Source organism: Magnolia sinica, chromosome 3 (assembly GCF_029962835.1).
Source record: "Magnolia sinica isolate HGM2019 chromosome 3, MsV1, whole genome shotgun sequence".
Taxonomy (NCBI): domain Eukaryota; kingdom Viridiplantae; phylum Streptophyta; class Magnoliopsida; order Magnoliales; family Magnoliaceae; genus Magnolia; species Magnolia sinica.
The window spans coordinates 123,595,112-123,667,200 of NC_080575.1; the positions used below are offsets into that span (position 1 = coordinate 123,595,112).

The 72,089-nt window shown below is 40.4% G+C and overlaps 3 protein-coding genes across 3 annotated transcripts; 2 read left to right on the top strand and 1 right to left on the bottom strand.

Annotated features, from left to right (window-relative positions):
* The first annotated feature begins 16,802 nt into the window (after positions 1–16,802).
* LOC131241114 (stress response protein nst1) lies at positions 16,803–19,471 on the top strand. Its single transcript, XM_058239786.1, has one exon. It carries the CDS (start codon positions 17,056–17,058, stop codon positions 19,318–19,320), a length of 2,265 nt encoding a protein of 754 aa, XP_058095769.1. The 5' UTR covers positions 16,803–17,055; the 3' UTR covers positions 19,321–19,471.
* A 28,475-nt stretch (positions 19,472–47,946) lies between these two features.
* LOC131241116 (uncharacterized) lies at positions 47,947–49,902 on the top strand. The gene is made up of 2 exons (XM_058239788.1): positions 47,947–48,233; positions 48,960–49,902. The coding sequence occupies exons 1-2, from the start codon at positions 48,066–48,068 to the stop codon at positions 49,545–49,547; spliced, it is 756 nt and encodes a 251-aa protein (XP_058095771.1). The 5' UTR covers positions 47,947–48,065; the 3' UTR covers positions 49,548–49,902.
* Positions 49,903–50,149: 247 nt separating this feature from the next.
* On the bottom strand, positions 50,150–53,349 carry LOC131241115 (uncharacterized). The gene is made up of 4 exons (XM_058239787.1): positions 52,931–53,349; positions 52,636–52,857; positions 50,708–50,733; positions 50,150–50,617 (listed from the first exon to the last, which is right to left on the bottom strand). The coding sequence occupies exons 1-4, from the start codon at positions 53,288–53,290 to the stop codon at positions 50,377–50,379; spliced, it is 849 nt and encodes a 282-aa protein (XP_058095770.1). The 5' UTR covers positions 53,291–53,349; the 3' UTR covers positions 50,150–50,376.
* Positions 53,350–72,089: the final 18,740 nt, after the last annotated feature.

Sequence of the window (72,089 nt, forward strand, 5' to 3'; positions counted from 1 at the left end):
GAATCCAAACCGATTTGTGCCACAAATATATGGTCCATGGGATCTTCCTACCTATTGTCCAAAACGCGGTAATAAGGCAATCCTAACCATTGGATTTGAAAGTGAATCCCTACCATTTTATGCTCAAATTCTTTTTACCATCCATATGCAGGCCACTTATCCAATCACAATGCATACATATCATGGTAACTAAATCTAAAGTCCCCATTAGCCGATCTGTGTAGTGGGCCTTGGACTTGACCCAGTTGGGCATCGGGTCATAGTTTTGGATCTAAGATCCAACCCATTAAAATTTGGGTGCGCTCCCCACTCATTTATTGGGTGCTAGCTTCAATGGTACCATGCAGAAGACAGGCTCATGTGATGAATTCATGTCTGACCCATCTATTCGATGTGTAACTCATGTTAGCATCAGAACCCAAGAATCACATCAAAGGGAAACTCAGTTGGGGCCAAACGAGGTAAAGATCAACATTGATTTTTGTGGGGGTCCATTATTATTATTATTATTTTTATGAAATTCAGAATGTTTAGACTTTTCATATACAATGAATAAAGTGTTAGGGAAAAATTATGAAATGACATAAATTATCTACCATGGCACGTGAAAGCTAACAGAGTTTAGAATTATTGTTAAGTTCTAGAGGGAGTGAATAGAACCACTTAAATATTATGCATTAATTAAAATCAATTAATATTTAGTCTTTCAAGCTAAGTGGTCCAATTGCATAGACTACAAATGATATAACAAATTGAACTAATAGTGTCATGCCCTGAAATTCGGAACCCGAGTTGGCCAGGCTCGAACCCGAATTTCAGGATTGTGAGTCGACTTTAAATAAAATATACGACACAACTCACATTATTTCCATGCATTTTCAAGGCAATCAGAGCAACTAAAAGGATACTAATTATTGTCATTAAATATTGTCCACTATTTAATTCTTGAATCTTTAGTTACATTGACATTCAAAAAATAAATAATAATAACATACATTGAATTTTAAGAAATTTTCAAATAAACAAAAAGAAAAGTCTTCAATCTTGTCCAATTGGCTCTTCATACACAGACTCTACAAAACAATCTATAAGGGTATGAGCGCGATGACTAGCAGGGTCACATCATTCCCAAAATTAAAAATTCTACTTTAACACCAATACAACTCAAGAAAATAAATAGGATTAATTACGAGTATTGAATTGACATTTTACATGATAATAATAACAAGTCATGTAAAATCCTTTTTAGTTCAATCAAGGCAGAGCACCCGTGTGTGTTGATCCTTTTAGTGAATGACCCTCGGCAGAGCATCGGTGTTAATCCTTTTAGGGAATGACTCTCGGCAGAGCACCTGATGAATAAACTTTTAGGGTAAATACCTAGGGCAGAGCACCCGTCTGTGTTGATCGTTTTAAGAAATTGCCCAGGGTAGAGCATCTATGCCAATCCTTTCGGGAATGACCCTAGGCAGAGTACCCGTACCGTGCTGATCCTTTTGGGAATAACCCTGGGTAAAGCACCCATATTAAAATAACATAATGATCCTTTCAGGGCAGAGCACCCATAATATAATTAAAAACATTTAATAATAATTAAATGAATTTATTCCACATATTAGAATCAAATAAATGCATTCTACATCATGTAAAATCAAAATTAAATATCTTAAATCAGCACTACGAAATAAATAATTAATAAAATGAAAGTATATAATAATGTAGACTTTTTAATCGAAAAATCACCTACATGATTTAGTGTGACATATCCCATGTATGGCTGGATTAGGTGAGAAGATCTAAGATCGATACAAATGCGGTCCATTAGGCCTAGATGACTTCTGATTTGAATCTGAAATAGTGCTTCATGTATATCATGTGGTGGCTACTTGACAAAGGAGATGTCGCGGTCTTCAATGGCGGATTCTTATATAAGATAGATCTCAACGTGCCCTTTGTTCTAGATGGCTCAGATGGGTCCCACAGGGCTGAAGGAAGGTAGATTTTGAAGCTTTAATGAACTTGGTTAGTGGGTATTGTGGTTGAAAACTTGCAGATGTCGCACATCTCTAGTCAAGTGTAAAGAAGAGTCAACATTATTTTCAGTTGAAGTATGATGCTGGAGCTAATGGTGGGTTGATGGCCAAAGATGGGTTTGAGTTTGCAGTTGTATTATGGAGAAGAAGGAGAGGAGAGAGAAAATTGAGAAGTGGGATTGGTTTTAGGTGACGTGTATAAGCACCTCACTTTTGTTTTTTTTATTACATTAAAAAAAAACACGGTGGGCCCAACTCATGATGTTTATGAAAAATCCACTCCGTCCATTTATTTTTCCAGATCAAGTTAGGGCATTAGCCCAAAAATGAGGCTAATCCAAGGTTCAAGTGGGCTACACCAAAGGATATGGTGGAACCCACCATTAAAAAAATGGGGTGTTACAAATAGTCTATGTGCGAGATAGATATCTTATGTGTGCGTGTTCAATTAATTAAATGCTTAACATACAATCCATTCAAGCATTCATATAATTCAACCAATTAAACTCATAAACACGAATAGAAATGCACACAAATCATAATTATAAACACAAAAATATATAATGGTTCGACTACTTGCCTAATCCACTTTCGACGAACACACTCTCCTCGAGTGTACTGAATTTCCCTTTCTCAGATGTTTTCAATAGATTTATCTCTAACATTTGTAATGGTTTTTAGTAGCTTCACCACAAACCTTCAATCGTACACAAGAATCTATACGTACACACCCGTGTTGGTGGCTTTTGCGAAGCCTTAGTTGATTTTCTATCAACTAACCAGCAACCACTATGGTCCTAATCTAAGGACCTACGTATACTCTCGCCGAAGGCTTCCACGAAGACTAACATGTACATACCCATACCTAGTGGCGGTCCTACACAAGGAGCTACGTACACTCCAACCAGTGACGGTCCTACAAAAGGGCCTAGTAGAGTTTGGATCACAAAATTTATACTCGATCATACATAAGGAAAGTGTATATATGTTTTAAAATGACAACATTACTTATCGGGTTGAGCCTTATTATAGCGTTTTGTTTCATAGCTTCTGCAATCTTGAATTAGCTTCTCAATTGCTCTCTCAAACTTCGATGTCAATCTCCTTTAGCTTCAAACGATAGACTATCTTGCACTTGATGCTCCAATGGGGCTACCAAGGTAATGAGAGAGGTTGAATCTCCTATAACAATGTGATAGTCGGTTCCAAACTAGGATTCACCTACATAGGACTTAGATTGTTATCGGGAGATAGGTCTTTTTTGTCAGATTCTAATCTCTCAAGTGATATCTTATGTGGAGATGTATAGTTGATAGGGGATTTATCTATATGTTTCCTACCCTTGTTGTTATTCTCTCAACTATGCATTTTCCTATTTTTTTCATTTGGGGTGACAACCTGTTTTAACAACTCCTTTATATGATTGATCATTTTTAAAGGGGTTGGAAACTTCTTCTTCATTACTGGCGACCCTCCAAGACGACTTCTCTATTGGTGTGCCGATTTCTCAGTTATGATATATTTACCTATTTAGTTTGAGATAGAAGTGAATTATGACATTTTTTAAATCAAGCATTCAAATGGAGCTTGAAATACTCATTAGAGTGATTAGTCACAATGAAGAAGGCATAGATAACTTTAAGTGATAGCCTAGAGGTGTTGAGAAGTATGGGGACACACTAGGATTTTTAATTTACTTAAAATCATCATTTTCACAAAGACCCGATTGCAAATTTTATAGAGAAAAAGCTCCAACATATTTATAACTGTTAGCATTGATTGATCAAGCGACTACTTTGATTGATCAAACTTAATTCGATTATAATGCAGAAAGCTTGTTGGACACTTTTGTGCACTTTCAATCGACTTAATTGATAGAGGTTTTTACGAAAATATGGTAGAAAGCTTGCCCTTCGCTTGATCAAAACTGATCAAAAGCCCTTTGCTCGATTGATCAAAGATCAATCAAACTTGTACATATTAGTTTTTCTTTCTTTTGCACGTGATTTAGCCAGTATAAACATGATAACTGAGGGATTTTTTTTTAATATATAACAAGTCTTATAGGGTGAGTTGTTTTGGAACTAAAGGATTTTAGGGCTAGGATTACCCATGCACCTCATGTTTTACTTGTTATTTTGCTTCAAGTTTTCAAGTATTCAATGTTTTCCTATGAAGGTTCAATTGACTCAAGACATCCTATTTCACATCATTAATAATACTAAGGCACTAAAATATTCATGTTGTTATCCAACTCAGGTGGGATCAAGTCTGTCTCATGTGAGCAACCTTAGAGGACGCATCAATTGGACAAGACATACACCACAGTGGGCCCTTTATATATGGTACCATTGTAAGCTTGTAGTAGTACTGGTGCAATTAGAGCTCACCTCTTTATTTAATGGGTCAAGGTACCATATAGAAGACCTGGACCTTACACATTTATCACATAGGTTAGGCATGAATTGAGTCTAGAAATTACAATTAAGTTTTCACATAATTAATATTCCAAACCATTTAATTGGTGGTGGTTATCAATTTTAACGGTCAAGAATAAAATAATCTGTAATGGGTATAATAAGATGATCATGCATTCCAATCCATATATAATCTTTGGTATGATTGTCCACTGCTAATAGCCAATAATTTGCATATACTAATAAATAATGAATAGACCATTAGTTCTAATAAAGAGATGAAGTAGAAAATTAGAAAATCACAAACAAGAAAATGATTATAATTACTATTTGAAAGATAAATTAGCTTTCACAAGAAAGACTCTCAATGTACTAGGTCTTAACAACTCTATCATAAAATTCTTAAGATAAAGATAGTTTTCATTTTTTGTACTTGAATGAGATAAGAGAACTATAGGACTCAAGGCACATATGGGTGCCACATTAATAGCATGCTGGTGTATATTTACTCATCAATTATTAGTTGGTGCATAGTGGCTCTCTACCTATTGCATGCATTACTTGTGCACGCATTTGCGAACCTACTCATATGACACATCGTAGTTCTCAATACAAATAATAAGCCAAAGAGTTAATATAAAAGGTTTTTTTTTTTTTTTCATTTTCTTTCTAACGCATAATTAAACCAAATGCTAAAATTAACAGGGGATAAAACAAGACATAAATTATTTTTTCATATTTTTTAATTCCACTATTTTTCTAACATTAATAACCATTGTTGTAACTTAAATCTAGTCAATTCTATTCCACCTCCTGTGAGTTGTTAGGTACTTGCAAATTAATGGAGAACAATGAGACACCGGGGCACCAGTTATGGCCGGGGACCTTCTGATCAATAAGTCAGATGTATAGATGCATGGTAGGCGTAGTAGAATTGAGATAGTTGGGTGTACCTTTTCCTTAAAGAGGATGGTGTATTTATAGGCTTTCTAGGCGGTCTCTATATTTAAGTAAACTTTATAAGATACACTGGAGTGACCCGTATTTGGAGTCGGAATCTAATTTCGAAAGTATCTCCGATTTTGCCTTGATCGGCATGATTCTCGGTTATATCCTCTTCGGATCGACCCTATCTTTATATGTGACAAGATTCTCTCTGAATATTCGTATTCTAGGGTCGAGGTTCGTATCCAAGGTCAAGATCAGTATCTGAGGTCGAAGTTGGTATCTGGCCTTGAGGACACCATATAAGCTCAAGGTCGGTAGGTCTGCTGGCGAGATCAGTGCCTGTAGCCGAGATCTGTAGTTCGTTGACAAGTGTTTCAGCTTGATCACTGAATCTATCTGCTCAGCTCGTCTTCCCTAACTCTTAGAGCGTGTTTGTTTTTGAGATTCCACGGTAAATGCAATGTAAACAGGCAATTATTACTTTTCTATCTGATTGGAAAAGAGGAAATGGGATTATAATTTCACTTCAGAACTATGGTGTAAAACAATGTCATCTTACCAAAAATATTGTGGTAAAATTTGTGGGGCCCATCGTTATACATGTGTCTGATCCACACCGACCATATGTTCTATGTACTCATTTTAGGGCATGAGCCAAAAAATAAGTTGAATACAAAGCTCAAGTGGTCTACACCACATAAAACTTGAGGAATTGAACGTATGCCGTTGAAATTTTAAATGAGCCTAGATCCCAAAGGGATGTATACCCTCTATCCAACCTGTTCATAACGTCACAAAGACATGGATGAAGAGAAAACGAAAACAATAAGCTTGATCTAAAACTTCTATGGCCCAAAGAAAAATTGAGCAGTAAACATTCAATCCCCCCTGTTTCTTGTGGTGTGGATCACTTGAGCTTTGGATATATCTCATTTTTGGGCTCATGACCTAAAATGAGAGGGAAAAATGAATAGATGGCGTGAATTAAGATCATACGTAACAGTGGACCCCGCAAATTTTAGTGGAAAAAATCTTCGCCCTCTTTGCTGGAGTGCAAGAGCTTTTCAGATAAGCTTCCCGTCAACCTCAAATCATTGTCAACAGGCGGCTATTGGGTGTAAATACATAAGTAAATAATAATTACCCATTTACATTGCATTTACTTGGAATTTGAAAAACCAACAAACCCTTGGGTATTTCCCGGACGCTCTTGCTGCCGCGTGCCTCGTACATTAAGTTATCTCAATTTTACCATTAACAAGCATGTTTAGAAAAAGGGTATAGATCAATAGAGAAAAACCCACTTACAAACACTTTCTTTGGGTTCGAGTTGAATATGATTTTGGGTCGAGTCTACTTAGCTGGAGCCAAGTTGGACCCATCTAAAAATTGAGTAGGGTCTAGTTGGGTTGATTGTGAGAGGATTCAAGCCCATTAGTAAATTCGAGATGAGCTTTTGGACCAGAAGCGGGTGGACCCTATCCGTTTGCCCCTCGTCACAGCGGATGCAGAAAGGCTGGAGAAGCTTCAGCTGTTTCCGCCCATGTAAAACGCTTGTTTTTGTCCGCATGCGGCCAAAAAGGCTGGTCAAACTCCAGAAATCAGACGCACTTATTAATGCCTTTGCTATTCTTGCACGCACAACTACACGCACCGTAGATACTGACCTTCCTCTGTTTAGAAAAATCTCCACTCTCCATAAAGTTGAGCCCACCTTATTTATGGCCTGTAAATCACTACCGAATCCGAGTTCCCCATTTATGGACTAGGATTCGGTGCTGACCCTCAGTCTCGGTACTAGTTGGTGCTGTGGGTCCCACTATGATTTATGTGTTTTATCCACACTGTTCATCCATTTTTCCAACTCATTTTAGATTGGGAGCACAACATCGAGGCAGATACAAATCTCAGGTGGGCCACATCACAGGAAACAGTAGTGATTGAACGTTCACCATTGAAAACTTTCTAGGGCCCACTGTAATTTGTGTTTCCTGTGCTGTGGCCCACCTGAGAGATCTACCTCATTTTTGGGCTAAAACCCTAGAATATGCTGTGAAAATGGTTGAACGGCGTGGATGAAACACACATAATGGTGGGGCCATGGTCGTTACCTAAATCAACATCACGCAGCCTGCACATTTAAGTTGAATGTGACCATTGGTGTGTTTATCACCGTCCGTTGTTTTCCCAAAGTAGTGGGCCAGCTGACGAGCACAGCGTCCTACTCATTTAAGACATCATCCTAATATACGGATCAGATGTTCCACACATGTACAGTGTTGGCACGTAGGTTAGGTGTTAGTTAGCATCCTATGAAGAGCACGTACGTATGCTGCCAATTCTGAGAAGTGGGGCCTCAGGTTAGGTAATCCAGACAATTGATAAATTGTCTCCCGCCGTGATAGACGGTTAAGATGCGGAATACAGCAACGGTCCACATTCAACTAAAAATGTACTTATATCAGCATCCAAAATCTTCATACCTTTACAATTTTTATGATGCATCCCATCGACAATGTGGATCAATAGACCAATGGCCTGGATTACTAAACCATAGGCCCCACTAGTTAGGATTCGAAACTCGAGTGTACTTTGTAAGGATGGGAGGTAGATATCTAGTCACGAAGTAAGGACAGGCAGATCCCTGGCATCGAGGCCGCTCTCTCTTTCTCTTGCCATTCATGCCCCTCTTGGATGCACGTTCCAGAGACATCGGGTTTTGGATTCTTCTGTCTCCCTATCATACCCCATGTGACCCCAGAACCGGCTATGTCTACTCGCTAGAGTAAGATCGTCAATCCTACTCGCCCACGCTTCACAACGTCACACGTGTGGGTTAGTTTCTTAGCTGATGAGGGGGTCCCGCTGAGTGCGTGCAGCGAAGGAGGTTTGGCTAGTGAGGCTGCCACCAGCCAGGTGGCTAGTGCTCGGTACTATGTGGACCTCACCATGATGTATGTTTTCCATACCGTGAGTACATTTTGAAAAATAAATTTAGGGTTTGATCCTAAAAATGAGGTAGATTTAAATCTCAGGTGGACCATGCCATGGGAAAAAAGTTGTGATTGAATGTCCACCGTTGATGTCAAAATCTGAACCACCCTCCAATAGGCACTGAGAACTCAACATGGACCTTCATCCTACATAGAAAGGTGAGTCTCCAATGCTTAAGTTAAACTAGGGAATCTAAGTCTAAGTAGTGTAGAGTAGAAAGAGGGTAGTAGAGATTGCCTATCCATTTCCTTGGTGACTATTTATACCCTTTAATTGGGATGGGTGCGTTCACGATACTCGGCGTGTCCTTAGCCACTAACCACGTCCCGGCGGGACACGGTTTGTGTCATACCCTTGCCCGGATGGTAATCTGTCCGGGCAAGGCTCTGTAGGGTCCACCATGATGTAAGTGTTTTATCCAAGCCGTTAATCATTTTTCTCATATCATTTTATAATATTAGACAAACACTAAGACAAGTATAGGGCTTAAGTGGACCACAAAGTGAGGATTTAATTTTCACCATTAAAAACTTCTTGGGAGCTGAGTTTTGGATCAAGATAATATTTGTTTTTTCACTTCATCCACGTCTACATGACCTTATTAATAGGTTGGATGATAAAAAAACATGATAGTGGCCCTTAGAAAGGTTTCAACGGTGGGTGTCATTATCACTGCTGCTACCTCTGCTGTGGTCCATTGAAGGTGTGGACCTGCTTCAATTTTAATAATATGTCTTAACATGATATGAGAAAAGAAATTAACGGTGTGGATAAAACACTTACATCACGGTGGGCCCAACAGAGCCCCGCCCGGACGGAGGGTAGGACGCAATCCGCGTCCCGTCCTGCGGGCTGTAGGCGTGTTGATGTGTGCGGTTGTATAGTGGACATGTGGACGTGGGTGGTTGCGCAATTGCCGTTAGTCGTGCAATAATGGGATGTCGTATCGGTACCTTACTCGTCCGATCCGGTCTGAGGCGACGACGACCTCAGCCTCATGCCTCATAACAAATGTTAAACTGAGCAAGAACTGGCCATCCCACTTCAGGCAATTAGATCTTACCTCGATTCTCCGAAGACCTCCAAAGACACCCTCGGATCTTACCATCTAGAGCACCTTAACGCTCGGTGGAGTCCTCCGGACTCGGAGTCGGGACATCTCGGATTTGAATTTTCCCATAACATCCACCGTAAAAAACATACTACGATGGTCCAGTAATGGTTATTTGACATCTAACCTGCAGACTAGTATGAAAGGAAAAAATATATATCAACTCGATCCAAAACTATTGTGGCCCCAAAAAGTTTTTAATTGTGGCCGTTTAATCAACATTGTGTGGTCCAATTGAGATTTGGATCAACCTCATTTTTGGGATCATACCATACAATGATCTGGAGGAGTGGGTGGACGACATGGATGAAACACACATCATGGTGTGGCCCACATACCATCGACCACTAGCCAGGATGAGTAGCCGATCCGTTTCCGCGTGCACTGGCTTGGAAATCGGACCGGTCATCAATTTCCGTAACCACGGAAGATTACGGAAGAAGACGCGCGTGCGGGTTTACACGCGTGGGAGAGTAGGATTCGACATCCTACCACCGCGAGCAGTCATCGAATTTCCCGTGACCACAAACGAGACTCCTCGGCTTGTGGTATCATATAATACATCCTGGTGTATTGAAATATTATTCTTCGGGGCTTTACCAGTTGGATTTTTTTTTTTTTTTTTGTAATGATCCAAACCGTTTACACTTTCGGCCTCACTGAAAATGGACGATAAACAAAAACAGTTATAGATTAGAATATATGAACCCTTCGATTATACAAATGTTAAAGTGACCATCCATAGATAAACGAAAATAATAGTCAATGAGCTGAAACACTTCCATCCATGGGTTCTGACTTTTTATACGTCACCCATCCAAAGAAAGTCCCGACATATAAACGGTTTGGATCATCGAAATATGACCATGAACAGAAAGGCCAAAGTCCAGAAGTATTCTTTTATAATACATCAAGATGTATTTTAGCAAACTTCCCTTGGCCGCATCGATATGCCGTTGGATTCCACATGATCATAGAACTAGGATAAATGAAAGAACCGTATTCTTGAAAAATATTACAAGACTGCCCCAAGCTACAACGGGTATGGAACGGACCACGAATTGCAGCCGGAACCCCACCCACATACACTAGCTTCGATCAAATCAACCACAGAAGCGAAGCGCATGGAGTCAGTTGAATCATGGCCTGGCCCAGCCCATTGCCAGCCCTTACTAGGAAACGGTCTGCAAAGTAGCTGAATGTGAAAGATTTGAGTAGGCGAGCATATGTAGCGTGGGAGGGTCCCTCACGTGTCCTGCATGTTAGTTTTTAGTGCGAAGTGATGTGCCTCTGGTTCACCTTAGCTGACGGTCCGCACCGTACGTACTGAAATGGGACACGCTTATTACATCCAAGCGGACAAAAAGATCTTTTGCTAGCACGTGTAAGATCTGATGGTGAAGTTGGATATGTGCGACAAGGCCAAGCTGCCACTGAACCTTCCCATCACGTAGATGCAAGTGCATGAATGCTCAAACGGACGGTGGTGTGTGCTGGCGACCATTCTCAGGTGGGCACCACACATGTGCCCTTATACTGTGTGTTCCTTGTTTGACTCGGACGCGAATATCCTGCGAAAGCCTTTTGCATGAGATCTTGTGTTTTGAGATGCTAGGTGGGGTTGACCTAGGAGCCCGTTTGGCCGGGTGGATTGGAAGGGATTGGATGGTATTGGAAGGGAGTCGCTGAGACCGCGGATTTGGGTGGATTCGAGGGGATATCAAATCCCCTTATTGTTTGGCATGAGAAAGTAAATAAGTGGGGGATTTCAAATCTTGAAAGAGAGGGTTTGAAATTAGCCGTGAGCTTGGATTACATCTAAAATCCTTTCTAGAGTTGCATATGTATTAATAGACTATTAAAGCCCATTTGGGAGTGTGGATTTGGAACCCCTTAGATTTGGAGCCCCCAGGATTTGAAACCCCTTGGATTTGAAATCCTCCTAATGTGTTTGACACTCTTAGGGCTTGTTTGGCTGGCCGGATTAAGGGCGTGTTCGGGCGTTGGGATTAGAAGGGATTAGGTGGGAAGAGATTCATATGCTGTGCCAATTCCACTCCATGTTTGGGAAGAATGGAGAAGCTTGGAATTAGATTAGATGAAATTGCATTGGGTCCCGTGCCAATTTCACTTAATGTTAGCAACTTTTGTAGGTCCCACCATGATGTGTGGGCTATATCCACACCGTCCACCCATTTTTCGAGATTATTTTAGAGCATGGGCCAAAAAATTAGGTAAATTTAAAGCTCAAGTGGACCCTACCATAGAAAGCAACGAGAATTGAATACTTACCGTTGAAAACTTCTTTGGGGCCACATAAGTTTTGAATCTACCTCATTTTTTGGCCCATGCCATAACATGAGGTTACAAAACAAATGAACGGTTCAAATATAACACGTGTGTTACTCTCAATAATTTCAAATGATGGTGAGCATATCCATTTAATGTACCACCGTATTACCAACAAAGCATAACATTAATCTAATCCCATGGTAACAGGGGACAATCCCTGCCATGGTTAATAATTATGTTTTTAAATCACATCCCACCTAATCCCTTCTAATCCCACTGCCCAAATAGGCCCTAAGAGGATTAGGAGGGATGGGATGGTAAAATCCTAGGATATGTAAAACGAGCCAAGCAGACCTGATGAACTTGTCCCGGGATATAGCAAACCCATGGATCTTAAACCAATTGTAACAACCCTAAATTTTGGCACATTATAAAAAAAAATTAAATTAAATATTTAAAGATTTTATTTTTAAATAAAAAATAAAAACAGGTCAATAGTTGAGTTGGTAGCGAAATTCTTAGTTGAGAGAGAGGTTTAGGGATCGATTCTTGAAGTGGTAATAAATTTTATATTAAATATCCACAACCTTAAATTGCTAAAAGGATATGCTCATCCTATCCTATGAGAATTTTCTTTAAAAGGGAAACGGGTATGTGTATACATTTAAAAATAAAAAGGACTAAAAGGAAGAGGAAATTTTAAGAAAGCTTGATCAGATTTTTTAATTTTTTTTATTATGTTGTTAACTTCTTCTTGATCTATACAATGGATGGTGTGGATCATCCACATGATCATCGTGTAGGTGTGTAGAGTCAATTTTAATAAAGTGATGTTTTTATGATTTCAGATCTAGTTAGTAATATTTTAGAAATAAATTGAATGAATAGAATTTGATTGTGTTAAGATAGATCTATACGAATTATTTGATCCTTAAGGCCAAAATATACAAGGGCCCTAATTTTTAGATAAATCTAACCATCAGATGGGCCACTAGTCAAATGTATATATGTTTAATACAGAATCTTAAATTTTTGCGCAAGTGTTGGTATCACTTGGTGTAGAAGGTTAAAATGGGCCCTTGGTATATGTTTGGTTAGATCCACACCATTCATCTAATGTGTAGAGGCAAAACATAACTAAACCTCAAAAATCTAAATGATCTGATCATCCAATAGGCCACCCCGATCAAATAATTTCCAATCAATTTTATAATCTTAAAAAGGAAATAAAAGATAAAAATATAAAATAAAATTTTTAATTATTTGATTATTTTAGATCTAACCACCTAGGATATTAATCAAAGGTGGGCCCCATCATGTAAAATAACTAGATGAATAATAATATTGTTGATATAACTGATAAGATCTCTGAATTCAAACCAACTCATTTACCTTATGGATTCTACACTACCAGACTCGGGTGAGTAACCCAACTTGTCTCATAATTCATTAAAATTAAAATAAATCGTTTGTGATTGTTTGATTGATTTACTGGTTTGAATATTTTGATATGATAATTGTATGATAAATTTATATGTGAATATTTTAATCGAGACAACTATGCCAAATATAAAAAATATGCATTTACATATCATCCCTCATTCATTGCATTGCATAATGCATGGTCGATCTTAGGGGCCCTCCCTAGAAGAAATGTCGATCCTGGTAGAGCGTTACCAGATGCGGGCTATGCCCAAGCCTACTGAAAGGTGGAAGCCTACCCAACGGGTGGATGCGGGTTGACGACTTCCAACCCAAGTAGATGGACGATCACACCATCTGATGCATTCATACCCCATTTTACATCGTTATACATGCATTTTTGTATTATTTTAATTGATATGATTATGAACCATGCTGGGTTATATCACTAAGCCTGGCCAGCTTATATTTTTTATTGATGAAAAAACCGTACAGATGTGAATGAGGGTGGGCCGGTGGCTCAAAAATAAGAATATGTGGTCAAGCCAGAAAGGACTTAAGAGACACGTGACCCTACTTGACAAAAGAAGAAATTGCAGCCTTAGACTAGTCATGATATTTTTACTTTAATTATATTTAATTTTCTTAGATTGTAAATTAATTCTTTCAAGTTGTTGGACATGTTTATTTTATTTCATAAGATCTCAATTGAGAGGGTCCTTAGTTATGTTTATGATTAATTATTGGAATAAATGATCGTTTCTTATTTTTGAGATGTTGTTGAGTATGAATGAAATGTAAATCTACGGTAGAGCTAGTAAGTAAATGAATAATTGTATAATTGAATGAAATTAGTACATTCAGTGTACATGTCATGGGCCGAAACTCGGGTCTGAGGGTGCACACTCTGCACTCGAATTTCGGGGTGTGACACAATCCACTTACATCACCATCATTATCTTAAAATTGATTCCATCCCTCCTAATCCCGTTCAATTGTGCCTGGGGCATGTTTGGTTGGACGGATTGGAAGGTAAAATCTCGAGATATGTCGGGCATGCCAAACAGACTCAGTGAACTTGTCTCAGGATATAGCAATCCCGTGGATCTTAAACCAATCCACTGACACAACCATCATTACCTTAAAGTCCATCCCATCCCTCCTAATCCCAAGGGATCCATCCGGCCAAACAGGCCCTTAGAGTGTGAATCAACTTTAATCCAAAAGGACTTATCCATGGTATATTTAAAGGGGTTTGAATTTGATTACTAAATTAACTTTAAAATCTCTAATTAGTGAGATATGTAATTTCTGACACAATGGTTGTGATAAGCCCGCTGAAATATATGCTTTGTGCTTTGGCCGAAAACAACGAAATTCCAAGTCTCGGATGGGTCACAAGCACAAGATCATGTCTGAGTGACTAGCCAATGATTTTTAATCGTTGATTTACATGGACAATGTTTGGACAATGCTGGACAATGTTTGGACAGTACTGATTTACATAGATAATGTTTGGACGGTGCTAATCATCATTAGTGGATCATGTGCCCAATAGAATAATAGTGTATAGTGACACATATGTTACACCTGCAACTATTGAAATGATTTTAAGTGTAATCCAAGCTCTCATTGTGGATTACAAACCCCCCTCAAAGAGGGGATTGGAAATCCTCTGGATTTGAAACCCTCAGTTACTTTATGTCCCCAAACAACTAGGGGATTTGAAACCCCCCTCAAATGCCCTCCAATCCGTGGTGCCAAACGACCCCTTATTTTATTGGGCACATGGCCCACCAATGATATCTCAAAACAATTAGATTATCAATTGCATTACTATAATTACTTTAATAGGTGATTAACACCGTCCAAATATTATCTATGTAAATCAATAGCTGAAAATTATTAGTTAGTTACTCGGACATGATCTTATGCTTGTGGCTCATTTGAGACTTAGAATTTCATCATTTTCGAGCAAAGCATATATTCCAGCGAGCTTATTATAATAATTGTGTCAAACATTACATACGTTTGCTAATTAAATATATTAAAGTTAATTTAGTAATTAAATTCAAACCCATGTAAATATATCATGCATAACAACTTTTGGATTAAAGTTATTCCCAATCCAAGGTCCCAAACACAATACTAGGATTTCAAATACTGGGGTTCCAAAGCCATGCTTTTTTAAAAATCCACTCTCACATCCAAATTGTGGAAGTAGTTTCTGTTTTGTAACTGTTGAAACTATCCCGGCTCCACCTTGATGTTTATGCGCCATCCAAACCGTTTATAAAGTCATTCTCACTAGGATGAAGTGAAATGATGAGAAACTTTTGCAGATATACGGTTTTTTCAATGGTAGTCACCGAATCCTCACTGTTTCCTCTCGCGTAGCTCACTTGAGATGTTTTATCACCTTATTTTTGGTAGAATATTCTAAAATGAGATCTGAAAATGGATGAACGAAATTGATTTCTAACAAACATTACAGTGAGCCCCATCTAGCATCAAAATGAAGGAACTTCGTGGGAAAGGCTTTCCCAAGAAATCCGCGTCCGGCCGGCTCGTCCCCGAAATATCAGGCAAGCTCTGGTAATGGTTGATAAGCAGGCGCTAAAAAAATTGTGGACGGATCACACAAGTAAAACAAATTAAACTGAGACAATGATGGGACCCAATTTAGCTGGAGATGAACCAAAATGCAAACTTGTATTCCCTGATTAGAGGATTGGTCGGCATACAGACGGTTGAAATCAAAAGCATCCAATAGCTTGAATCCAAAAAATTAACAGACAGGCACCGTAAGTAAAGATTTTCAAACCAAAAAATAATGTTCCCGTCAATTTCTAGGGTGTAATTTGAATTAATTTATGCCACGTGTACAGATTCCAGTGCCTGTGCATCAACAGCTGCACAAAGTACATGACATGTTGCAGTGCGGAGTGGGGACACACATGTGATCAGACAGACATCCCTTTGTGCCATTCAAATTTCGATGAATCATTAGTAGACTTTATTTGATTTGCCATCTCTCTGTTTGGAGGACATTTATTGGACGGATGAAAAGATAAACAGCCTACGGACATCAGAAAACAAGTTCCCACTAATCAGAGGCCACAGCTTTCCCACAATCAGATTGTGTGATGACCTATCCGTAGGCCACCCCCGTGTGTAGCTTGCGTTATATTTTATGCCGCATGTGCAGTTTCCGGGTGCATGCGTATCAACCATCACGCTCAACCAGAGCATCAAGCAACTACTCAACCGAAGAGGACTCTAGTGTAATTAAATAGAGTTTGAAGGTCAAACGTACATAGTCCAACGACCATAACAAACATAGGTAACGTACGAGTGAGGTGACACTTCTGGTCACTTGAGGCCAAAAATGGCAAAACGGTGATATTTCCCAGAACTACTGCACAAATGGCAAACCTCGGTTGGCACTTCTATTCCAGAGCATCTCTTCCTGTGATATTCTTAAAAAATGAGGGCCATTTTCGTCAATTCACCAACATGTAACATCAACTAGCTTGGTATATCTTAGCAAGATACATTTCTACCCGTTGTATTATTAACCCGAACGGCTACAAGCATCCTCGTCATATTCCCCGTTGAAATATTAAGCAAACGGCTGCAAGCATTCTCGTTATATTCCTCAAAATCAAAGGGTATTTACGTCCATCTGCAAAACAATAATAGCCTTGCTTCCCTCACTCGCTTCTCTGCATCTGCAGATCTGCACCGCCATCTTCAGGAAAGGAGTGAGAGAGCTTTCTTGATTACATAGGGCGAGAGAGAGTTTTCTTAATTACACTTCTACCCATTCGGCTCATGGATGAAGAAGATGGAAGGAGAGAGACCTCACAGAAGCGGCAGTAGCAGCAGCGAGCTCTTCATTTGCTTCACATCCAGACCATCTTCTTCTTCCAACACATCTTCCATGAAAATATCCTCGAAATCGATCCTGAGCCCTGGTCGTACGGACAAGCTTCGAGAAGGGGTGACGACGTTGCCTTCTTCTCTCAGCAGAAGGCTCCGCAGCAATGGCAGCATGAAAGGAGGGCAATCGTCGCCCATGTTCCCGACGGGGAGCAAGAAGAAGGGCTGCGCTTTCGAGACGCCGGAACCGTCGTCGCCCAAAGTCACGTGCATTGGGCAGGTGAGGGTGAAGACGAAGAAGCAAGGGAAGAAGATGAGGACGAGGTCGAAGAGGCGAGGCGGGGATGGGAGTTTCAGGAAAACAGAGCAGATTCAAGAAGGGCAGATGCAGCAGCAGCAGCAGCAGGAGTGCTTGCCGAACAGAAACCAGAGATGGGTTCACCTCCCTTTGAGCATTTGCGAGGCTTTGCGGGCTTTCGGGGCGGAATTCAACTGCTTCGTGCCGTGCGGTGGGCGGTCTTCATGTTCTTCTTCGAATGCGGGGATGGAGAGCGAGAAGGGAGAGAAGCGTGCTGCGGTGCCAGCCGGAGGGACGCCGCCGACGAGCTCGTGTGGGGCGGTTTTCGCAAAGTGGTTGATGGCGTTGCAGGAGAGCGAAGAGGGGAAGAGGAGGGAGATTGGGGGGGAGATGGTTGGGATTGTGGGTGCTGAGGATGAGGAGGAGAAAGAGAGAGTCGAGGAGAAGAAAGGGGAAGAGAAGGCCGAGGTGGAGATCGAGGAGGAGGAAGAGGAGGTGAACGTCTGCATCCCGCCGAGAAATGCTCTGTTGTTGATGAGGTGTAGATCTGAGCCGCTGCGAATGTCGTCGCTGGCAAATCGATTCTGGGATTCGCCCGCTCAGAAGGAAGAAGAAAACGAGGACAGAAACGAAGAGGAGGAAGATGAAGATGATGATGAAGAGGAACATGATTATGAGGAAGCTGTAGAAGAAGAGCAGCAGATGGAGGGAGAAGCAAAGCAAAAGGAGGACGAAACGTTGGAGAAAGCGGTTTCAGCTGAAGAACATGAAAACACGGAAGAAGAAGAAGAAGAAGAGTATGGAGAGGCACAAGAGCAAAAAGAAGCAGATGAAGAAGAAGAAAGGGTGGAAAATGGATCTTCAGGTGTATCTCTAGAAGAGCAAGAAAAACCACAAGAAGACGATAAGGGAAAGGAAGAAGCCCAGTTACAGAAACCAGAAGAAGAGGGAGAAGGAGAGAAAGAAGAAGAAGAAACCCAGTTGCATAAAACAGAAGAAGAAGAGAAAGAAACCCAGCTGCAGAAAATAGAAGAAGAGAAAGAAAATCAGTTGCAGAAAACAGAAGAAGTAGAGAAAGAAATCCAGTTGCAGAAAACAGAAGAAGAAGAAGAAACCCACTTGCAGAAAACAAAAGAAGAAGAACAGAAAGAATCCCAATTGCACAAAACAGAAGAGGGGGAAGAAGAAGAAGAGGAGGAGAGAGAAGAAAAGATGGTAGAAGAGAGGAGGAGCAGCTGTTCGACTGCGTCCGTACAGCTAGGAAAAGAAGAAGAAGGGGCAGAAGCTGTTCTGGAAGAAGAGAGGTCAACGGAAGAGGAAAATGAGAAGACCGAAGTCATCACTGTTGAAACTACAGAAGCAGCAGCAGCAGCATTAACAGCGGCAGAGAGCGAAGAAGAAAAGTCAACAGTAGAGGAGAAGAGAAAGGTAGAAGGAAGGGAAGAGAGAGAAAGGGCGCTGCAGCTGCCGGATTGCCTCTTGCTTATGATGTGCGAGCCCAAGCTGTCGATGGAGGTCTCCAGGGAGACGTGGGTATGCAGTACGGACTTCCTCAGGTGTAGACCCGATAAAGGACCCGCTCCTCCTCCCCCTCCCCCTCCCCTTCCCCTTCCTCCTCCAGAAGCCACAGGAAAGAGAAAGGAAGGAGCCGCCGACGATTCCAAGAGGGTGAGCACCGATTCAAATCCTGCGCACCCCCCTCCTGCTAATCCTGCGCCCCAGCAGCCTCTCTCCATGGCGACCGTGATCGAGCAGAAGCTGGTGAACGCGGTGGCGTACGAGCCGTTCGTGCTGACGCGCTGCAAGTCGGAGCCGGTGCGGTCTTCGGCGCGGCTGGCGCCGGAGGCGTGCTTTTGGAAGAGCCGCAAGCTTCCTCCTCATCAGCCGCCTCTTGGGGTTGGTGCGGCTGGGGTCGGGTTTTGAGCCGAGCCGGTGGGGCTCGATTCCTTTTTCTTAAAAAAAAAAAATTTATTTTAGTTTCTGGGTTTGGGGAAATGTAAGTGCCAGGTGGCAGTCCTCTTGTGTACTGTGTACATCCGCTTTTAATGAATTTAATTTTAATCGAATTTTTAGATTTTCGTTTTTTAATTTTTCTTTTTCTTATCCGAGTAAACGAGAGGCGGTTGTTGGAGATTACTTATACGCCGTTGATGACGAAATATTACAGTAGTAATATTATTTCGGATTATATATACATATACACAATAAGCTAAGTGATATCAGTGGAAGTGCTCGAGCGTCACTCACGAAATGGATTATGTGCGGTCCCAGCCTCACATTATATCCATGATGTCCATCTGTTCATTTTAGGGAATTAGCCTAAAAATGAAGTAGAACCACTTCTCGAGTTAACCGTATCATAGTAAACAGTGGTGATTTACTATTAATGAGCCACGTGCGTTTCGGATCAAGTTGATATTTGTTTTTTCTTTTTTTATTTAAGTTTATGTGAACTTATTGTTAGGTTAGATGGCAAATAAACATCACGTACACAGTACAGTCGGTCTTTAGGATTGTTTGACTGACAGGGACTTCAATCACTACTATTTCTTACAATGGTCCACCTGAGATTTGAATATTCTTAAATGATACGACAAAACATGTGGAATTTGTGGATATAGAAGGCCCCATGGTAATGCCGGCACATCCTGGGTGAGGCCGGGCCGCACCTAATCCCCTCTCCTGTTACTCATTAGTGCTCGTTATGTTTTTATTCTTGCCATAATATAACTTGCATAAATAAAGAAGCATTTCAGCTCTTTTGCACCTCCTTTGGAAAATAGTATACTTGGACAGGTTGAAACGGGGGAACGCCGATTCCAGCAAAAGCGCTGGGAGGCTACCTTGGCCCACCATGATGTTTCTGAAAAATCGACCTCATCCATCTGTTTTTTTCAGTTTCAGATTGTGTTAGGTCCCGAGACTGAAAATCAGGTGGATCAAAAACTAAAAGCAGCTATAGGAGAAGTAAAATTGGAGATAATTTTCCACCGTTGAAACCTTCATGGGCTCCATTCTGATGTTTCTATGCCATCCAAATTATTTATAAGTTGTTCGTTTCCATTGGGATGAAATGAAAACACAATACTATTAACCTTATACTAAACTTTTGAACATATAAATATTTAAACCATGGTCAATGAATCTCCACTGTTTCCTCTGGTTAGGCTCACTTGAGTTTTGTATCTATCTGAGTTCTGCTGTCATGTCCTAAAAAATTAGATGGACTCAGTAGATTTTTCAAAAACATCAAGGTGGACCCCATGTAGCACCCCGAGCAGGCTTTGGAAACGGGAGGCCACCCGTGGCGTGTGCATGGCATCCAACCTGTCCAGCAGTGTTAAGTCACTGTGAAAGTTAGCTATTGAAAAATCAGACCAATTTGATCATCACATGAGCCCGCACATGGATTTAGATTTTGCAGGTAGTAATAATGTATTGTTTTCTAGATGGGCCACCGGATAATTAGATATCACCGTTGGGTTATTGTAATGAACGTGTTGGATGACATAAACTCAATATAGTTGACCCCGCACAAGTAGGGTTTGATGGCATAACTTATGGTGGGCCATCCACAATCAATAATGCGTGATCAGGTGTATGAGTGGGTGATACGGGTGAAAAATGAATAGATTTTTCCTTTGTGGAGGTATCTTCCTCCTTGTGCATGCAGTGGATAGGAGTTTGTGATAACTAGAGCTGTACACGAGCAAGGTTAGCTTGGTAACTCGTTCGACTCGACTTGATTCGGCTCGCAATAAGTTCGAGCCGAGCACGAGCTGATTTTTAGTGCTTGAAATGAGTTTGAGCCGAGCACGAGCTTGACTATTCTCGACTCGGCTCAACTCGAATAGTACTCGAAATCGAATTGACTTGGCTCGACTTAGACTCGACTCGGTACAGGAATCAGGGTATATATACCCTTCTAATTTCCAAAACAAAAAACCCTAAGCCCTAACCCCATTACCCATCCCTCCCAGCGCTCGTTCAAAAAAAAAAACCCTTCACCCTCCCTCAACCATCTGGCCCATCCCAGCACTCGCTCTGCGTTCCACTATCTCCAGCCATCCCAGCGCTCATTCCCTTCTCTCCCATCGGCCGTCCCAGCCGCTTGATCGCCCTGTCCAACTGTTCCTCTTCTTCCCTATCCTGTCCGGTGACTTTTTTGATGGCCACAACGATCGTCCGGTACTCTCTCTCTCTCTCTCTCTCTCTCTCTTGCGCGCGCGCGCTCACATTGCCGTCTCGTGCCACTCGTCCCTGCCCCGCCTAGTAAGTACCTTTGATTATTGAATTCAAATTCAAATGAATCTTAATTTATAACTCGAACTCGGTTCAAAGCTCGAACTCGTAACTTGATACTTGGTTCGAAAACTCAAACTTGAAACAGGCTCGAATACTTTAACTCAAACTTGACTTGAAAACTCTGCTTGAACTCGGCTCGAACTTGGACGAGCCGAGCACAAGCTGCAGTTCCAAGCTCGAAGGCCGAGCCGAGCCGAGCACGAGCTGCAGTTCCGAGCTAGAAGGCCGAGCCGAGCCGAGCACGAGTACAACAATACTCGACTCGGCTCGACTCGTGTACAACTCTAGTGATAACTACTCCATAGTAGTTGAAGGTATGTCCCATGTTTAAGGTAATATAGGTCCCATGTTTAAGGTAATGTACTGAACGAGGCTGGGGTGTGGCTCGTTGGGCCCATCATGATGTATATGCCTTACATTTATTCCATCCACTTTTTCAACTCATTTTAGGATATGATATAAGAAAATAAATCCTTACATTTATTCCATCTACTTTTTCAGCTCATTTTATGATATGATATAAAAAATGAAGCAGATTCAAAGCTCATGTGGTCCATACCAAAAGAAACAGTGGTAATTAATCATTTAAAACTTTTTGTGGGTCAAGAAAGTTTTGAATCAAGAAAATATTTGTGTGGTCCCTTCAGGTCCTTGTGACCTTATCAACAGGTTGGATGGCAAAAGAACATTCCTGTGGCCTACAAGAAGTTTTTAATGGTGGGTATTTAATCACCATTGTTTCTTGATGTGTAACCTACTTAAGATTTTGACCTGCTTCATTTCAAGAATCATGTCCTAAGGGCCTGTTTGGACAGCCACATTAGGTTGTATTAAATGAGATTGCATTACTAATCTCACTTTGAAATTGGGAATGACATGTTTGGAAGGAGCGTAAGATGGGATTAAAATTAACTTTGTAGGCTTTGGATAATGAGCCTTGTGTTTAAAAGTGTGAGATGGAATTACTAATTTCATAGATGATGGATTTTTGCTTCATCTAGATTCAATCCAAGTGCAATTTAAAAGTAAATCTTGAGATTTATTTTTTTAATGCACACATTCCAAACATAGTATTAGAAAACATGGCATACACCCAGGCAAGGGACAATACCTTACATATGCATTTATTATAACTTTTACAATTCCATATACATTAATCTCACCTAAAGCAGCTGGCCAAATTGAGGGGCATTTTGGGCATGGTATCATATGAGATTAGGTGGGATGAAATTGTATTTGGTCCGTGCCAATTACACTCAATGTTCGGGGAGAATAGAAAAGCTTGGAATTAGATTAGATGGAATTGCATTTGGTCTGTGCCTATTCCACACAATGTTAGCCAGTTGTGTAGGTCCCACCATGATGTGTGGGCTATATCCACATTGTCCACCCATTTTTCGAGATCATTTTAGAGCATAGACTAAAAAATCAAGTAGATCTAAATCTCATGTGGACCCCACCACAGAAAGTAGCGGGGATTGAACACCTACCGTTGAAAACTTCTTTGGGGCCACGTAAGTTTTGAATCTACCTCATATTTAGGCCCATACCATAAAATAAGGTTACAAAACAGATGAACGGTTTGAATATAACACATATATATGTTATTCTTGATAGTTTTAAATGATAGTACGTATATCTATTCAATGCAAAGCAAACCAAACGATGAATCACCCTCATTACAAACGAAATTAGGCTTTGGGCGTGTTTGGACGCACGGATTAGGTGGGTGTAGAGTGGAGTACGTGGGATAGGGTTTTGTAATCCCACCCCGTCCTCCTGCAATTCTGTTTGGGCGGCACAGTATTGACGATGGATGGGAGTGGGATTTTGGCTTCGGGAGAGGATTTGGTGGATTGCGAATCCCGTCGATTGGAGGAGGTTGGTTTGGAGCCGGACGAATCGACTCTGTTTACGCACGTTGTGCAGCGAAGGGAGTATCCACACCATCCATTCTGATTTCATGGGAAGGGTCGTGACCCCCTTTTGGAGATTATGGACAGTTTGGATTGCTGATTCGATCACCACCAAGATCGCATAATGGCCCACTGAAGTCGGTTTTCACGGACGCAGGGACTTTCACAATTTCTTGCGTTGTGCTGATGGTGGGGCCATGATTGATGTCTTCTGGAAAATCCACTCCGTCTACTGAATGCACGTCGAAAAACTAGTCGAAAATGTTTGGTTTCGAATTGAATTCAGTGTAGCTCACAGAATCTTTTACTCCACTGTCCGTCTTGCGTTTGACGGTGGAAATCATGTCTTCTTGTGCATGGGAGGATAAGGTGTCCATGGGTACGGTCGGCCCCACCTCCTGGACGCATTGGACGGTTCCGATTATCAAACCGTGCATGATGGTGGCCCATTACACGTCCCAGCAGGACCCAGTGCAAACGCTGGCGCTTTTGAAATCCCATCCCGTCCGCCCGTCCAAACATAGCAGCAAATGGGCCGATGGATATAGCAATCCAGTGGGATTGCATGTAATCCACTGACAAACCCATTTATGATATGGGAAGCCTTGCAATCCATCCTAATACAACTCACTCCCACATAATTCGCGGTCCAAACAGGCCCTTATCCCTTGGCAAGAGGGGGCAATATCTGCCATACGTAATAATTATAAACACCCCCTAAAACTAGCTGTCAAAACGGATGGACGGCGTGGATACTAAGTCACATACAATCAGGAAGGGCCCCACAGTCTGACATCCAGCGAAGCCGTGCCCCAAGGGCCAAGGCTGACGATTACTGTGTATAGTACGAGAAAGCATGGTTTATGGGGAACCCACGTGCATCTCTACACGTGGCCCCATGGGCCAGCAAGCATATCGAGCTGACCTTTACAAAATGGAGTGACTTAAAAATCAGCGCAGTCCCCATAAACATATGCGTCTTCAGTAATGATCCGAACCGTTCATGATTGGGACTATAGAGTTGAACCGGTGGTTGTGTATGAAGATGATTATTTAATGGCTCAGATTAAATCCGAGATTTAAAGCCAGGATCATCACTGAAGGATGAATACAAGACCATAGCTCTGTATGGTAGTAACGAGGACGCCAATGGCTCCGAGATTTGTGTACGTTGGCAATGTTCCCTATTAAAAGCCGTCATCAAAGGGCGAGCGGATTAGGTGTTACCCGGTAACACCGAAGTGGGTGTTTCCCTGTCCATGGGCCCACATTGATGTATGTGTCGTATATCCACGCCGTACATCAGGATTTTCAGATCATTTTGGGACGTGGACCCAAAAATTAAGTATATACAAATCTCAGGTAGACCACACCATAGGAAACAGTGGATATTGATCATTAGAAATTTCTTAGGCCACAAAAGTTCTAAAGCAAGCTGATATTTATATTTTCCATTCGTCAAGGTCAGTGTGACCTTATTAACAGGTTGGATGGCAAATAAGCATTACAAAGTTCGGCAAGATGGGGTGTTCAGTTAGTACTGTTTTCATGTGATGTGGTCCACCGGAGATTTGGATCTGGTTATTTTTGGGCCTATACATTAACATGGGCTAGAAAACACAAATATCAAATATCAGCTTGATCCAAAACTTATGTGCGCTCAAAAAGTTTTCAGCAGTAAGTGTTTAATCCCCATTTTGTGATCCACTTAAGCCTTGGAAATGTCTCATTTTTTTTCTTATACACGAAAATGATATGAAAAAAAAATAGATGGACAGTGTGGATAAGACCCATATCTCACGGTAGCCACCCAGAGCCCCTATCCATTCCAAGGGATGGGTTGGAGTAGGATCCAGTTCCCTGCTTTGATGATCATTAATTTTGGTTTTCTCAAAATATCTTACTTACGAAGGGCTGTGATATCTGACGCGCTTGGTGTGAAGTATAACGGACAACTCTCAAAAGAATTGTGGTGGAATAGGACTGAAGAGACGTGACTTGGAAGAATTCTATAATGAGTGGAATTTTATCACCTCTAGAATTATATTAAGATGTGCTTGGTCACCTAATCTGCATAGCTTAAGGTTGCACGTTTCTTTCCTTCAGAGTGTCCTACCAAACATAGGTGTGATAGAGGCTGAAGCATATAAGACATGCCACTAGATTCAATTATCTAGACAAATGGTGCAATGGCCCATCAAAGTAGTCATTACATGCCGCCAGATTCAATTATCTAGACAAATGGTGCAATGGCCAATCAAAGTACTCGTTCTAATCACAGCAATACTTATTATTTGACGCAAGTGTTAATCACGGGGATCCGCTGCAAATAAGTATATGACATTAGATTCAATAGTACCTGATTGGTTTGATCACGGTGAATTATCCTTGAGTCATCCGCACCTTGAGTGAGTCATTCCAATTCAAACTAGGGGTATACATCGAGTTGAACTGAGTTTAGCTGGCCTCGGCTCGGCCACTAGCTGACCTCAGCTCGAACTCGGCTTGGCTCGGTCTTCGAGGCTGACCGGCTAGCTCGGCTTGGTTCGGTCAATAGCTCAGGCCAGTTCAAGACAAGTTCAGGCGAAGATCGAGCCGAGTTCTTCTGTGCAATATTTTCAGAAACAAATAGACTGCACCTTCAAAATCCTACCATATGTAAAACAGCAACAATGATTTTATAGGTATTTTATCAAACACTTTCTAAACAATATAAAAATCAAGAAAAAAAAAAGGTATTTATTTCATATACATACCTTTCTTACCACCAACTACACTACGTTGAGTTATTTTATCAAACACTTGATGAGCAACATCAATATCAAAGTAACCAAGTCACCGAACTGGTTCAATTTGGTTTGGAGCCGGACGAATCGACTCTGTTTACGCATGTTGTGCAGCAAAGGGAGTATCCACACCATCCATTCTAATTTCATGGGAAGGGTCGTGACCCCCTTTTGGAGATTATGGACAGTTAGGATTGCTGATTCGATCACCACCAAGATCGCATAATGGCCCACCGAAGTCGGTTTTCACGGACGCAGGGACTTTCGCAATTTCTTGCGTTGTGCTGATGGTGGAGCCCATGATTGATGTCTTCTGGGAAATCCACTCCGTCTACTGAATGCACGTCGAAAAACTAGTCGAAAATGTTTGGTTTCGGATTGAATTCAGTGTAGCTCACAGAATCTTTTACTCCACCGTCCGTCTTGCGTTTGACGGTGGAAATCATGTCTTCTTATGCATGGGAGGATAAGGTGTCCATGGGTACGGTCGGCCCCACCTCCTGGACGCATTGGACGGTTCCGATTATCAAACCGTGCATAATGGTGGCCCATTACACGTCCCAGCAGGACCCAGTACGAACGCTGGCGCTTTTGAAATCCCATCCTGTCCGTCCGTCCAAACATAGCAGCAAATGGGCCGATGGATATAGCAATCTAGTGGGATTGCATGTAATCCACTGACAAACCCATTTATGATATGGGAAGCCTTACACTCCATCCTAATACAACTCATTCCCACCTAATTCGCGGTCCAAACAGGCCCTTATCCCTTGGCAAGAGAGGGCAATATCTGCCATACGTAATAATTATAAACACCCCCTGAAACTAGCTGTCAAAACGGATGGACGGCGTGGATACTAAGTCACATACAATCAGGAAGGGCCCCACAGTCTGACATCCAGCGAAGCCGTGGCCCAAGGGCCAAGGCTGACGATTACTGTGTATGGTACGAGAAAGCATGGTTTATGGGGAACCCACGTGCATCTCTACACGTGGCCCCATGGGCCAGCAAGCATATCGAGCTGACCTTTACAAAATGGAGTGACTTAAAAATCAGCGCAGTCCCCATAAACATATGCGTCTTCAGTAATGATCCGAACCGTTCATGATTGGGACTATAGAGTTGAACCGGTGGTTGTGTATGAAGATGATTATTTAATGGCTCAGATTAAATCCGAGATTTAAAGCCAGGATCATCACTGAAGGATGAATACAAGACCATAGCTCTGTATGGTAGTAACGAGGACGCCAATGGCTCCGAGATTTGTGTACGTTGGCAATGTTCCCTATTAAAAGCCGTCATCAAAGGGCGAGCGGATTAGGTGTTACCCGGTAACACCGAAGTGGGTGTTTCCCTGTCCGTGGGCCCACATTGATGTATGTGTCGTATATCCACGCCGTACATCAGGATTTTCAGATCATTTTGGGACGTGGACCCAAAAATTAAGTATATACAAATCTCAGGTAGACCACACCATAGGAAACAGTGGATATTGATCATTAGAAATTTCTTATGCCACAAAAGTTCTAAAGCAAGCTGATATTTATATTTTCCATTCGTCAAGGTCAGTGTGACCTTATTAACAGGTTGGATGGCAAATAAGCATTACAAAGTTCGGCAAGATGGGGTGTTCAGTTAGTACTGTTTTCATGTGATGTGGTCCACCGGAGATTTGGATCTGGTTATTTTTGGGCCTATACATTAACATGGGCTAGAAAACACAAATATCAAATATCAGCTTGATCCAAAACTTATGTGCGCTCAAAAAGTTTTCAGCAGTAAGTGTTTAATCCCCATTTTGTGATCCACTTAAGCCTTGGAAATGTCTCATTTTTTTTCTTATACACGAAAATGATATGAAAAAAAAATAGATGGACAGTGTGGATAAGACCCATATCTCACGGTAGCCACCCAGAGCCCCTATCCATTCCAAGGGATGGGTTGGAGTAGGATCCAGTTCCCTGCTTTGATGATCATTAATTTTGGTTTTCTCAAAATATCTTACTTACGAAGGGCTGTGATATCTGACGCGCTTGGTGTGAAGTATAACGAACAACTCTCAAAAGAATTGTGGTGGAATAGGACTGAAGAGACGTGACTTGGAAGAATTCTATAATGAGTGGAATTTTATCACCTCTAGAATTATATTAAGATGTGCTTGGTCACCTAATCTGCATAGCTTAAGGTTGCACGTTTCTTTCCTTCAGAGTGTCCTACCAAACATAGGTGTGATAGAGGCTGAAGCTCATAAGACATGCCACTAGATTCAATTATCTAGACAAATGGTGCAATGGCCCATCAAAGTAGTCATTACATGCCGCCAGATTCAATTATCTAGACAAATGGTGCAATGGCCAATCAAAGTACTCGTTCTAATCACAGCAATACTTATTATTTGACGCAAGTGTTAATCACGGGGATCCGCTGCAAATAAGTATATGACATTAGATTCAATAGTACCTGATTGGTTTGATCACGGTGAATTATCCTTGAGTCATCCGCACCTTGAGTGAGTCATTCCAATTCAAACTAGGGGTATACATCGAGTTGAACTGAGTTTAGCTGGCCTCGGCTCGGCCACTAGCTGACCTCAGCTCGAACTCGGCTTGGCTCGGTCTTCGAGGCTGACCGGCTAGCTCGGCTTGGTTCGGTCAATAGCTCAGGCCAGTTCAAGACAAGTTCAGGCGAAGATCGAGCCGAGTTCTTCTGTGCAATATTTTCAGAAACAAATAGACTGCACCTTCAAAATCCTACCATATGTAAAACAGCAACAATGATTTTATAGGTATTTTATCAAACACTTTCTAAACAATATAAAAATCAAGAAAAAAAAAAGGTATTTATTTCATATACATACCTTTCTTACCACCAACTACACTACGTTGAGTTATTTTATCAAACACTTGATGAGCAACATCAATATCAAAGCAACCAAGTCACCGAACTGGTTCAATTTGAGTTCAATTCGAGCCGGGTTCAATTTGAGTTGAGTTAAGCTGGTGTTAGCTTGAACTCGGCTTGAACTTATTTTTGAGCTCAAAAAATCAGCTCAACTTGACTTGAACTCAGCTTCAAACCGAGCTGAATTGATATTTTTCAAGTCGAGTCAAGCGAGCTAACCGAGCTAGCTCGGTTTGTGTACACCCCTAATTCAAACCTAACGACAGTTGAGGCCCATCTTGAATCAAGCATGTGTAAGGTGGTATAAGTCACGGAGTCTTTTCACCATGGTTACATTAACACAATGTTCACATACATTGCAACAGTCTTCCCATGAGATATGAGCCATGAAAATGTGGGTTGAACGGTATTATTCAACTGGGGCCAAAACCATAATGGTCCACCCACCACTTAGACTGCACTCATAAAGAAAAATATCGTTTTTGGCAATGTCTTGTAAGGGAATCTCCCAGGATTCAAAATATAATGTTGTTCTCACAACACTATTAAAAAACTATTCCTGAAGATAAAATAATAAAAATATTCATTATGAATAAAAAAATAATTCTGAAATTAAAAAACATAACTATAAAATGATTTAGTTTAATGTGAAAATTCCATAAAATCATGAAAATGATTTTGAAAATATTGTAATACTACTACTGTAAGATTGTCTGATCAAATTTTCATAATAACATTGTGAGATTTACTAAATCTAAGGTGATATATGTCAAAATGGCTAAAATGTCAAAATCAATAAATATCTAATGATCTGACTGACTGTATCATCTTTGGCCTACCTAAAGAGCTGATTGATCTCATGTTGGCACCGAATGATCTTATCTTGTGGCCCACACAGCTTGGAGAAAGGTAAATATTGGCTGGAAAGGAAGCATGAGGTGGACATTTCTCCTTTTCTTTTCTCGGATTAAAAAGGAAGCCTTTCAACGCACCAAACACTGCCCAGCTTCAACAAACGCAGTTGCACCGATGCATGGCCCCTTGAAATACTATCCAAGCCGTTCACGAGGGTCACCCCACCAAAAGTGAGTAACACTTCAAAAATAAGGCTAATCCAACCATGTAATGGGCCACCATATGAATTTGTAAGTTTCTAGATGGATGTCCATAGTTTCCTATGTTGTGGTCCACCTAATGATTTTATTTTTCAATTTTTTATTTATTAGGGCAGCAAAGCATGATTTCGTTTGTGGAGTAATAGCAACAACTCCAACATGACATTCAATGATTTTTGTACAGCGGCACTTCCTCGGACAGAAACTTTTTGATACTCTGGTAGAGTGTGATGGATGATACGCAGGCACTTAAATATCACTTTGAAATTGCATATTTGGAATGCGAATAAGTTAATTAAACTGTTTAAATTAGATTCCCAGTTTGGATGTATCATCAAGCAAAAAATTAGGCTTACTGGATCGTTGGACCATTGGATTGGTGGACATATATTGACGGCTAAAAATGGAAGAAATCCGATGGTGTTATTCAAAAATCAAAGGTTATTATTGTTCAACCAATCTTATTTTAGGATAGAGACTCAGGGACAGGGGATTCTAATATTTAGTCGGTTTGATTTGAAATAATGTGTAAAACATTTGCAATTTCTGAGTGCCTGTGTATCAAGTATCATGCGCTACCTGAGTAACAATTTACTCCTCTACATTAGGTGGCACTTTAACCAATGGCTGGCAGGCACAGGGACAGAGAAGGGATATTCTTCTAATCTCGCTTTACCTTTCCACGATACACATACGTGTACCCCATCCAAACCGTTGAAAGGAAAGCATCCGAAAAGGTACGAAACCCGACCCGAGGCCTTGTACTGTACTAGGGTTTTCATTCCCAACAAGCGGGTGGAACCATTGCAGGGTTGATCTAGACCAACGGTCTGTAGTGTGATTTGTGTCCTACATTGGATGGACCATGCCTCAGGATCCTAAACATCCATCTTGCTACTTTCTTATAGTTGAAATCAAAAGGTTAGGATTTGCCCTATCAAGCAGATTAAAGGAGCACGGTCCATCCACTCTGGATGACAACAAACCAATGGTCTAGATCATGAACCATGGCCCACTCTTCTCAGACTTGAAAACCCACGTATAGGGTGCAAAACCTGGGGTCGAGGATCGATTCCCCTTTCTAGAAATTTTTATAAAATTAGGGCAGTTCAACCACAATCAAAATTTCTTTTTTGACGGATCAGATTAGCTTTGGATAGACTAAAAGGATGTTTATCACTTTCTTTCCTTCATTTATTGGTAACCTACTTTCCGAACACGTGGCAAGACGGCGAAATCCGAACGAATTAGTAGGTGACCTATCACGCTATTAGGTCACTCCTAACCATTCCATTGGGAGACTTTTGGATGTTCATATAAATAGCAGGTCTAAATCTAACCCGTGGGGCCAGTAGTCCCTGTCTACGTAGCCATGACTTGCAACTTATTAAGTGCATGTATATTCCAACGCATTCAATAACTGGGCCCGTCCATCCTAGCAAGAAAAGTCATCTCCAAGCTGCAACATAAAAAAATAATGTACAGACATTGATAAATAAAAAATACAAGTATAGCTTTACTGTGATTGGATGTTTGATGCTAGTGGGTGGGTTGAGTATTACATGAACTTAATAAGTTGGAATTTATTTGTTGGGTGGACCGTAACTTGTCTTCTAAGTGCGTAGACTTAGTACCTTACAAGAAAAGTAGGTGGCAAACAAAAAGTTTCTTTTTGATTACATGTTTTTTCTTCCCTTAAAATCTTTTGATCCAATATATATTGGATAAGATCAATGTTATTTTGTTTTGTTTTGTATTTTTAGTATTATAGAGCTTTATGAGTCATATGGGAGCCTGTATATATATATTTTTTTGATGCACGGGCAATTATCATAGAATTTATATGAATTAAAATCACTAGTTGTATTTAGCATTTGCAATATGAATATATTGGAATTCGGCAATCTAAGCATGGCTATCACCAATTTATATTTGATAGCTCGTATTTGAAAGAGAGAGTGACAGAAATGACTTTTTTTTAAAGAACTGGTGGTAACAAATATTCATGTGAAATGAAATTATATAATTTTGTTATGGTTTCCAAAAAGTACCTTTTGATGTATTTGATATGAATTGAATTCTAATTCGCATTAAATATACTCCTTTCAAATACACTAATTACCATTGATTCAAACCAATTCACACTCTCAAATAACCCCTTATGCATATGTTAACTTACATGGGTTAAATCATGGGCTAAGTTGTCATCGCAAATGGCAAATGAATGATGCTGACTGGACAATCATAACAACTTGATTTCTCACCTTAGATTTGAAAGGGATGACAATTTTCTTTTAGACAGATTACTCACTCACCATACCTTGGACTATGCCCTCTAGAGTGGAACCATGATTTGAATGGTCTAGATTGAAGCACTGTCAGATATGAGACCTACATAAAAATTGGTAAAATCAACAATTCACACCAGAAACCTGTACTTTTCACCAAGGGGCCCATATCTGACCCACACATGACACTTTTTGGTTACCCAATGTTAGGAGTTCAAGAAGAAGCCTCAGATACAATTTGTCGGGGATTTTTAAAACTCTTGATATGGGTGAAATGAAAAAGCACCACGTGCACTTGTTAGATGAGAAATTTTTATGTGTGAACTAACAATTTTAGCCTTTTCACTGTGAGCTCCATATTTAATAGGCACAGATAACACAGTTAATGAATTCATGTTGGGAATTAAAGGCAATCCACACCTCGGATGAGGTGGATGTACGAATTGATCCCTTATCCTCCTCGGAGCATGTTGTAATTCTTATTTGAAAGAGGGAGATAAAGGAGAGGAAGAACTGCACAGTAGTTGTGAAAGAAAAGAAAGGGTAGTGGAAGAGGGAGAGACGTAAGGCCATGGAAAGGTGAAGATGACAGAGATAATTGCATGTGATGATTGGAACCTCAATAGCTGTGGGGTGGGTCAAAGAAAAAGAAGTCCGAATATGTATATATATTGCAAGTAAGAATGCCACATTGGCAGCCCTCGTACTGAAAATAAAGTTGTTTTCTTCTACTCAATGTCAACAATTACTACCACAAACCAATGGGCCAACCTCAGGTACGGTCTTGGACCAAATCCTATGGCGGCACCAACTAAAATAAAGCAGACCCAAAAGAGTAGTGGATTAATCCAACATGATTTTTACACCCAACAAGGTCATCATGCTCGGAATTACCCCTTGCACCGTACAGCAGGTGATTGAGAAAAATAGGATAAGACATCCGGGAATTATTAAAACCACTCTTCCCACAGGGAATGCCTTTCACTCGTCCTGGTGCTCACTTCTCCAAAAGTGCCACCATGCAGCATGGTTCTAAGATTCCATAGCTCAGTTCAAAACTCAGCTGACTCGACTCGACTTGGCAAGATTTCAAGCCAAGTCATCATGATACCTGTTTTTAAGCCTGACTTCACATCATCTAGGTGTGGTTCATTGAGTCAACTCACTGACTCGGTCAACTTGCTCAGCTCAGATTCATTGAGTCAACTCAACTCAATAGTGAAGAAGGATTTCAAACTCAAGACCTCGGAGACAAAGGAACTACACTCTAGATATAACTACTCACAATATTTGTGAATATTTTTAATTTAAATATAAATATCTAGCCGAGTCAAGTAAAGACTCGTTACAATCTTCGAGTCAACCCAACCCAGTTAGACATCAAGTCAGAGTTGAGTTTTTCAGTTTTTAAACTATGCTGGGCCGACATTATTCATCATTTGGAAGCCACCTCCCATCTATGTTTTCAAACTCAATTTTGATGGTTCAGTTCAAAAACAATCATCTGCCATGGTTATTATTGCAAGAATGCACAAAACCAATAATCTGAATCAGTTATTGTCATGAGAATGCCTGCCGTTTTGATTTTGTATTCTCTTCTACAGGCGAGCTCCATATCCATCACATCATCGCTGAGAGGTCACTTGCCAACATGAGGGATTTGTGGGGACTTTAATATTTTGGGATGTCGGGCAGCAAGGATTCATATTTGTTAAAATTTTGGTTTTAAAATTAAAAGATTTTGAAATTGTGTTTTTCCGCCAAATTGATGTTGAAATTTTCAAAAGGAAAATTACGGATTTTTTAGTCCTACATTGGAAAGAATGAAACAGGTTTTGTGATTTATAAGTGATTATGTAAGTAGTATTTTTATTTGAAAAATTAACGGTTGAGATGCTTAATTTACGTGTTCTAGTGCGTAGCAAGCCCTAGGGCGAGAGAAGTGTGGTTGTAGTCGCGCTAGATGATGCACTTAGGCCTTAATAATCCAACGGTTAAATCATTTAATCCAATGATCTAAAACGTCTCAAATTAAGTGTCAACGGTTAGAAACATTTTACAAACATTCTAAACTATTGATGACACCAAGCAACGATTCACCCCTCTAGTGCATATATAAACTACACCATTCTAGTCTAGAATCATAAATTCCAATAAATCTCTTTACAACATTTTTGTTCTAAGAATATTGTTAGACGACCCCTAATTTAGATTGCGAGATGATCAATTGCATTCAAAGAGTTCCTCAATAAATCTCTTCGTGATTGTTGCACGCAGGAATATTTATATGTGATTCATCCTGGTGCTAAAACTACATAGTTTTATTTTTTGATTTTTCCAATGTATTTTCCAACAATATTTTGATTCCTCCAAAATTCTTCAAAAGAGCCATTTTGCATTCCCACCTCAAAGATTTTTGTGAAATCCTCTCAATTCTACAAGGTTGTCAAAAACCACTGTATTTGAAAGGATTTTAAATCCACACTTCCATACGACCCCAGAGAAATAGCCAAAGCTAATAATTCAATCTTTACAAAAATGGGAGAAACAATCTTGGGGAGCGAATTCCCCTGCAAGTATAAGAGCATGCTCTAGGAGTTTGGTAGATGTCTAACTCTTGAAAAGAGAATGCATGACAAATCTTTCATTGGAATCCACCTCTAATGCTTACTTAAGAGTGGCCCACTTACAACTCACTAATGGACCATTGATTTGTCAGGCTTCTCATCTGCTTTACTTAATACCATTAGTGGTAAAGTGAAGGAATTTCACTGAATATTTTCATCCAAAGAAGAATTATCCTCTTATAGAAAAGATACATGGTATATTAAGCAAGCTCCTAGCTATACAATTGCTAATTATAAATTTTAGAATCTAATCAACAAATAAATTACAGATTTATACAAATATACAATTTAATATATATATATATATATATATATATATATATATATATATATAAACTAATTCTCTTTTGGTCCACTAGATTCTTATGATAAACCTATCAAAATGGCTGCCACTTATATTACATGGCTCTAGACATCCAGTGGAAAACTTCGAACCTATCATATGCATGTGACATTCACCTCGTTAAACAAATTGGCCCAGCCAAGAGGAACACATTGAAATAAAATCAGCTCATCCACTCATCAGGTGGGCCACAAAATAAAAAGTAATGTATATCCACTTATAAATAATAAAATACAAATGAGATCTTCCACAAGAGTGGATAGGGCTGATTTTTATACAAGGTTATCTTTATAGTAGGGCTAACATATTAGAAAGGTTGGAGGTAGCACACGAATGATAGGAAGAAAGTTATCTACTGGGTGGACAGTACGATATTGTATAAAGGGTTGAACTGACTAGAACATTTATCTAATTTTTCTCTTTAATTTTGGACCACTCATTATTCCACTTCTGGCGGTCCATTTAATAGCTATCAATTGAATGAGGTATGATTTTATAGATAGCTACATTCATGATGTGTCCCACAATTTAGGTGATGCGTACCGGCGTAGGCCACCATGAGCGGGTGGGATACTCAATTCCCAAAATGTAATATGGGTGTATGAAACTCAAAGAAAGTGGGTGTAAATATCAAATCTCTTTAGCTAAATGTAACTGAAGTCAGCCACACATGATTGTGGAGGGGTGATAAAGGAAATCTCTTTCCACTCCATTCCACCACCATCATTTATCAGTGACCTGTGTTTACAGCCTTTCCTATTTTATCTTTTTCAGAAAGAAAAATGTACTGACATGGATTCATTTATCCTTTGTTTTGTAGTGTCCAGATGTATTCATTTGCTAAAGGGGCCTCTAGGGACTGGGATTGCCTGCCACACACTGTTTGCAGGGAGTTATTGCCCTCAGAAGCTAGGTGGGGCCCACCCTGATTTTATGAAAAATCTACACATCCATCCGTTTTACCAGGACATGATCTGAAAAATGAGGCAGATGCAAAACTGAAGTGGGCCGCATTACAGGATAAATGTCTACCGTTGAATCCTCCCTGGGTCCACCGTGATGTTTATATGCCATCTATACCGTTCAGGAGGCCATTCCTATAGGGATGAACTGAAAACAGTATTGGGATGAACTGAATGACAAAAACTTCTGGCCCTGCAAATGTTTCAACGGTGGACATTCAATCCTCACTGTTTCCTCTTGTGCAGCCCACTTGAGTTTTGGATCTGTATTGTTTTTAGCTTATGTTTTAACGTGATCAGGTAAAACGGATGGATGGGATGAATTTCTTACAAATATCATGTAGCCCCACCTAGCTTTTGACCGTAGGAACTTCCTGAGATGAAGCGTCGCACGCAAACTATGTGGGTCTACTATAGTTGAGGGAGCACTCTAAAAGTTTCTAAGATTAGAATGTCTATCCATCCAAAATCTGGCCTTTTTCTGATCCATTTTGGAAGTTTGTTTAACGGTCTGAATAGATATTGGATCATCTAATTTGGGAGATTGTGGAGGATCCCCTATCCATGGTGATAGCTACCGGATAAACGGTCTAAATCATCTAAAGCTTGGACCACTTGCACCGCATTAGCATCCAAAAAAAGTAAAGAAAAGAAAAAGCTCACGTGTTGAATTTTCTACTTTCGGCGTGTTTAAGTAGGCGTGGCAACTGCCGAGCCCGTGACCAACACTCATAAGGGGTGTCAATGGGCGGGCCTCGGGTCTGGAAAATCAGAATTTTGAAAAGGCCCGCTGTGAAACAGTTCAAAATTCAGGCCAAGTCCAACCCCAAGTCCGGCCCATTGACAGCTCTAACACCCATTGGGCTGAATTCGGGCGGTTTGGGCCGGGTTGATGCCCAAACCTAGCCCAACCCAAGGTTTCTATACCTCAACCCTAACCCAACCCAACCCAACCCAACCTAACCTTGGGTTGGGAATTCGCAACCCAAGCCCAACCCAAGTGGGCTTGGTCGGGTAGATATATGCTAATATTTTCATTGTTACATTAGTCTATTATATTTTCAATACATGTCTTACTTTTTGTATCTACAATTTTATAAATTATATATGTAGTTATTTATAGTAAAGAAGTTCATTTTTTCCTAAACAAACAAGCTAAAATATAGGACAACTACTCCTTTAAAAGTCGTATTATGTATCAAGCAATCTATTTGGGACAGAGAAATCCGGTGTATCTTGTTAGCTCAAGTCATTAGAAATGACGTGGACCAATGAACCCGACAGCATTGGAATTTCCTGGTATCTTGTTAGCTCAAGTCATTAGAAATGACGTGGACCAATGAACCCGACAGCATTGGAATTTCCTGTGCCTTTAACACAGACGATCTACAGTCAATTATAATTAATATATAAGGAACTTATATATTGATCGGGTTTGGGTTAGGTTGGGTTGGGCAACCTGAGACCTCAACCCGAGCCCAACCCAAGTTTTATCGGGTTGGTATTTGTATGGCCCAAGCCCGAGACCAAACCCTATACATCCTGCCCGAGACCCAACCCAATGTTGGGTCGGTCGCGAGGATTGAACCCGCCCAACTTTCAGCCCTAAACACCCATGGGTGAGATCAGATATCCGTGAATGCGTGTGGAATAATAGGGTGCTGGACGCGCACGGCTCCATGCCATACACGTAGCTTGTACCCGAAATCTAAACTGCCCAAATGGTGGACCCTCCATAGATTGGTCATCATATCCCCCCGAGAGAGAGAGAGAGAGAGAGAGAGAGATGATTTGGCAGTCTAACTTGCTTGAACTGGTGATCCTAGCGTGGCGTAGAAGACTCATTGCGAAATGCAGGACGTATCTTGAGAAAACATTTAATACTCGGGCAGTGTGTGATAGATGATATGCAGACGCTTAAAATTACTTGAAAATGGCCATGTGTTATACAAGTAATTCCAATCAAACTATCCAGATCATGTGTCCCAGTTTAGATGTATCATGAACCAAATGTTACCTTTAGTCATGAATGGATTAAAAAATCAGGAAATGAATTTCTGTATGAATTGAATTATTCGGGCTAAATTTCAGGTTGCCAAACGTGAAAATTGGCACAGGAACAAATTTCAAGTTGCCAAACGACCCCTCATTTTGATTACCTTACTACCATATCAGTGGATATTGATCCGATGGTTGAAATTGGAAAGTATACAATCGCACCCAAAAACATTTGCCATGGATTATCATTTCAATTATTTGGAATTAAAAACCATGGCCCACTTTCTCAATAATGAGACATTTAATAGCTAACATTATAATGATAGTTGCAGCGTTGATCCAATACAAGAAGCCAAATAACTATTAATGAACGACCAGTGTCAACGCTTAGCAAGATTCAAAGTCAAAGCCTAGCATCTGGAATTACTGGGGGACCACTTACTGTAACAAATTTGTATATTAAATCTTTTAATGATCAAGCCCTCATGCGCTGTACACACACACACACACACGAGGGACCCCCCCCCACACACGAGGGCCCCACCGTGATGTGTGTCAAAGATCTACCCCATCAGTCAGATGCACCATTATGCACCATTCCATGGTGGGCCACGGTCTTAAAAATCAAGTCAATTCGTAACTTGGGTGAGCCACATAACATACAACAGTTGAGAGGGGTTATCTTCCCATTAAAACTTCATAATCATTTATTGGGCCCATTGAGATGTGATTCACAAATCTAGCCCATCCATTATGTGTGTCCTACTTGGATGAGGGGTCAGACCAAGTTTCAGCTGCATCCAAAACTGAGGTGGGCCCACCAAGTGTTTTTATATGTTTTAGGTATATCTTCACATGATTTTAGATGGTATGGCCCACCTGAGCACCTTATATGGCTGATTTTTGGGATATCCCATGACCTAAAGGGGGACCCATCAAATGCACGATGTTTATGTTGGACACGCATCACAGTGGGGCCCACACAGCTCAACCTCATGGGAAGTTCCCGTGAGCTCGACCGCATGGAACTATTTCCCATATATATATATATAAACACTCACCTGCGAACCACGGACTACATACGAACTTTTTTGAGAACTCATCAAATCTGAACGGTCCACATGAAGCAGAACCTCATGAAACACCCTGGTACCAATTTTTACTTTGAACCAAAACTTCGGTGGGCCATGAAAAATGCAAACAGTTTCTTCCCTTGATTTGAATTTTTCTTTGCTATGGCCCACCAGGATCTTAGAATAGGGTGAAAATTCACCCCCTGAGGTTTCATGGGATTCCGTATCTTATGGACCGTTCGGATTCGACACCCATGACACCTATGCAAAGGCACGCACCTGCATAGGTGAGCATGTTTGGGTGAGAGAGAGAGAGAGAGAGAGAGAGAGAGACAGTAATGGTCTCCATATAGACCGTCGATCATGTTCCGCTAACCTTCAATTGCTCATCCCTCTAAAAGTAAATTTGATGGGATGACCCCAACAATCCAAAATCCAATCAATGGTTTAAAAGAGGAATAATCCATGTGGATTATAATAGAGATCTAGTTGTTGATATTGACCATCGTGCGGATTATAATAGAGATCTAGTTGTTAATATAGACCATCCATGTGGATTATAATAGAGATCAAGTTGTTGGTATAGACCATCCGTCTAAGATTATAGTAGAGATCTATTAGTTGATATAGACCATCCACCACAACCGGCCTACCTTTAATTCCTTTCCGTCTAAAACGTCACATCGATATAATGATCCTAGCCATCCGTAACCTGATAGGAAATGAATGGAGCATATTTACCCTACTAGCTATCCATAAATTGATAGGAAATGGATGGTGCATATTTACTCTGCTAGAAATGGCCTGGACCCTCTTTTCATGTGGGGCCACCTTCCATTGTCAATCCCTTCAAAAACACTTTGATTTGGTGATCCTCACCATGGATCAATGGCTAAGAAATAGATTATCATATTTATTATAATAGGATAAAGGTCTGATTATCATGTCACGTGGGGTCCACCTATGATTTCCGGTCACTCTAAAAAAATAAATATGATGCTAACCATCTAAGCCATGACATGGAAACTTGACGGTCCATATTAATTATACTATATATATACATATATATTCTCGAGAGGCAATGAAATTCTATTAGAAAACGACACAGAGGCAGCAGAAAAAGAAAACAATAACACAAGCCCAAATCAAGAAAAAGAAACACTTTTCAAGAGATTCAAAACTAGAAGCCTGTCCCAAAACATTTCACTTCGCCCTTGAAAGGGTCATTAATTTGGACTCTTCATGATGTGGATCCACCTTTGATTGCCCGTACCTATTAAATGTCGAACAATCATAGCCCCCAAACCAATGGTTGAAAAAAATGTGTGTTTTGTGAACGGTGGACACTGACCAAACAATCATGGCCTTACAACCAATAGTTGAAAATGTAAGTTTTTTGGAGGGTGGAGCACCATTCTCAAGCTTAAGCTAGGAACGCCCTTTATTTCCAATTTCATAAACAGCATAACTTTAAATTTGGGTTAGCTGTAAATTGATGTAAACGGTGGCAAACACGTATTGACGACTTTGTGATGTAGAGTGGGTCGCGGACAGTTTCATGGCCAAGATGGATCAGAAAAGGCCCGGTCGACAACAGAAGTGATCCGGACCATCGGACCTTAGATCGGGCATATCTCGCAATCCGGAATGAGTTATTTGACGTAAAATATATGATTTTGGGGTAGAATGAGCTACTTTAGCCAACCAACCCCGCTACGCCAGGTTGCGCAGCCCGGAATTACGAAAAACCCCTTGATCGACGGTCGTTTCCCTGTTTTAATTTCGTTTTTACTATAAATAGTAAGTTTTAGTTTGATTATAACTCTTCATCCGTCGGGCTTTAGGAGTTGCACCCAACGTGAAAAGAGCTTAGAATAATTAGGAGAATGGTTTGGTGAAGCCAAATAGGACACTTACTATTTTTGGCCGAAAACCTTGCGCACTAGTAAACATCACGACCGTCTATAAATAGTAAGTTTCCTATTTATAGTAAGTCGCGAATTCTAAGAGTTTTAGTTGTAGTTTGATTCTGATTTCTTTCCCATTGCTTGGTACCCCTATTTAAAGGGTGTGAACTCGTTTTTACTCATTCATTAATCAATTTCAAATTTATTAGAATTTATTTCTATTTTTTGTTTTCTTTCCTCGTAGATTCAAGAAGTCTCTGTGAGGAGTCCAGAGAAGTTTCGTGGATTCGGAATAGTTATCCTCTTGAGGAAGACGGTGCTCGACCTCACGTCCTCTCCTGCGTCAGTTTGGTATCAAAGTGAGGTTTCTCCTCGAATTGATGGCTTCTAACGACGGGTTGGGCAATAATCCCATAAACGGTGCTCCAGGGAATTTACCTTTAACGGCGGCAGCTTTTGAAGTAGCACAACGTGACAATCAGCAAGCCATGCAAGGGCTGCAGGCTTCCATCGATTGTATAGCGGATCTCTTGGCGGAAAATCTAAGGCAACTCCGTGTTCCTGGTGGCAATCCTCCACCCCCAATTAATCGCCCTGATCGCAGGATAGTACCGACAGTGCAGCCAAGGGTCATTCCTGAGGAAGGGGGATCCAGTGAGGAGGAAATCGACGACATAATCTTCTAACACCCCAGACATGGTGGCGATCAAGTAGATCGAACGGATCGAGAATTCAAGATGAGGGTTGATATTTCTAGCTTCAATGGTCAACTACACATTAAGGATTTTCTCGATTGGCTTTCTGAAGTTGTGCGATTTTTCGACTATATGGACATCCCTGAAGCAAAGAATCTCAAGCTTGTGGCCTACAAGTTGAAAGGAGGAGCTTCAGCTTAGTGGGAACAACTGCAACTCGCACAAACCAGGCAGACGAAAGCACCAATCCGCACCTAGCAGCAGATGAAGCAGCTACTACGTGCCCGATTCCTCCCTAGCGATTACGATCAGGTATTATTCCAACAATACCAAAATTGTCGACAGGGTAGTTGGTCGATGAGAGAATACACAGAAGAATTTTACCACCTGGCAGCGCGTAACGATTTGGTCGAGACCGAATTGCAGCAAGTTGCCCGATTCAACGGTGGATTGTGTATGGCTATCCAGGATCGGGTCCAGATGCAGTCTGTCTGGACGATGAATGATGCGATCAAGTTGGCTACTCGGGCAGAAGCGCAACTTGAAAGTCCTAACACACGGACCTATCCTACTGCAAGGATCCCTGTGGCAGGTTACGTAGGAGCACACACTCAACCTCTTACGTTTGAGAACCGAGATCAGGGAAGCGGGCAAACTAGACCCCAAAGGGGCGTATCGACTGCCGCTGGTCCAAGTAGAATCTCGAACCCCTATGCTCGGCCAAGGCTTGATAACTTCTATCGTTGTGGCCAACCGGGCCACCTATCAAATACTTGTCCCCAGCGAAAAGTGGCAAACCTCACCATCAATGATGGTAGTGCTGATAACGCTTATGAAGATCCAGATATTGAAGAACAGGAGCATACCACCGAAGATGAGACAAATAATTCAGGTTGCGTTCAGTAAGATCACGGCGAGTTGCTCGTCGTGAGACGACTATTATATGCGCCAAGAAAAGAAGTGCATCCACAGCGACATAACATCTTTCACACTAGGTGTACGGTGAATCGAAAGGTTTGTGAGGTGATCATTGACAGTGGGAGCAGCGAGAACATTGTCTCCAAGGTCATGGTGGAAAAATTACAATTGAAAACGGAGCGTCATCCCTCTCCATATACAATCGGTTGGATCAAGAAGGTCAGCGAAACAAAGGTAACTGAACAGTGTACCATATCATTTTCAATTGGCAAACATTATAAGGATGAAGTAGTATGCGATGTGGTTGATATGGAAGCATGTCACATACTACTCGGTCGGCCCTGACAATCTGACCGTGACGCCACTCATAAAGGGCGAGATAATATATATATCTTCGTCAAGGACGGCCGGAAGACCATATTGGCCCCTATGGATCCAGAGGGACCACTTGAAACTTCTAAAGTGGATGGTCGTTTTCTCTTAACCATACGGGACTTCGTGGAAGAATCCAAGGAAACAGGACAGACTTATGCATTAATTGTAAAAGGGAAAAAACTCGAGCTTACCAACATCCTTGAAGAACTAAGGCCCCTGCTATATGAATTCAAAGAAATCTGGCTCAATGACCTTCCCGATGGGTTACCCCCCATGCGGGATATCCAACATCATATCGACTGTCCCTGGGTCCAGTTTACCTAATCGTCCTCATTATCGAATGAGTCCGAATGAGTGCGAGATTTTGCAGAGATAAGTAGAAGAGTTGATCCGTAAGGGTCTTATTCGAGAGAACATGAGTCAATGTGCTGTACCAGCTCTATTAACTCCAAAGAAAGATGGGAGTTGGCGCATGTGTGTTGACAGTTGAGCCATCAACAAAATCACTATAAAATATAGGTTTCCTATACCACGGTTGGACGATATGCTGGACATGCTAGAGGGTGCAAAAATATTCTCTAAATTGGACCTAAGGAGCGGCTACCATCAGATTCGAATACGGTCGGGTGATGAGTGAAAAACAGCCTTTAAGACCAAGGAAAGATTATACAAATGGATGGTCATGCCATTCGGTCTTTCGAATGCGCCTAGCACATTTATGAAATTGATGAACCAAGTTCTGAAACTTTTCATTGGGCGGTTCGTTGTGGTTTACTTCGATGATATTTTGATATACACTTAAGACGAAACCACCCATATGGAACACCTCAAGAAGGTCCTTCAAGTGCTCACTAAAAATAAATTGTACCTCAATTTAAAAAAGTGCAGCTTCATGACTGATAGCCTATTGTTCCTGGGTTTTGTCGTAACATTCACGGGCATTCGGTGGATGAGGAAAATGTGAAGGCAATCAGAGAATGGCTGGTTCCTACAAATATTCACGAAGTGCGAAGTTTTCATGGATTGACGACATTCTATCGTCGGTTCGTGAAAAATTTTCAATACCATTGTGTCATCAATCACAGATTGCATGAAGAAATGACAGTTTTAGTGGATCGACGAAGCCGACAGGAGCTTTGCCGAAATCAAGCGCAGATTATCTACGATCTCGGTTCTTGTACTTCCCAACTTCGACAAACTGTTTGAAGTCGAATGTGATGCCTCATATGTTGGAATTGGGGGAGTTTTGTCTCAAGAAGGTAGGCCGGTAGCCTTCTACAGCGAGAAACTTAGCGATGCACACAAGAAGTGGTTTACATATGAGATCGAGTTATACGCGGTGGTCCAGGCACTGCGGCACTGGCGACATTATTTGATTCAAAGGGAATTCATACTTTACACGGACCATCAAGCTCTCAAATTCATTAATAGTCAAGTTAACATTAACCGTGTGCATGCTAGATAGATTTTGTTTTTGCAGAAATTCATGTTCGCACTAAAACAAAAGTCAGGGCAACAGAATAAAGTAGCTGATGCACTAAGTCGCCGTGCAATTTTGTTAGTTACTATGAGCAATGAGGTTGTCGGGTTCGATCGCCTCAAAGACATATATGCCGATGACGATGACTTCAAGGACGCATGGGTTAGATGCCAAGAAGGTCACCCCGACGACTTACATATGCAAGACGGGTTCCTTTTCAAGGGAAATCGACTGTGCATCCCAAACAGTTCGCTAAGAGAACAGATAATTTAAGAGCTACATGGAGGTGACCTCAGTGGACACCTTGGGCGAGACAAGACGCGAGCTCTTGTGAAAGAATTGTATTACTGGCCGCAATTGGTATGTGATGTGGGAAAGACAGTCCAACGTTGTTATATTTGTCAGACCTCTAAGGGGCAATCTCATAATACGGGCCTCTACACTCCGTTACCCGTGTCTGACGGCCCTTGGGAGGATTTATCTATGGACTTCGTGCTTGGTCTCCCACGAACACAACGTGGCATGAATTCGGTGTTCGTGGTAGTAGATCGTTTCTCGAAGATGGCGCACTTTATTCCATGCAAGAAGACTCTCGATACAACACACATGACGAATCTATTCTTCAGAGAAATTGTGCGGCTACACAGGGTTCCCAAGACTATTACTTCTGACCGTGACACGAAGTTCATAAGCCACTTTTGGCGGACTTTGTGGACTCGATTCGATACACGACTTCAGTTCAGCAGCGCCTACCACCCACAGATTGACGGTTAAACTGAGGTTATGAATCGTACGTTGGGAAACCTCCTTCGATGTATTTTAGAAGAAAAACCAAAGCAGTAGGATTTGACATTGTCTCAAGCGGAATTTGTATTCAACAACATGGTGAACCGCTCAACAGGAAAATCCCCGTTCCAGGTTATTTATGGACGAGTACCTCGCCACACACTAGACTTGGTCCCTCTGCCGAAGCTCTCAGGCATGAGCATTGCAGCGGGACATATGACTGACAAAATCATGGACATTCATGCGGAGGTACAAACCAAGCTACATGCCTCGAACGAAAAGTACAAGGAGCAAGCGGACAAACATCGGCGACAAAAAGTGTTCGAGGTGGGCGACCAAGTAATAATCCATTTACGCAAATAACGATTTCCGACCGGAACGTACAACAAGTTGAAGAATAAAAAGATTGGACTGGTACTAATCATCCAAAAAATCAATGACAACGCTTATGTTGTTGATCTTCCAAATGACATGGCAATCTCACGGACTTTCAATGTCGCGGACCTGACCGAGTATCATGAACCAGCGCAGGATGAGAACTCGAGGACGAGTTTTTTTGAAGTGGAGAGGACTGATGTAGAGCGGGTCGCGGACAGTTTCATGGCCAAGATGGATTAGAAAAGGCCCGGTCGACGACAGAAGTGATCCGGACCATCGGACCTTAGATCGGGCGTATCTCGCAATCCGAAATGAGTTATCTGACGTAAAATATATGATTTTGGGGTAGAACGAGCTACTTTAGCCAACCAACCCCGCTACGCCGGGTTACACAGCCCGGAATTGCAAAAAACCCCTTGATCGACGGTCGTTTCCCTATTTTAATTTCGTTTTTACTATAAATAGTAAGTTTTAGTTTGATTATAACTCTTCATCCGTCGGGCTTTAGGAGTTGCGCCCAACGTGAAAAGAGCTTAAAATAATTAGGAGAATGGTTTGGTGAAGCCAAATAGGACACTTACTATTTTTGGCCGAAAACCTTGCGCACTAGTAGACATCACGACCGTCTATAAATAGTAAGTTTACTATTTATGGTAAGTCGCGAATTCTAGGAGTTTTAGTTGTAGTTTGATTCTGATTTCTTTCCCATTGCTTGGTACCTCTATTTAAAGGGTTGTGAACTCGTTTTTACTCATTCATTAATCAATTTCGAATTTATTAGAATTTATTTCTATTTTTTGTTTTCTTTCCTCGTGGATTCGAGAAGTCTCTGTGAGGAGTCCAGAGAAGTTCCGTGGATTCGGAATAGTTAACCTCTTGAGGAAGACGGTGCTCGACCTCACGTTCTCCCCTGCGTCACTTTGGTTTTTTCCTTATATTCACAGCTAAGTTTTTTAAAAAAGGATCAGATTGCTCAGGTAAACTCTGTGAGCCCACATGATGTATGTGTTTCATCCTAATCGCCAAGTTCAAGATCTATTCCAATTTTGCTAATTGGGAAATTAATTAATATAACAATTACATAATTCATGAATTTATTAAATTCATGAATTATGTTCCCATCCAAACATTCCCGTTGGACATTAGCATCTAGCATACAATGAAATAATAAGGAGGCATAATCATAGACGACCGTCTGTATGTGAACTTCCACAACCAACCATTTCTTTCATGCTGACATGCCACAAGTGTACAATATCCAGACCGCACAAAAAGGTGAACGAGACCGCAACAATCACCTAGTAAAAAAAGTCAGGCCCACCTACTTGATGGATGAGCCACACCGGTATAGCGAATCATAGCATGATCTGTCCAATGGACTTTGACTTTGCGTCCCACTCAATGAGTCGACCGGACTGATTTTAACACTTGGCGGTCATCATGGTGTCGCTGGCATTTTGCATTGATCAGATATTGTAAACAGAGCATGATTTGGTGGGAAAGAAATGGATGGGTGTGAAAAGTGATGTACATGTGCTCATTCCTCAAATTCAAGTAAGGTCCCACAACGGGAATGGAGTGCAAGCAAACATTTTTAAAGCTACAATGACGCAGATGCTATTACTTGCAAGCTTTTTGTTGCGTGTGTAGTAACAAGCATCATCCACATATACAAATCCAAAAGATCTTCCAAACAAAACAAGACCTTTCAAACAAAAAAGAACCATAACCATGATATTATTTTTGTGTGGCAATGCGAAGCTCAATTACTAGGAAATGATAGGAGCTATCAGCATCCATCAAATGTAGAGAAGATGAGGTTGGAGAAGCAGTACCTGGATTTGATCTTGGTCCCAACTGGGCTGATTTTCATGTTTGGCTACCATCTCTATCTCCTCTATAAAATACTAAGGTATCCGCACACCACAGTTATTGGCTATGAGAATCACAACAAGTTGGCTTGGGTGGAGAGGATGTTGCAGGTTTGGATCTGTATCCATTTTTCCTCCTGTTCTCTCTCTCTCTCTCTCTCTCTCTCTCTCTCTCTCTCTCTCTTCCCGTGTGGAGCCCACTGTGTTATGTGCATGACATCCAACCCGTGCATGGTGACCAGTTGCTCAAAAGTCTGGCCTATCAAATCCTTGGGTGGACCACGCCATAGAAAACAATAGAGAACCACCCAAAAAATCCATGTCCATGTGGTGGCCGAGAGGATGGTTGGATCGACAGCACTTGTAGAATGAGCTTATTCCAATTTCCACTATATGCATGTCAATCTGGGCCATCCAAACCATGGGTCTCATAGAACGGAAGTCACAATCAATCATGCACGTTACAAGAAAATGGACAAAGATCCAAACTCAACAGTCAACAACAGATGGCAATTCTAAAAGGTGTACTTCTGGGCTATGATCTATTCACAGAGGGCCAACAATTTGGACAGTCTGGATAGACATACATGTATGCCCATTTGTACATCATCAGATGAGTCACCACCATTTGAGAAATGGTTGCAAACCTGCACTGTAGTCCAGCCTATTTTATTCTCTCACACCATGAAGGCATGTACCTCTCAACATAGGTAAGGTAATAATCATATATCATTGACAAAAATCATGAGAGAGCATAATTTGCGAATCTTCGTTGATGGGGAAAAATTCAGTAAGCGATGATCATCATAGTCCAACTGCTGTTGGTTTCATTTGCAGGGCGGGACAACCAACACAGCAATAGCATTGCAAGTTATCTCAAGCAACATATCAGCATCAACCTACCTCGCTTCCCTCTCAATCACTCTAAGCTCACTCATTGGGACATGGGTTGGAAATTCTTCATCCAAAGTCTTCATGGAAGCTGTAATCTATGGCGATACAAGTCCGTCCACCTCTTCCATCAAGTTCATCACCCTCCTCTCCTTCTTCCTCATGGCGTTCACATCATTCGTTCAATCAGTAAGATACTTCCTCCACGCCAACTACCTATTGAGCATGCCAGATTCCGACATACCCGTGTCCTACGTGCAGAGATCGGTGATAAGGGGCAGCAATTTCTGGTCTCTCGGGCTTAGAGCGCTCTATTTCGCCACCAGCTTGTTGCTGTGGATTTTTGGACCAATTCCTATGTTTGCTTGCTCGTTGTGTATGGTTGTGGCCCTCAATATCCTTGATAGCAATTCAACCCCATTGCATAAGTATCCGCCTCTAAGTAAAGGCCAAAAGAAAAGGCAGAGCGGGCAGCAGAACAGTGAAATTCTGTTCACTGAGCCCATGTCCACCCTATCTTTGAATGCTTGCTGAGGATGTTATTGTCAGTGCTTCATTGGTGCTGGGCCTACTTCAACCTACTGGGAAGAATTTTTAGTGAATGCATGCGTTCTCCTAATTATGACTAGAATAATTATATGATCCAGCGCGTAAGGATAAATGGTATCCTCTGTGTACCCGTTTGGGCAAAAGTGATAGGGAGTGTTCATCTGATGGGCCACATGGTAGATGGACCATGCCACAATAGATTCCCAATTGGAAATCCCAATTCGGGCTTGTTTGGGTGCCACGTAAAAATGAGTTCATCTCATTTTAGTTAATTGAAATAATGTACTAGAGATCATATCTCTTTTTTATAAGGATTAAGAATAATCTTGTTAACCAACAATCCTGTTCTTAAACACATAATTGCAATTAACTAAAATGAGATGAACTCATCTTTAAGTGGTACCCAAACAGGCCTAATCAAATGATCCCACAAACCAATTTTGTGGCAAGGTCCATCCACCATGGAGTCTATTGGATCAATGGCCTGGATCAACTATGCATGAACCAAAGACCCGAGGACACTGTACTCCAGGGATCATATAATTCCTCCTACGACTATTATCAAAGTTTGCAGCCTACCACAGAGATAAATAAACAAATGCTTCTAAATAAGCTAATTGATAGCTTAATACAAGAGATATGATGGACTACTGCTTTGAGAACAAGGAAAATGGCATGACCAAGGACTCGCATGCTAAAGACTCGAATAAATAGTGGTGTACAAGGTGGGGAAGGGAACTGAACCTCTTGATGTTCTCTGTTGATGATGATGCTTTTCGGATTTATTTTTATTTTTTTTCCCTACTTTCATTGATTATTGAGTCCCATCTGAACCTTGCTGTTCACCATCGCCATTCGATCTCATGTCATCCATGGGAGGTGTAGTTGAAGCACTAGTCGTGCTTGGCTGCTGACTGCCTTTGCTAGATGTTGCATCATCTGCAGAGGTTTCCATGAAGGAATTGATGGCAAGCTGGCCAGAATAGAGCACCAAGCCGACCCCGTTGATGCCGAAAACAAATGTCGCAAGATAGCACAGCCCGTTCACGATAGTCCTGCATGGAGCAGATGCTATGTTTGTGACGATTATAGAAATGGTGTTTGGAAGGGAAATTGCATCAGAAAAGAGAGTTCAAGAGATGCACCTAATCGTTATTGTTATCTGCCGAACCTGTGAAGCAGAGGAAGTGATTCGTAAGAAACACAGGAAATCAATTGCATGACATGTCCGGTCTTTGAACAGTACATGCTGGTTAGCAACTCTGACAAGCGGGGCCCATGGTTCGATAATTTTGCATCTGATAGTGGATACTGTGCCCCACAAATATCCCAGATTAGAATATCTTAGCGACCAATTGCAAGAATTTTTTTTCATTTGAATGTGGATCATTGTTGTGTTTCTCTTCTACAAATCTAGCTATAGGCCACAAATTGAAAGACTATGGTTACCCTATGGAGGGGATTTCTGGAGTGTAATCCATCCATGGTTGGACGCTATCAACCAATGCTCTGGATTACTCAACCATGGACCCACTTGTCAGAGACTTAGAATCAAGACCTCACAATATTTGTGCCAAGCACAGGGCATGTATCATATAACTCCTCTCACATAAAAGCATAAGGGATATAGCCGATATGAATTTCAAACCCAATATTGACAATGATATTTGAAAAAGAAAAAGAAAAAGAAATATTTTTAGATAAAGAGAAGTTAACAATGATCAATTTCAAAAACAAATATGCAGAAGCTATACATTTTAAAAAATAAAATAAAATCAATAAATTAAAATGATAAATGTAAAAGAAGAAGAAGAAAGAAAGAAAAGGATCACTCCCAGAAGTCCAGACTAAGTACAAATTACAAATATCTAACAAGCAATGTCCTAACGAACGGACCCACCACGATGACATGTGCATGCATACTGGAACAGCACTAAATCAGTTAAAATTGACATCAATATAGATGATACATACGCCATTCCTATATTCTGGCATATGCCAGTTTATGAGCTATCTAAAATGTGATCTGATACTCTATTGAATTGACTTTCAATAACTAGATAACCAGTTCAACAAAGCGGAAATGCCAAAATTGTAATAATTTAGTTGGTAACCATATTAAGAGACTGGGCTACAAATTGCAGTTATGTTACTTTTAAGCAAGATATTCAATATCGGTAATGGTGGCCACAATGGCCACCGTAATTACCATTATGATATGGGCCATAACGGCCATTAAAAAACTATATCAGCCCCCGTTATGGAACTGTAATGGCCATTACAGGCCATTTTTTTCCCATAATGGCATTATGGCCCTGTAATGCGTAACGGTTACCACCATTAACGTTATGTAACGTCTGTCATATAAGCATTTTTTAATACCTTGTTTCGAGTTGGGGGTGGAAGGTATGTAATTGTCATTTGTGGACTACTTCATTATGAATGCCAAATCCAAGCATGATGAGGAAATATATAGGCATCCTGATGTGTCATCACAAGCAAGCGGGGCCCATAGCTCAGTGGACCAGATTGTTGATGCTCTTCACAAACCATCGATCGAAGCTGCACCATCGACCAGTTTTGAAGATCCCAACCCTATACCAATCATCCAATCTTTGGCATTTTACTGGACAGTTTCTGTGTTCTCATTTGACTGTCCATCTGTACGCCACTGATATAATGGTCAGGAAAACTTACAATTAAATAAATTATTGATGGATCTCCAATCCATAATAGGGCCCTATCAGATCAATTGTCCGGATCTCCGATCCATGGGCCCATTCGTACAGACAGGCACATTCCACTTTATTGAGCTAAGTATTGCAATTCATTTCAATAGTGCAATTCACCACTTGGAAGGATTTGTACAAACAATGCACCGGAACCAGCCAAGATATTATCAACACCGGAAAATTCGAATTTGGGTTATTTGAATTAGGGAGAAATCTGGGGATGAACCACAAAGAAACCAATACCCAGAACTAAAAACAAACAGAAGAACTACAAAATAATAATAATAATAATAAATTAAAAATTAAAAAAACAATAAAAGAAGAAGAAGCAGTGAACTGACCGATAAGTTATCTGAGATGGTCTGGCGATTGAGGGCCGCTTCGATCGTGGTCGTGAACTTGTAAAGAACGAGCGCAATCACCCCGGCAGACAGCCCGCCCAGCAACGCCTGGACAGGTGAAGGTGGAGACCCGGGCTCGATGGAGACGGACTGCATTGCTTTCAAGCTATCTAATGCCTCGTCCTTCAGACCCTTCTTCTCCATGCCTGATGATCGGAATTTCTAAAACAAGCAAAAACCAATTAGAATTATCCAGAAACAAATTAAAGAGGGCATGAAGAAGATCAACGGCTACCATTTCTTTAGCGCGTCTGGCCCGGCGACGGAGGGAGCGGAAGAGGAAGACGGAGATGGCGCCGGTGAGGAGGACGCTGGTGGCTACTTGGAGAGGAGACGGATCGTTGGGATTGCCGAAGAGAGGGGAAGAAGAGGAGGAAGGAGGGGGGAGTTCGATGGGGCCATCTTCGTCTTGGGATGTGGAGGGAGGTTCTGGGAGCTGAGCGAGCAGCGTTTCGGGTCCGGTTTGGAGGCGGGCCCGGAAGGAGTGATGGAACGTGGTGATGGTGGTGGTGGGCCTGAAAGAAGGAGAGAATAACGACCGGTGAGAGAGAGGAGGGAAAGGGAAATGAAGAGATTGCTGCTGCAACAACAACATCTCCACTCTCTACTCTGCTCTAATGCCCTCCGCTCCCTCTCTCTCTCTCTCTCTCTACTTTATCCTTTCTGTTTTTGTTTCTGATGGTTAACAACCATTTTTTAAGTTATTGTGTCTCATCCACCGTACACGTGGCAAAATTTAACGATCAAGACCGGTCTATCCGTGGGCTTGTGGATAGACCTTTTGAATAATATTGACTTCTGATAAGAATGAATTTGAACTGCTGACCACTATGATTTGGACAGTCTCGATGAATGTTTATACATCCACGTTTACATCACGGACGGGGTTTGGCGTTTGACGCTGCTAGTAGCCATTGGCTACTACTCGGTGCTCTATGGGCCACATCATGATGTATGTATTTCATCAACGCGATCCATCCATTTTTTCAGATCATTCTATCACATGAACATAAAGATGAGTTTGAACCAATTCTCAAGTGGTTCACATCACTGGAAACGGTGTTGATTGAACTTCCACCATTAAAAACATGTTAGGGTACAAAAAATTTCCATAAGCTATTATTTGTTTTTTTTCTTTTTCTTGTTTTCACCTTTGAATAGTACACCACTCAACTTTTAACGTGTGACACCTCTATGAGTTTATTATAATTTATGTGTTAGATCCACACCACCCATCAACTTTTCTATATCTTCATCAGAGTATGGTAAAAAAAAAAAAAAAGGCACGTTGAAAGCTCTGCGCCACACTATAGAAAACATAGGGATTGGCGCAACTACGGTTAAAACCTTCTTAGGGTCCGCTGGAAAGTTTATTGTCATTGAAACCCTTCATGAGGTAACACAAACCTTACACACCATACACGTGGCAAAATTTAACGAACAAGACCGATCTATCCGTGGCTCGTGAATAGGCCTTTTGATTAATATTGACTTTGTGATTTCACTGAGGATGAATTTGAACTGCTGACCACTATGATTTGGACAGCCAGATTGCGTATTGAGTTAGTACGCTTTTATCAAACTGAGTAAACTCTGTGGGGCCTGCCGTGAATTTATATGGCTTATCCACACCTTCCATCCGTTTTTCCATCTCATTTTAGGCGTGCAAGCTATAGCACAAGAAAAAGTGAAAATAATAATTTCCACCGTTGAAACCTTTCTAAGCCACACGGTGAGGTTTATTTGTAATCCAAACTGCTCATTAGATCAAACAAATATGAATGAAGGGAGAAAACAAATATAATCCTAATCCAAAACATCTGTGGCCCTAAGAATTTCTCAACAGTAGAAATTCAATTCACATTGTTTCCTGTGGTGTGGTCCATTTTAGCCTTACATATGCTTGGGTTATGATCTAAGGCCTTAAAATTATCTCATAAAATGGATGGATCCACGGAATAAAATACATAAATCATGGTGGACCCTACATTGTTTACTCAGTACTCAATCTGCTTACGAGAAATTTCCTACCGTACGACCCATTTATGGCCCAATAGCCTTTTAAGCCCACTTCTTTTTACATGCTGTACGGACGCACGTTTACTGGACCAAAATCCCCTCCCATTCAAGCTGGGCTGCCTATGGCTACGGATTATAACCGTAGCTTATGTCAAAGTATTGCTAGAGAAAAACCACCATACCAACAGTAGTACCGCAACAATCTATACACTTATTATTATTATTATTTTTTAACATGGAGAACTTTATTCTACCTACATTTTTCTCTAAAACATATTTATATAAATACGTATATATAAGCATATAATTTTTTTTCTCTCTTTTTATCATTTCTTTCTTTATTCATTTAACAAGAATATCTTCTAAATCAAAATTAGTTACTTAACGTACCATATGTGATTTTGAGGTAAGAGAAGCTACTTTAGTCAAACAATCTATTTATTTTCCAAGATTCAATCAGGTCAATGGTCGAAAATCCATTTCATTTACTTTGCAGTCAATTTCAAGCAGTTCGCGGTCAATTTCATTCATTTCATTTACTTCACGATCAATTTCATGCATTTGATGGTCAATCCCAGCGATTCCCCTTCACTTCACGGTCAATGCCATGCATTTCACGGTCAATTCTATGCATTTTACGGTCAATTCAATGCATTTCACGGTCAATTCTGCAATTCCCCTTCACTTCATAGTCAATTCAATTCATTTCACGATCAATTCCCTTCACTTCACGGTCAATTCCATACATTTCATGGTCAATTCCCTTCATTTCACGATCAATTCCGACGATTCCCCTTCACTTCATAGTCAATTCAATTCATTTCACGGTAATTCCCTTCACTTCACAGTCAATTCAATTCATTTCACAGTCATTTCCCTTCACTTCATGGCATGGTCAATTCCATGCATTTCACTCCATTCACTCCCTTACACTCAAATACACGTCCAAACTCATCTATATCATCCCTATTCCCTCAAATACACGTCCGAACTCATCTCTCCCATCCCTATTCCTTCTTTTTACCCATTTTCTTCATTAAATCTCCATCCTGGTATCACATTACATCTTTCGTGTTCTATTCTACTCAAGGCTACCTGCATTCGTTTTCTGAGAGGATGTGAATGCATTGACAAACGTGAAATGTTGTAGGCTTTTCTCCGAAGAACGTGCTTCACATCAACCTACACTTATTTTTTTTCTCGAGCACAGATTTCACTGATACAGCGACTGTGAGAGGTAAGGACGTTTAAATTCTTATGAAATTACCTAGTAGTTTGTGGTCAATTTCATGCATTTCTAAGTCATTGTGTTTGCTTTTATAAAATAGCTTCGATAATCATCCTTTGCTCATATGGTGGGGAGTTAATAAGTGAAAACAATCGATACACGTACAATGGTTGAATGCATGGAAATGTCCGTGAAGTGAAGGGAATTGACCGTGAAATGCATGGGCTTGACCATGAAGTGAAGGGAATTGACCGTGAAATGCATGAAATTGACCGTGAAGTGAAGGGGAATCGCCGGGATTGACCGTGAAATGCATGAAATTGACCGTGAAGGGAAGCTAGTTGACCGTGAAATGAATGGAAATAACCGTGAAGTGAAAGGATTTAATCATGAAATGCATGGAATTGACCGTGAAGTGAAGGGAAATCGTTGAGATTAACCGTGAAATGTATGGAATTGACCATGAAATGCATGGAATTGACCGTGAAGTGAAGGGAATTGACCGTGAAATGCATGAAATTGATTGTGAACTGCATGGAATTGACCATAAAGTGAAGGGAATTGACCATGAAATGCATGGAATTGACCATGAAGTGAAGGGAATTGATCGTGAAATGCATGGAATTGACCGTGAAATGATGGGGAATCGCCAAAATTGACCGTGAAATGCATGAAATTGACCGTGAAATGAAGGGGAATCGCCGAAATTGACCGTGAAATGCATGGAATTGAGCGTGAAGTGAAGGGAATTGATCGTGAAATGCATGAAAATGACCGTGAAGTGAATTGACTGTGAAGTAGAAGGAATTGACCGTGAAATGCATGTAATTGACCGTAAAATGCATGGAATTGACCATGAAGTGAAGGGGAATCGCCGGAATTGACTATGAAATGCATGGAATTGATTGTGAAGTGAAGTGAATTGACCGTGAAATGCATGGAATTGACCATGAAGTGAAGGGAATTGACCGTGAAATGCATGAAAATGACCGTGAAGTGAAGCAAATTGACCGTGAAATGCATTGAATTGACCGTGAAGTAAAGGGAATTGACCATGAAATGCATGGAATTGACCGTGAAATGAAGGGGAATCGCCGAAATTGACCGTGAAATGCATAGAATTGACCGTGAAGTGAAGGGAATTGACCGTGAAATGCATGAAAATGACCGTGAAGTGAATTGACTGTGAAGTAGAAGGAATTGACCGTAAAATGCATGGAATTGACCGTGAAATGCATGGAATTGACCATGAAGTGAAGGGGAATCGCCGGAATTGACTATGCAATGCATGGAATTGATTAATTGACCGTGAAATGCATGGAATTGACCATGAAGTGAAGGGAATTGACCGTGAAATGCATGGAAATGACCATGAAGTGAAGCAAATTGACCGTGAAATGCATTGAATTGACCATGAAGTAAAGGGAATTGACTGTGAAATGCATGGAATTGACCGTGAAGTGAAGGGGAATCGCCGGAATTGACCGTGAAATGCATGGAATTGACCGTGAAGTGAATGAAATTGACTGTGAAGTGCATGGAGTTGACTGTGCAGTGAAGGGGATTGACCGTGAAATGAATGGAAATGACCGTGAAATGCATGGAATTGACCGTAAAGTGAAGGGGATTGACCGTGAAATGCATGGAATTGATCGTGAAGTGAAGGGGATTGACCGTAAAATGCATGGAATTGATAGTGAAGTAAAGGGAATTCGCCGGAATTGACCGCAAAATGTATGGAATTGACCGCAAAATATATGGAATTGACCGTGAAATGAATGGAATTGACCGTGAAGTGAAGGGAATTCACCACGAAATGCATGGAATTGACCGTGAAGTGAGGGCCTGTTTGATTTTCTAATTACACAGGTAATTCCAGGTAAATGGGTAATAATTATTTACCTGTGTATTTTCAGTTAGATTTCCAAGGTGATGTTAACCGCCACCTTTCATTTATAACACTCCTCACTCACCCGAGGAGAAAATTGTTAAATCGTGGGGCCCATCATGATGTGTGTGTCTTATCCATACTGTCCATCCCTTTAGTCAACTCATTTTAGGGCATGAACAAGAAAATGAGGCAGATCCAAAGATCAAGCGGACCACAATACAGGAAAAAAATGGGAATTGAACTCCTACCATTGAAAGCTTCTTGAGGACCCCAAAAGTTTTGGGTCAAACTGATATTTTTGTTTCCCCTTTATTTATGATTGTGTGACCTTATGAACAAGTTGGATGAAAAATAAACATCAATGTGGGCCCTAGGGAGAAAACAACTTTCAACCATTGACGTCTTAATGATCATTGTTTCCTAAGGTGTGGTCCACTTGAGCTTTCAATCTACCTCTTTTTTGGTTTTATGCCTTAAAATGTATTTTTTAAAAGGCTGGATGGTGTGGATAACTCCCATATATCATGGTGGGGCCTACATATTTAAATCAGTAATAACAAGTATTGTATGGACCACTTTTCGAAATGTAATTCCCGACGAATTTCAAACAGGTGGTGCAAGTAATAATTACTTATTTCCTTGTATTTATCAGGGAAATGAAAAATCAAACAGCCCCCGAAGGGAATTCACTGCTAAATGCATGGAATTGACCGTGAAGTGAAGGGAATTGACCACAAAATGCATGGAATTGACTATAAAGTGAGGGGGATTCATCGGAATTTACTGGGAAATATATGGAATTGATTGCAAAGTTAATGAAATTTACCGCGAACTGATTGAAATTGACCGTGAAGTGAATGAAATTGACCACAAAGTGAATGAAATGAATGAAATTGACTGCAAAGTGAATGGAATGGATTTTCGACCATCGACTTGATGAAATCTTGGAAAATAATAAGGTTGGTTAGCTAAATTAGCTTCTCCTGCCCCAAAATCATGTATGGTACGTCAAGTAACTCATTATAGTTTAAGAGATATGCTTGATAAATAAATAGAGAAAGAAATGAATTAAAAGATAGAAAAATATTTTTATATACTTATATATACATATTTACATAAATATGTATTAGAGAAAAATGTACAGGAGAAAAAGTTCTCCTTGTTAAAAAAACAAAAAAAGTATTAAAGAAAAATGTACAGGGGAAAAAGTTCTCCTTGTTAAAAAAAAAAAGTATTAGAGAAAAATGTATAGGGGAAAAAGTTCTCCGCATTTAAAAATTAAAAAAAATGGCCGGCGCTACCGCCGTACTGGCGGTCTGGGCCTTTTTTTATTTTAAATCCCTATTGCTTTTGTGGGTCACATCATGAGGTCTGTGTTATATCCAAACCGTCCATCTATTTGGTGACTCATATTAAGGTTTGAGATGAAAAATAAGACAGATTTAACTATCAAGTGGACCACACTGTAAAAGGAAGTGGGGAATTGAACGTCTACCATTGAAACCCTTTTAGGGGTCACAGAAGTTTGGATCATTATGAAATTTATTTTTCCTCTTCATCTAGGTCTTTGTGACCTTATGAATAGATTAGATGGAAAATAAATGTTATGTTGGGCCCTACAAAATTTTAAACGGTGAGATCAATTTTCCTGCTGCTCTTTGTGGTGTGTGGTCCAGTTGATCTTTGGATATGATTTTTTCTTTTTGATAATGCTCTGAAATGATCTTGAAATATAAATGAACGTTGTGGTATAATAAATACGTAACCGTGAGGCCTATGTAAATTTGATCTCTTTTGACCTGTTCGTGCAGCTCAGAGTTCGAGGAGCGTAAGCGCTCGCCTTCGAGCCCCAGGAGATCCGCTTTCGGAAGGAAAGCAGGGGAATTTTCGACCTGAGAAATGAGGCCGTACAGCTGGGGCTTATTCTTGGGAGGTAAAAAGCAAGTTCGCTTTAAAAGGCTGGTAGGCCATACATGGGTCGTACAGTTGGATATTTCTCCTTATATAGACGTTTACAATGAATCACGGACCGGGTTTGGCTATTGACGCTGCTAGTAGCCATTGGCTACTGCTCGGTGCTCCGTCGGCAACATGGTAATGTATGTATTTCATCCACGCTGTCTATCCATTTTTTTCCGATCATTTTATGGCATGAACATAAAGATGAGTTTAATCCAAATCTCAAGTGGATCACATCACTGGAAACAGCGTCGATTGAACGTCCACCATTAAGAACATCTTATGTTCTTAGGGGCCACAAAAGTGATCGATCAAGCTGTTATTTGTTTTTTTATTCCATCATTCAGGTCAGTATGACCCAATCAACAGGTTGGATGTCAAATAAAAATTACAGCGGACCCTGAGGTTTTTAATGGTGGACATTCTATCAACACTGTTTTCCTGTGCGCTGTGGTTCACCTGAGATTTAGATTTACTTCAGTTTTTTTCGTCAAGCCATAAAATGAATGATCTGGAAAAAAAAAAATGGATAGATAAAACATATACATCATTGTGGGGCCCATTGAACACAAACAGCGTCACAAGCCAAACCTCTTCGGTGGATCAGACGCTAGCTTAAAAGTGGCAGTGAGTAGGGCTCGGGCTTAATCTCAGAATTCAAGAGCCCGATTGTAAATAAGGCCGGACTGGGCTTAGCACCCTACAATCCCATATAGCCAGCCCAGCCCATAGGTTTTTCCTATACCTAATTTTACTCCATTTTCTTTCATTCTCTCCCTTTATCACGAACAAGGCACACCAAAATATCATTTATCTATAGAAATATTCAGCGCTGGGGTTGGGGCGGACTCAAGTCAGGCTTGTGTAAATGTCCCGGCCAGACTCAGGCTGGACTATTTCATGTAATGGGCCTGGGCTGGAACTGGGCTTAGGTTCAGAATTGCAGGGCGGACTTGGACATAGCTCGGCCCGGCCCTAACTCAGACCATTGACAGAATGACAGCCCTAGCAGTGAACCATCAAAGTTGTGTTGACCTTGAGTTAGTGTCGCTTGATATTTGACCAGCATCTTTGTTTAACTATTTCATCTACCGACACGGACGTGCATTTGACTGCAATCTGGACCGTCCAAATGGTGGGCCTCGCCGTGGATGTGAAATATCACGAAATTGACTCTGATTGAACGACATTAATCGATGGGTCCAGCGACCATATATATTACAGCCGTCCATGTTAGGGGTATCCGAAAAGTGTACGGTGGTGACTCTGACACGTACCACACGAACTCCGCTTGAAAACGGTGGTAAACTCTCACCAACCGTCATCCGTATGTTTCCTTAAAAGAAAGATGACATCATGCAGCTGAAGAACCGTAATATGTACAACCATCTCTGAACATGACACGTGGCATATTGTTTGGGAGTGTGTAGAAAAAAAGGTGGGTAAAATGTGGGGCCCACAGTAGTAAATTTCTCGAAAAATATCCATTTCGGATCTTTTGATTGTTGATGGATAATAGTACGATCCTCGACCGTGGATATACACTTGCACGCTGTCCTTTGTTTTTGGGGACATAATTCAGTGATCCAGACCGTTGGTCATATCTTACGCACCGTGAATACAACACGTCAAAAATTCAAAGAAGATCCTAGTGACAATATGGGGTCATTTCTCAGTTGGATGCGGCCGACCATTGTCTATTTCATAGCTGTCTTACAATGAAATGGTTTGTCCCATCAAGTATTTTTGGCGTGTGGTCCATCCACTGTAGGCTCCAACATGCCAATGGTCAGATTCACTTAGCCGTGGGCCCACTTTCATCCCATTCGACGGCTCGTAGCCTCTTCATCAATTCAAGAAGATGTGCATTTTTAACTCATTGGTAGCGTGTGGCCATCACAAGGCACGAGTAATAAGCTCAAATCCAATGTGAAGAGTTTTTCCAGTCTTCAAAATTTTGAAGGGTCCAACTTAGGGAGAATCAGAGAGCTCTTTATCCTCCTGGGCCTATCATAGTAGACCCGAGTGTGGGCCCGGCCTAAAAGTAGAGCCCACCAGGTGCGATCCTTGCCTGACCATTCATCAACGATTAGTTGGTGTACTTGGCTCATGTGTGCAAAGTCCAAAAGACTTTAATCAAGTGGGGCCCACTACGCAAGTCAAGATGGTATGGTTCACTCATCACATGGGGGTAATTCTATATATGTAAGATTATATTAATTATCCATTTTTTATTTTTTATTTTTTCATACACTTATGACCCATCTGGTGACAAAACCGACCTGATTTTCTGGATTAGGGTTTACTGTCTCCCTCCCTGACAAACGGCCTGGTCTTGTCCACGTATGCTGCATCAGCATCTGTACCGTTAATCCAGCAAGCACATCTCATTTCTCAACACTGAAAATACCCAAATACCCATATGCACACTTATAAAGGGTTGATTTTTATTTTATTTTAAGATTGGAAACACAAACACCACATTCCAAGCGTTGAAAAGGTTGGCCATCATTCATCACGTGGACCACACCATAGCAAATAACTGCAGGCTAATGCATTGATTCAATAAACATGTGTGGCTCACCTGATGATCAGGGCCAACCCTTTCTACTGCTTTAAGGCTAGGTACGGGCGGGCCTGGCTTGGTTCAGTTCGGGTGAGTTGACCCATGAGGCTTTTGGACCAAACCAGGCCTGGACTAAGTTGTAAGAACTCTGTAAGGTGGGCTGTGTTGATTAAAGATCTGGATTATCCTGAGGGTTGGATAATGTGCTCAGGTGTAATAGTGGGACCCACTACTTGTGATGTATCTAGAATTCGTATAGGGGTGGAATGCTAAAATTGTAACTCATACAGTATCTCAATGTGACTGGGATTGCAAATCATGTGGAGCCTTGGAGAGGAGGTTTTTGCTGGGTCCCCAAGGAAGGCCTCACCGTCCCGTTTTCACAGCGATGGCATCAGAGCAAGGTATGCCATCTTCTTCAGCAGATCTCCAAATTCAATGCACAATAGATCATTTAGCAATTCCGCATCCAGATCTAATATAAGTTCCATAACGGACCTAAAACAGTAGCACATAAACCATAGCCTAGGCCTACAAGCTGGACTGAGAAGGGTACTGCCGAGCCCAGCCAGCTCCAGGTCAAACTGATCTTGGCCCAAAGATAGAACGCCCAAACCCAACTAAACCCAAATGGGTCCAAGTAGTGGAACTTAATCCTGGACCACCTATAAGTTGACTATAAACCTATGTGTGCTGAGTCGGGTCTATTTGGATAGCTGTAGTTCGTTGGAATAGAAAACACTTTTATCTAATGAGATATTTTCTAAAGAATCATTAAATAATTATTATTTTATCAATATTCATAGGAAGCTTTGGTCTTTATGGGCTTGGATAGAAGGTCAGTACATGACGGTCTAAGGTAAGTAGGTGTCGGTGGGCATGCATGAGTAGTCCATGTCATGTGGACTAGGATCCTGTGCAACACTTGCTTTCAACAGTGCGGTGAGATGTTTATGTAAAAATCCACTCCGTTTATGTGTTTTGATGGCCCTGGGGCAAGCATCAGTGAGATCCACAGCTCAGATCGCCCAAACCACTTGAAACAATCTGGAAGGGATTCTAACCATAGGTTTATGTGTGGGGCCACCATGATTTTTATCTTTCATCAAACCCAGTAATTAGGTTTAAATATTTAGGATGTGTAGGATTAAATGGGTCCGATACAAAATTCAGGCAGGCAATACCACTAGAACTTAGCGGCTATGGAAGCAATTTTACATTGTTATTGTTGGTGTGGCCTGTAGGAGTTTTTAATCAGAATTATTTTGTTATATACGGTCTAAATAATGGTTCTCACCTGATGGACGGATCAGATTTCACATTATATAAGATGGCGGAGCAAACAGAGCTAGGTTGTTTTACTGGTGTATAAAACAGGTGTCGTTGACAATTCCCAGTCCTGTCATGTTGATTTTGAGCATAACATGATTTTCATGCCGACAGATGGGCCCTGAGGCCAAACACCAGCTAGATCCACAGCTCAGATGGGCCAAACCATACCGAACAATCACGATGGATGCCGACCATAGGTTTGTGTGTGGACCCCCTTTCATCAAACACGTATTCAGGTTTAACTCTTAAGATGGAGGGGATAAAAGATTGGCCCGTTACAAAACTTGGACGGCCACGCCATGTGAACTTAACGGTTCTCGAAGCAATTTTACACCGTTTTTGTTGGTGTGGCCTTTATGCATTTTAAATCCGGCTTATATTCTGTATGTACAGTATAAATAAAGGTTCTCACCTGATGGACGGAGCAGATTTTACATATATAATGGCGTTGACCCAACACAGCTAGGGAGTTTTACTTGCTGTGGAAAACAGGCGTTGTAGACTATTCCCGCCCTGTCACATTGATTTTGGACAAAACCTGACCTGAATAGTCCAGCGTAGGGGTGCACATAGATGGAACAGGTAAAACTGTGGATCCGGATTGGAACCTGCAAACGGTCCCGTTTTATCCTGTCCTAGAGTACACCGGTACCGGTTTCGAATTCAAAAATTAAACAAATGTTTAGTTCGGTTTGGTTCCAGTTTGAGGGTATATAGAATCGAACCAAACCGTGATCTGAACCATGGAGCCGAACTGTTGAACCAAAGTTAGAATCGTGAGTTTATAATATATTTTAGTTGTATATTTAACTCATGATTTATGACTTACAATGCACCTTTTAATTGTTTTTATAAATGTATTTTTTTATGCCATATACAATATCCAAATCATTTATTAAATAAATCACAACATGAATAGACATGAGCTAAATTACAAAATAGAACATGCAATTGAGTTAGATTATAAAAAGCTCAGAACCGTAGAATCGATCCGGAACTGAATCAGTTTTCACGGTCCGGTTTCAGTTCAATTCCAGGGTGATAACAGTCTGGTTCCAGTTCCAAAAATCCTAGAACTGTAAAGAACGGTTCGGCTCCGGCTTCACCCTGGAACCGGATTGAACCGAACCATGTGCACCCCTAATCAGGTCTGCAATATAGGCTTGCCCAGAAGTGTTCATGATGGACCCAAAATGTAGGTGTCCTCAATCTAAAACCGTTCATCACCTACATGTTCAGTGAATTGGGCTTGTTCATCAGACCCCCTTGCCCAGAGACCTCTCTGGTCGGCCACATACGATTTAATGGCTACAAAAAAGTGTCAAGAGTGACGGTCCATGTTGGATGATGAAAAATGTATTATATCCAACGGTTGGGATCACACAATCAAATGTTTCATTTGGGCTTCAAACCGTAGCATTGTTAGGCCCATCATATCCACCCCTGATGTCGTGGTTACAGAGACCCTGTTATAAGGACCCCACATGATATAATTTTGAAGACGTTCACATGCAATTGAGCTAAAATCTAGGATTGTGATTGGCTGGGACCGAGTCTAGGAGACAGCCTGGCGAGGGTTGAGTAATCTAATCAAAGTGTCGAAATATTTCAATGTGACAGAGAGTTTTTTATTTTAGGCCATCATATAAACGGTTTGGATTGCATACAAAGGACCCCAGTCCAAGAACTGAAGTGCCGGTCCTTTTGATAATCATGCAAATGAAATATAACAGCGTATTTTGAGTTCCACAGACCGGGAGAGTTTTTTTTCTCCTATTTTTCCCACACAAATACTATATTGGCACCCAATCCCATGATCTCAACGTTGAAGTCTGGTACCGAGCTATGGAGCCAGACCCAACTGGGGGATCTGGTTTGGTACAGATCATGCTCTTTATGGCCAGGACCAGATCCAATTGAGTTGAGATACCTAATGGTTCTTTGGACTTCGGTTTTGAGTTGGGTTGGATTGACTCGAAAACTTACGCAAGTTTTTACATGAGTCAACTTAATATTTAGTAGAAAAGATTGTAGGTATATTCAGAGTAGGAATCAATAAATAAATAGGTGCATGATTGAGTTTGTGGTTGGTTGGTAGAAGTTCTTGCCCATCAGGAGAGGATGTGGGATTTTGAAACCTCTGTCAACAAAAACCACTTTGACTTTGACCGGGTGGGTGACTTGGCCCAAGTCACTAGTCACTGCAGTGCCACTTGGCTGACCGTAGGGCCCACCTTGATGCATTCATTGTATATTCATGCAGGCCATTCGTTGTTTTTTTCTTTTTTTCTTTTTTTTTAACAGGATAGGAAATAGTGGTCATTGAATGCCCACCATTAAGAGTTTCCCAAAGTGCACCACCATCCAACCTGTTGATAAAGTCAAATATACAGGTGAAAGGAAAAAAAAAAAACAAATATCACTTTGATCCAAAACCAGATAAATTGATAAAACAGATAGACACCGTAGATAAACAATGAATGCATCAAGGTAGGTCCATGGTCAAGGTTGCACTCACATCCTCAGTTCTAACTCTCAACCCCCTGAGAGTTGCATACGAAAAATACAGAATTTTTGGGTATATCATATTGCAACGGAGAAAACCTCTTATAAATATAATATGACCTAAAATAAAATAAACATGATTTGGAAAATTATTATATACGCTCAGGTAAAAGATTAATTATAAATCAAGAATCTATTTACATATTGTACCATCTAATATTAGTTAAGTGCTTAATAAATCCTACCATGCAAAGAAAGAGTCAACAGGAGCAAGTGTCAATCCACTAGAAATCTGGTTAAGTGGAGTTGACTCAGCCGCATTTCGGATGGTGTTTGCCAGTTTTAGAACAATGAATTAGATCACAGACAGGTGTTGCTTTGACACGTGTGTAACTCATCAAACCTGGTTCCATTGCTAGAACAGGCACATGCAAAAAGCCCGAGTACATGCTCCGGATGTTCCAATCCATCCACGAGAACAACACTATATTGAATGAGGTTGATCAAATGGTCAGGTGGACCACAGTTTGCATAATCAATCACGCTCCAGAAAACTTGGATGAGGTTTTCTAACCCATCCTCCTGTTTCTAATATTGGGGCCACATGCTTATTGGACTTAGATTTTAATTTTTGGGAAAACATTTACAAGGTGGGACCAACCTGATCGGGAGTGGTTCAGGCATGGGACCCACCTTGACGCATATGCTCTTTATTCACACCATCTATCAGTTTTTCCAGCTCATTTAAGGCATGGTTATAAAAATGAAGCAGATCCAAATCTCAATTGGAACACATGACAGGAAATGTGGTGATGGACTATTAATAGCTTTTTGTCAGCCGCAGAAGTTTTGGATCAAGGTGATATTTAATTTTTTCTCCTTTATTCAGATTTGTGCGGCCTTATCAACATGTTTAATGGCAACTAAACATTACAATGGGCCTTAGGAAGTTTTTAATGGTGGTCATTCAATGACCATTGTTTCCTGTGGAGTGGTCAACTTGGGATTTAGATTTGCTTAAATTTTTTGGATCAAGCCGTAAAATGAGTTGGAAAAATTGATGGATGATGTGGATATACAACACATGCATCAAGGTGGGTCCCATGGTCAGGGAAACACCCACTACAATGTACCCAAGTGACATCCGATCTGATCCCAAGGTTGGTCTGATCTCACACATGTGACATGCTAGGACATGTATTGCATGTACGCAGGTTTTTATTGAACGCGAATGTGCACTTAGCAAAGCCCTTTAATAACATATACTATTATTATTACAATTAATTAGACCTAACTTGACATGATTTTAAGCAAATGGTGGGCCCCACTAAAAAATATGGACCCAATCGGACATCATTTTACCCGGCGGATGCAAGCTAAACCTCACTAGATCCATTTTAACTAGGTACAAAATGGTAGAATCCAGTATGATCCAATTTATAGATGGGTCCAAGAAAATGGAGCCAGATCTGCTCAAATTGAGTCAAGTCCATTAGGTATCCAATGGTCTAGGATAAAGAAAAAGAAAGAAAAGGATCTGCATGTTGGTGCTCTGTTTGTTTCCTATCATGTAAAATGTGCGCGGGTGTGCCAAAATTGATAACCGGCTTGATTCAAACTAATCAACTTTGACCCCAAGTATTGAAATAAATAGATCCGTCTAATATGAGCCTATATGACGAGATTATATAAGAGAAGATCAATTATTTACTCAGTCACTTGCAAAATTTTATAATGATCAGACAATAATTGTAGGGTGGAGTTCTTCCTCCGAAGATAGGTTGTTTTGTGTATTTCACAAAAAAAAAAAGACTTTTAAAAAATTATATGATATTGGATAAAGGATAAATATGACGCATGAGCATAAATTTAGATTACAACTAAACACTAGAGTTAAAAATTATCATTATTGGATTATCGATACTCATATGATAAGCTGAGATAAAGTAAATTGATATACTTATTTGGTTTGATTGGATTTGTAAATGATCAATGATAATTGCTTTGTAGATTTTCTCTGCTATATATAGAGTTCTGCTACATAGTTTATTCTTCCAAATGTTTCTTCTATTATTGCAATGGCTGCAATAGTTGAAAAGTTTTTCTTTAGATTCTTTATGTTTTCCTTTTAGTGATTGTTTTTCTTCTGTTAGTCAAGTTCTATCTCTCGGTTATCTTTTGTATCTTGAATGGATCGACTATGTTTCTCTCTTCACTCATTTACCTTTTGGATAAATCAATTGCATTACTTCATCGACTATCTAATAATGTATATAATTGGATGTATGTCAACTATGATTTTGCAAATCTTACACGTTTAAATGCTCTTCATCGATATTATCGTCATTTTTATTAAGAACTAATCAGAGTAGGTTAATGTGATTTATATAAAATACATGTGGTGTATTTGGAAATTTAAAAAAATTTCTTAATAAACAATAGGTAAGACATATCAAATAGTGCCAAGTCAATGTCTAAGTGGCCGATGAAGAAGCAATGGTAAAAAAATGATTACACGGCAAATGATGAAGGAAGAAACAAAGGAAGCTAAGTAGTGACAAATGACTATGGCAACTGTCATAATATGGGAATGATTTAGATGACCGGATTAAGAATATAAAAATCAGAGAAATTCAATAATAAAAATCATATCATACCAACTCAATCAAACCAAACATTACATTTCAATTATACCTTAAATTACCAGCTAATTTATATTTCATAGTGCAATCCTTTACATTCCATACTAAGCAAATTATATTTCTTAGTGTAATTCTTTAATTTCAACTTAATATTTATATTTCGTAATTTAATCCTTAAGTGGTAATTAAATAGCCATTAATCTTAGCTATAATTTGAATATATGCTTGCATGTTAGATATAGTTCTTCAATCGAAAATGTGGTTTGTACTTGTTCTCCACGATTGATGGTAAGAATCCCTTCCTCATTTTTATTTATCTGTATCAAAAATACTTTTATACGAAAGTCAAATGTGCAACTTATCATTAGAAGGACGAACTCCATTCTTTGAATATCGCATAATCCTATTTACACGTTGAGTGAGTGGCTGAATAGGTGACCGTTCTTATTAGATTTCGATCATACATTATGTATCTGCATATTTTAACGTTTGAGGTCATAGTTGTTTGGTTTGAATTGTGCCCTAATTTTAATTCTAGCATGCCAGCAAACATATAGTCAAAAATAGAACGATGCAACAAATAGTATCACAATCAAACTGTCTAAATTGGGGCCATGCTGATAGGTACCTAACTTTCTAAAAGCTAAACTCACTAAGCGATCCTAACCTCTAATTTATGGCCATTGGTTTGTTGAATTTACATCGTTAACTCGTTTTCATTTTCATTGTCCATTAAATGTCACCTATCAAACAGTTAGGAAATCAAATAAGTGTAGTTTCTGGCTTAAGAGACATCAAAATTGGGGCCCACGATCTGGACAGCCTATATTCAATTCCTTAGTAACTGAAGGTGTCACCATCAGTCCCTGCCAAAACAGCAGAGTTCATTTCTGGCTACTCGACAAGAGCGGGTCCGATGACGAAGGGGCCATGCAGTGCACGTGCTAAAGCAACACACCTATGCAAGATCAGGGCAATTCATCTGGTGGGGGTTACTAGCGAAAACGTGGCAGTACAAAAATCAAGCTAGTCCGGTCATGAAGTGTTGATATTTACATTTGATTGTGTTTGGCTTGTTTGGGAGTGTGGATTTGAAACCCCCTAGATTCGGAACCCCTGGATGTGAAGCCCATTGATTTAAAATCCACCTATTTTGTTTCGCATCGTGAATTGGGAATCAACTTTAATCCCAAAGTAGTTACTTATGATATATTTATAAGGGTTTGAATTTAATTACTAAATCAACTTTAATATCTCTAATTGATGAACGTAGGTAATGTTGGACATGATAGTTGTAATAAGCGCACCAAAATATATGATTTTCTTGAAAATGATGAAATTTCGAGTCTTATATGGGCCACAAGCATAAAATCATGTCTGAGTAGTTAACTAACTATTTTTTACCATTAACTTACATGGAGAATGTTTGGATGGTGTTGATCATCATATTAAAGTAATTATGGTGATGCAATTAATAATCTAATTGTTTTGGGATATCATTAATGGGCCATGTGCCCGATAGAAGAATAGTCTAGTGACACACATGTTACATATGCAACTTTTAAAAGGATTTTAAATGTAATTCAAGCTTTCACCTTTGATTTCAAACTCGTCTTTAAGGGGATTTGAAACCCCATTTACTCCATGCTACCAAAAAAACCATGGGGTTTGAAATTCACTCAAATCCTCCCAAATCTATGGTGCAAAATAACCCATTAGTTTTTTAAATTTTACGTGTAATGCAGAGTAAATAAGATATGAAGGTTTCAACAGTGGATATCATTGTTCCCAATGTTTCCTGTTGTGTGGTCCACTTGAGCTTTGGATGATGAGCTTAGCATAGTAAATAACTGGATACGTACACCCATATCCATAGCTCAAGTGGTAGACTGAGTGAAAGATACCTTGTTTTAAGGCTGAGGTCTTGGTATTGATTCCCTTGAGTGGGTATGGCTAACAGTAAAGTGAACTGACAACGGGTGTACCAACAAGCTAACAAAAAAGAATAAAAAATAAAAATCGGTACGTATTGTGCTTCCCTTATAACTGTGTCATTTAACAGGCATTAATCAATATTAAATAAGCAATGTACTGGAAAAGAAAAAGGGAAGATGGTTTGGACGTCTCTTATTACTGCTTTGCTGCTGGCGTTTGTATGTTTCGATCCTGGAAAGACAGTCGATAAAAGCTAAGCCCAGCAGGAGAGTAAGGAAAGAGAGAGAAAGAGAGGGCTCCTCATGGCACGTGACAAGGACCACTCTCTTTCGATTTGGCAAAATCGCGTTCTGCTAAAGCCGAATGTCGCTGCCACGTGTCTGGGCCCACTTCAGAGAGACAGTAAAAATATCAGTAACCCATCATTTCGTACCGCGTGGTTTCCGAGAGTCGAGACCAGCTAAGATTTCGGAGGTACTCCCTCAATTACGAATATGCCCTTCTAAAGAAGAGGACGTTTCGTTTTCTACTCTTTTATTTATTTTATTTTATTTTTGTGTTCTTTCTCTTTTGTCCTCGCTGCGATCGGCAACTTGCGCACGCAGAGACAATCGCAAAGGGACAAAATCTCCTTCTCGGCAATTTCTCGTCAGATTTAAATATTTGAACTTTTTCTCGAGATGTTATTAGAAAAATCCAGCTGGAATTACAATACTAAAAAAAAACTGTTATGATTAAATAATTAAATTTGGAAAGTTTGAATATATGAGTGTAACATGATTTTTTAACATTTAAATATTTTCATGTTAAGATTTATAATAATTTTACTATAAAACTGCTATAAAAAAAATAAAAATAAAAATAATTTTGAAAGAATTAAAAAATCTCGGCGGTATTTGCTATAACGGACACTCACCGGATTTGAAAGCATGCATTTGTGCGAGATTCAGGGCCCTTTAATAGGCAGGCCTTGATCAGTTATTTGAACCTGAGTTTAAGTTAAGATAATTCAAGTCCTCCCATAAATGGATAAGCCGGCTATTACATTTTAGGTTTCCTTTGGCACTTTGAATTCATGGAATACCCTAGATTCCCTTTTGATTCAAAAATAATTATATATTTAAATTCTGTAGTATATTTAAAGGAATTATTAAATCAACTGTAATATTTGTAATTAGTTGCGTACATGTAACTTTGACACAATGATATATACTACAGTAAAAATGATGAAATTCCAAATCTTGAATGAGCCACAAGCATATGATTACAACCCAGCGGTTAATCAACATTTTTTAAAACATTGATTTACAGGATTAC

What these genes read in the sequence shown, in the direction of transcription:
- LOC131241114 (XM_058239786.1), top strand. Translation starts at nt 17,056, where the DNA reads ATGAAGAAGATGGAAGGAGAGAGACCTCACAGAAGCGGCAGTAGCAGC.
- LOC131241116 (XM_058239788.1), top strand. Translation starts at nt 48,066, where the DNA reads ATGAGGTTGGAGAAGCAGTACCTGGATTTGATCTTGGTCCCAACTGGG. An exon ending in GGGTGGAGAGGATGTTGCAG is followed by an intron (nt 48,234 to 48,959) that starts GTTTGGATCTGT and finishes TTTCATTTGCAG; the next exon opens with GGCGGGACAACCAACACAGC.
- LOC131241115 (XM_058239787.1), bottom strand. Translation starts at nt 53,290, where the DNA reads ATGTTGTTGTTGCAGCAGCAATCTCTTCATTTCCCTTTCCCTCCTCTC. An exon ending in CCATCTCAGATAACTTATCG is followed by an intron (nt 50,734 to 52,635) that starts GTCAGTTCACTG and finishes TCTGCTTCACAG; the next exon opens with GTTCGGCAGATAACAATAAC. An exon ending in CAGATAACAATAACGATTAG is followed by an intron (nt 50,618 to 50,707) that starts GTGCATCTCTTG and finishes TGCTCCATGCAG; the next exon opens with GACTATCGTGAACGGGCTGT.